The sequence below is a fragment of the Trifolium pratense genome, linkage group LG3, assembly GCF_020283565.1.
Source record: "Trifolium pratense cultivar HEN17-A07 linkage group LG3, ARS_RC_1.1, whole genome shotgun sequence".
In the NCBI taxonomy this organism is placed as follows: domain Eukaryota; kingdom Viridiplantae; phylum Streptophyta; class Magnoliopsida; order Fabales; family Fabaceae; genus Trifolium; species Trifolium pratense.
In genome coordinates, this window is record NC_060061.1 from 38252366 (window position 1) to 38324454 (window position 72089).

Here is a 72089-nt window from a genome sequence, read left to right on the forward strand (position 1 = left end):
AAATTAATGTTCTTCGAACTGTTGCATGGATCTTTTCACCCTAGAATACACAAAAAAAAAACAACAAAAAGTTAGATATGATTGCTTAAAAAATTTAAAAAATAAATTGAAAATCAAGATGTGAATAAACCTTCTTATCCATCAAAACCATTTCTAAAGAATACGGCAGCGCATCTCTATTCATATCTTTAACAAACCACATGCGAACAATTCTAACCAATACATTCCATGTTTCTTTGGATGGAGAAATTTCAGAAATAGAATTATATTTTGGAGGCATTTTCTTAAAAATTCAAGTAAATAAAAAACAATGAAAATAAACAAAGAGATATAACTTTAACTAAAGAGAAGAGAATTGAGAAATGGTGAGTTTTAGGGTTGAGATTAAGGTCCTATATATAGTGAAAAAAAAGGACATATGAGTAATTTGGTCAAATTAAATGTTTCCTTTTAAATTACCCTAATAAAAATTTAGGAATGTTTTATGCACATGATTTGAATCAAGACACAAACAATGACTTTATCCATACCATCCCCACATATTTGCGATCCAAAAAAAAAAGCATAAAAACTATAAGCAACAATCTTCCCCACATATTTCCTTTTTAATACTATTGTGCCACAATTTGACAGTTTTGATTGCTATGAAATAGGATCACCACATTAGTATTACTTTTTATAAACATAATTACATATTAAATTAATGGACAAATATATGAATGTAAATATATAGAATAATAGTAAACCAAAAAAATAAAATAATAAAATATAGAATAATCAATAATCAATTGCCGGAAAAAAAAATTATGCCTATCAATATCAATTTGTATTGAATGTAAATAATCAATTCCCTTTTTATATATTATTATTATTATATATTTGATTATTTGAATTTTTTGTGTAAAAAAAAATTATATAAATAATTAATAACAATTTCCGAAAAAAAAAAAAACTACATATTATGTCTATCAATATAATACAGATGTTGTGACAAATTTCCGGAAAAAAAAATTAAATTAAATTAAATGGACAAATATATGAATGTCAATATATAGAATAATCAATTGCCGGAAAAAAAAAAGTATGCCTATCAATATCAATTTGTATTGAATGTAAATAATCAATTCCCCTTTATATATTATTATATTATTATATATTTGATTATTTGAATTTTTTGTGTAAAAAAAAATTATATAAATAATTAATAACAATTTCCGGAAAAAAAAAACTACATATTATTAGTGAGCAATCTCATATATTCCTGTTTTATAGTATATCCTACAATTAGTGACAAATCTCGGTCATAATACAGATGCTGTGACAAATCTCGGAAAAAAAATTAGTTAACATATTTCCTTTTTAAATATCTATATTCAATACAAATATTGTAGGATGATTGTGAGCAAAACATTTGAAATTGAGCAATAAATACAAATATGTGAGGATGAATGTGAGCAAAGCATTTGAAAATTTGCATTAAATGAGGCTTAGAAAATAAGCCTCAAATGTATAGTATTAAGATTAAGATTAAGATTAACTACTACTTAATAATTATTTAATTAACTATTACTAATCTTCTATCATACATACATATACACACGAAAAGAACAAGAAAAAATTCAGAATACAAATAGGAACTAGAAGCGCACACAACCTCAAATTCAACACCTAAACAAGTTAGAAACAAAAACAATTTTGAAAAACACACCAAAAGTTATACCAACAAGAATACAAAAACACATACACACACTAATGAATAAGAAGAACAAACTCAACAACCACAAGAAGAACTATCTCTCCTCAAAGAGAAGAAATTATCAATGACCGAGGCAAGAGACAAACACCAAGGGGCTTTCATTTAACCAGGACCATCGAGATTCTGTTAGAGTGGAAGAGAGTGAGAGAGAGGGAATAGTTTCATCAATGAGCATTGATTATTATTGATTATATGAATACAATTTATAGAGATACAAATTGTAGTGTATTGCTTGGTTAACAAGCTAACTAGAGTAACTAACTCAAGTTAGTTACTAACCAACCAACAAACCTAAAGTAGTTACAACAACCTGTTATAACTAACAAACTAACAACTAACTTGCAAAGCAAGTGACTAGCAAAACAGAGGGACAGATGCCACAGCATATGGTACAACATCTTGTGCAACTGATTGAATTGTTCTTCAACAGATCCAACTTTACACCCCCGACAAACGCTATTGGTTTCAAGACAAAATAGGAAGCATCCTCCACTCATAGAAAGAATTGGGGTGCCATGATTTTTACCCAAAAATCGTGATTTTTAACACGCCTAACATTATTGGGCTTCATGTGTGGATGTATAAATAGTAGGTGGTCCGATAGCGAGCAAATCATGGAAGAGACTCTAATATCATCTTAAAATTGAGAGTTGTGTCTAACTCAATCCTACAAAACCGGCTTGTAAAGTGAAGATTGTAACACCCTAACCCATACTACCCTTAAAAACGTAATTTTAAAAACTTTTCAACAAGTGTAAAGGCAGAGTGCCACGCGGTAATTAAAACACAAGCATACACACAGAGCGTCATGAAATTTAACATGAAAAGCAACAGCGGATTCAATCAAACCAAGCATGCATATATATACATATATATATATACATAAGCCATATTCATCCCTAAGGATGTCACTTATACAAGAACTAGCATATCAAAAGGTAACACCGATATACGATGAAAGCCAAGCGAAATCCCCGACTCGATGTTACATTACCAGAGCATTTACTATTTACAACCTCTAGTCAAAAGCTAGTACTAAAAGGAGTAATCTATGTTAAGTCTCCTCACCAAAAGGTACTTCAACACCAAGCTAAAACAGCAGTCTAAACGTCGGCACAGTCCTCAGCCTGAATATCTGAACCCCCAAAGGTCCAGCAAATAACACAAAGCAGAGAGTTAGAAAACATAATCGCATATCATACGAGTATAAGAAAGGTCTCACACTTTCGAACTACATCATACATATTCTAACTCACACCGAAACATCTCACTAAACAATTGTCAATTAATAAAGTTCAACACAATTCAACCAGATAATGTCACATACCATTTATCAAATATATGCGCATTTACCCTAAGGTATCTAATGCCAATTAATTCACTGTCATGCCATCCCTAGACATAACTAAATGCATGTGGTACCAAGGTGTCTCACCAACGGTGGACCAAGAACAGTTTTATATCTTGCTGGATATGTCGGAACTTACCGAACCATCTTATCTCCCTTGGATAAGCCAACACAGTTTTATATCCTGTTGGATAGCAACTCCGGACTCATGGATTCATCTAATCCGATCCTCGGCTTCATTATGGACACATAATCCATTTTCGTAATTGGAACCCAAGTTTCCAATGTTCACATACAATCATGAATGCATGTATGCATACACATATCAACCATATGATATTCTCTAGCTCGAAGCTACTCTTTTATGAATGCGGGAACACAATCCTAACACATTCACTTAACATTGCAAATTAATGCCAAAACATAACATTGCTCACTTTAAGCTACAACTTATTGCATACACGTTTATCAATCATATAACGATTAACAATAAGCATTAACAGTATCAACATGTATCAACAATCATGTAAGGATACTCTTAAACCATGTTACAAGTGCCTAATCACACTTACAAACATCAACAAAAATTGCTGTCACAGAGGCCTTCGCTAAGCGAAGCCTCAGCGAGACATGGCGAACCACGATCCAGGAAGTCACCTGCTCATGGCGAGCATTGGCGAGCTTCAACGAACTATTCGCTGAGCGAAGGCTTAGCGAGCCTACGCGAACATCACCAGGGAATCACCTGCTCATGGCGAGCATTGGCGAGCTTCAGCGAACATGTTCGCTACAGCGAACTCCTGGTCGCTTAGCGAACTATACCAGAAAAATATCTGTTCTTGAGTTTCAATAAGGCGGTTTAACATCAAATCGACTCAAAAATTCATTCAAACATGTTTTAAATTCTTATAAACAGCTATTTCAAGCATATATGGTATCAAGGAACATTAATCATCCCTTCCAAACATCCAAATACCTCAAACAATCAAAATCATGCCAATTTCTTGGGTTTTAAGAAACTTTCATAAACTTTTTCAACATGATCCAAACACATGCATATTTTTCATGAAATCAAGCTAGTGATTAACACATACAAAGTGATGATGAAGAACATCACACTCACATACAAAAGCTTAATCAAAAGTCTAAAAGAAATTGAGTGGGAGAGTTCGGGAATGGAGACATAGACAATCTCCCCTCTTCTTGCCACTCAAGAATCATGAATTCTAATCTCTTACCTTAAGCAAAGATGATGATCCAAGCCTTCTCTTGCTCAAGCTTTCTCTCTTGATCAAACCCTAGCCCTTGCTCTATCTTGCTTCTAAGACAAAAGGTCATGAAATGAGCTAAGTCTCATGACAAGGTTCTTTATATACCTCTCCCTAAAAGTCATGAACCAAGCCCAAGTGGCTTAGGCCCATTGCCTCTCACGCCCATTAAGCCCAAAACAAAGGTTCTCGCATCTAATAACTTACGTTCGGCTAAATAATTATTCGTCGCTCACTAAAATAATAAAAGCCAATTAATAAATAAAATAACATTTAATAAAATATACGAATACGAAAAATGGGTCGTTACAAAGATTGACTCTATTTTATAAACACATATTCAGGTCATCTCGCAACTGATGTAGTACTTCTTAACACTTACAATAGCATATGACAGATTAACAAACACTCCCAATCTACTTTCCCAATCCACCCCCGTGCCCAAAAAACTCTACAAAGTCCAAGAATACCACGAAAGAGACACCAAGTGAAAACTTAACCTCTTAAAAATATCATATCAGACTAGTGAAATTTAAGAAATGAACAAATGTTCATTCAATTATGATTTCTAATACATTTTTTTTTTGGGTACATGTTATACACATTAACACTAAGAAACTATAACAAAAAAGTTTCGTTTTTGGGTTCATGAATTTGTCCATCTTGGACCAATGAAAATAACTGACTATCACAAGTTTAGATCCGGTTAAAAGATTCCTACACACCATAAATGATAACATAATATAATATCCAACAATTATTAAAATTTAAAAAAGAAACACAGATGTATCCCCATTTACTTCATTTTTGTTGTTTTTTTATTTTGTCAAAAGAAAAAGAGATCCGTTGTTGAGGTGATTCCCATTTTTAAAAACTCAATCGATAATAAAAAGCCATAGCCATGGATTAATTGCTTCTTTCTTTGCATTTACATCCATTTAATCTTACATCTTTCTTGGTTGCATGTTTTCGTCTTCCTAATGTCGTGTTAACATCAATTTATCAGAGGTGGTGGTGCAGAGAAGACGAGAATACACGGCTTATGTAGTGTGGCGGAGAAGAGACGGCGTAGGTGAAGTATTTTTCGAAATTGATTTTGGGTTTAGAATAAGAATTGAAGCTAATTTGAGAGTTTTAATTGAAAAAATTGAAAATTGAGGAGTGAAGTGAAATCAGTTGGAAACAAATGAGGAATTTTTTTTTATCAAAAACGAAAATTGGATTATAATTTTTTTTTTTTATGTAATTTGTACAAAAGAAATTAGTTAAAAAAATATTCTGGTAGCTAATTTTTGGTCTCTAATCGAGGGTGGAAAATATTGAGGAAATATTTATACCAACAAAAATAAAAATAATGAATCATAATTCATAAACTTTTTTAAGAGATTTGTACAAAAATAAAAATTAGTCCAAAAAATTTTCTATTTGCTAATTTTCGGTCTCCAAGTAAGAGTCTTTGCCACCTTAACTCGATTAAACTCACGCCGCTTGAGACCTAATAGCCTTTATTCAAGTATTGTTAGTCTAACTCAGTTTTTGTCACCCTGACTCGACTAAACTCAAGCCGCTTGGAACCAAATAATCACAATTCAACTAATATTATTATTGAAAGATTTTTTTTCATAGAGTTCGAAAGATATTTTTATAAGAATTAAAAATAAAAATTGATATATTTAAACAGACCAAAAACATATTTAACCCTACTATTAGACAAATTATCATTAACCATAATAATATTTCGGCTTAATTACTTAATTGGTCCCTTAAAGACATTTATAGTTTCAAATTGGTCCCTTAAAGAAAAAAAGGGCCAAATTGGTCCCTTAAAGACCTGCCGTTAAATATTTTGGTCCTTTCCGTCCAGAAACTGTTAGTTTTGTGCAAGTCCACTGTTACTAATAGTGCAACACAAACACCCAATTTTGTTTTCCTTCCTTCATCTTCTACCTTCACTTGTTCTTCATCTTTAACAATATTTTCATGAACTCAACAACAAAATTCCAGATTTTCAAACAAAAAACAATTATGCTAAATTAAAGGGAGAATAGAAACAACAAAATCCATAAAATTGTGTGAATGCATAAAGGGAGAACAGAAAATCCAGAAACTGTGAAAAAAATTCCAGATCTTCATCTCCTTCACCAAACAACTACAAACAACAAATCCAAACAAAAAAAAATGAAATTGAAGGGAGAACAGAAACAACTACAGATTTTCTTCATCCTTCTTATTCACACCGTACCACTACACAAAACAGCAAGGAATTGAGAATATGAGATGATTTGCAACTGAAAGTATTGAATTTCAACAACACCAAACTGATTTTGGATCTCTCAAACCTTTACACTCTTTCTTTCCAAAAGATTTGTAGAGGGTGGATTTTAGATCTGGGTTAAATTTGGGTTTTAGATCTTCAATTTTAAACCCAAAAAATGAGAAAACTGGTGGTGGTGGATTTAAAGAGGAACATGTTGTTGGAAGAATAAAGTGAAAGAGGGGGCGTGATGAAAGAAGATCATGGGATTGTTTTACTTTTTTTTTTCTTCCTGGGTTTGCTGATAGATGAAGATCATGAAGAAGAAGAGTAAAAAAAGATGAAGAAAAGGTAAATAGTATCAAGTGTTGGTAGTTCACAATAGATACAATGCACATGAAAGATTCAATGGTGTTTTTTTTATTGAAAAAATCAAATGGTTAAAATTAAAACAATTAATAAGGTCTATGATGGATCATCAGTAATATTGATCCACCTTAGACATTTACAGTTAAAAATTAACAGAAAGGACTATTATGACTAACGGCAAAGTCTTTAAGGGACCAGTTTGAGCCTTTTTTTCTTTAAGGGACCAATTTGAAACCAAAAATGTCTTTAAGGGACCAATTTAATAATTAAGCCTAATATTTCAGATATTAAACATTGATACAATAAGTTGTTTTAACGAGGTCCATAACAAGTACATGAGAATTTTTTTTTTCACCCCAACAATTGTACCTTTACCCCTACAAACCACTTGATATTCCAATTTTACCCATTTAATTTTCACCCCAACATTCATACCGGAAAACTTGTATTCCGGTTTGTTCCTTCAAAACAAAAAATAAGTCTTCTGGTTTTTTATTATTCTTTTTAATCACCAAATTGAAAAAGGAATGTCTTGCATCTTCTTCATTCACAAACAGGAAAACAAAATCAAAGGCAGAAGAAATAGAAACAAGGAAAAACAAAGAAATAGAAACAGAACAAACAAACAAAATCAGATTGAAGAAAAAGCGTGTGTTGTTTAGTGTGTTTTCAATTCAAGATCCAATTCTTCTCTGGTAAAAGCTAAAACATTCTTGTCATGTCTTGTAAAATCCAAATCAAGGGCTTCATCTTCTCTAATATGATTAAAAACATAATCCAAGTAAAAACAATTCTGCAAACCAAATTAAAAAATTAAAGTATGAAGAAACACCACCAATAAGATCCATAAATCATGAAACCCATTTTTCCCTTGATATGTGTTGAGAAAGAGATGATGGGATTGGCCGATTGGGGTTATGGAGGATACAAAGATGGTGGTTGCAAAGCTAAGGAAGAAATGGGGTGATGGTGGCTGTAGTGGGTAGCCAAGACGATGAGAAGAAGCTAATTTACCGGAAAACTTCCCACAAGTTTGTCGGTATAGAACAAATCCAAATTTAATACAAACCGGAAGACTTTACAAAGTGTTTCGGTAAATATGAAGTGTTACGGTAAAATTAACATACCGGAAGAGAAAAAATTTGCTGGAACAGTGTTTGAAAAGGGTACAGTAAAAAAAAAAATATATACTAGAGTAAGATAAGGGTATAATGAAAATATTTTAAAATATGTTGGGGTAAAGGAATAAATGTAGGGGTAGGAAAAAAAAAATCCAAGTACATATGCTCTAAGGTCCATAACAGTAACACTAGTCCAAACATTTGATCCAATCCACCAAATATTGTAACAACAAAAAAAAAAAGCCAATCATCACATGTGAACAACCTTACATAGACGTCTGTACTTGCAAGTTTTCCTTAACCAGATCCAAACTTTCAATCCAAGCCGTTGACATATATATATATATATATATAATAAATCAATGAACCATAAGTCCATTGGTCCAAGATGGACAAATGAATTGACGGGTCCAGATTATACGAAACCTAACAAAAATCCAAAGTTTGAGAATTAAGAGCAAACAAAGAGAAAATCAACGGAGAAACAATTCTTTGTAAAACGACATTTTCATGAAAGGAAATGTGTTAAACTCGTTCTATATATGCTATTGCGAATAATTTTCTTGGGTTATGGAAGCATTTGTGTTAAAGGGATTTTATAGTTGAAGTGAAGAGACAAATTAATTAGTAGTGGGTGGACTTTTTATGCTTTAATCTTCAAATTTGTGTGTCATTGTCACATTGCCTTATTAAGATAAACCTCAAGTAGTCATTTATTCATTATGCCGATGAAAAGTATAGCAAAGAAAATTAATTAAGATGTGATTCATCAAGCAATTATGAGCTTATCGTGAAAATGGCTAATTGACCCGAATTGACCTGCATGGAGTATGCATTAGTATTAGGCGAAGCTATTTATTTTTATAAGAGTATATAAATGTAAATATTATAATATAAGATTTTATTTGATTCGTTTTTAAGAATATTTTTAAAATATTAAATTTTTATAATTTTTACTAATAGACAATTAAAGATATTCGTAATCAAAATTACGTATTAGCATACGTGTAATGATCAATAAGTTCTTATATTTTGGAACGGGTAGAGTATTAAAAGTTAGATGAAACGGTTATTAACTCCCTCTATTCTTTTTTGAAAAATGCTTGAGTGTACGACACCTTTTTGTCGTCTCAATCGACGACCATATAGTAATACGTTTTTTATGTATTAATTAACCAACTAAATTTTACTTTGCCACTTTATATGGTTAATATTATATATATTTTTGTTAAATTAGTACTCTCTCAGGTCAATATTATAAACAAAAAACTACTTTTTGAGTTCATTGAAAAAATAATGTATCTTATCTACATTATTGACCAAATATAATATTTTATTAATGAATTTAAAAAAAAAAGGTTTTTTTGCTTATAATTATGACCAGAGGGAGTAAGTAACTAAAAGCTTGATGATACTTATATTTAAAGTAAAATTTATTTAATTTTTTGTGATAAATTAAATGTATACTCAGCGTGCAACTGCATGGACTAATTCATTATCCTTCAAAGTAACTGAGATCTATTTAAAGGATTGACATCTCTCAACAAATGTTTTTCGATAAACTTGGTTAAATTTATTTAAAAATTAAAATTAAAAATAAATTAATATTAGAAATATGAGATCACATTGAAGTTAATCAGGATCGTACTTAAAATATCATGTATATTACTTAAACTTCTCATGATTAGACCAAATCTAATAGTTTAATAGTAAAATGATTTATTTAATTTCCTTTTATTTTATTTTTTTGACAAAAAAATAATAATAATAAAATTAAGTAACAAAGGCTTGAGGCAAATTAAGTATAGGTCGTGCATATAGACGAAAAAATACGTTGCTGTATAGCACTGCTCTTCTTTTTTAAGTATCATTTTAACATCAAACTATCCTATTAAAATACTCCTATCATTTTAACAGGTGCCTTAAGGGCACAAGTTAACATTCTTCTTATATGAATGATACTTACTCCAACTCTTTCATGGAAAGGTTAAAGGACAAAATTTCAAGGTTAAATATTAAAGGTTAAAAGAAATATTTGGAATTTACATGACTCGTACTTACTCTAGTAAGTGTAGAAGAAAAAAATTTGAGACTTATGCATTTTAATTTTTTAAACATTAATTTTTTTTTATATTATTAAAGGTAGAATTTCTATATTAGAATATTAACATGTGCTACATGACACCAATATATTTTTCATCAAAATGTACTGAAATAACTTGTTTATTTTTTGATAGAAAATAAACAAACAAATCAATCAGTATTATAAAAATACAAACTTTGTCCTATAAATATAACTCAATTAGTCCGAATATTATATTTTATATGCAGGATCAGAATTTGAACCTAAAATATCTCACTTATTCGATTTAAGAGATGAATTACTAACTATTAAACTACTTAAATAAAATCACAAACTTTTCAACCATATAGCAAAAATATATATGATGTAGCACAAAAATTCATTTATCTATAATCTCTCATTTATCTTTAATAATTAATACTCTCTCTATTCCAAAATATAAGTCACTTTGGGGAAAAAATTTGTACTAAAATGTAAATCGTATTACAATATCAATGTATAATTATTGTTGATCTTCCTAAACTACCTTTTTTATTCTCTTTTTCCAATTTTTGTTTTAGTTTTCCCGTTTCATGTTTTTACGCATATTAAAGAGAAAGAAATGAGAAGTTATTATTAAGTTTTTTTTTCTTTTACAAAACTTTAAATGTTATGTGAAGAGTAAAAAAAAATATTATAAGTTTTTTTACGACATTAACAATTCTTTAATACAAGTAAAGATGACAAATTAACTTAAATTTTGGAACTGGTGGAGTATAAGTTTAACAAAACGGTGGAAGTTATCAGTTAACCGAGTTCACTCTTCAACTTCACTCCATCGGTTCGAATCGCTTCCCCAAATTTCACCGAAGATTCTCTCACATCTAAGTTCGTTTGAAATCATACACAATCTCTTGAATCCAAGATTTCAATCGTTTTCTTTGCGTATATTTTGAATTCATTTTTACTTCATATCTGAAAGGTATTCTCTATTGCTTTCATTTTCTGATAGGATTTTTATTTGTATTTTCAGATTCAATTTGAGGTTATGCTCCAAATCTGAAAGGTATTCTCAATTTCTTCAACTATTAGGTTTCAATTTCTTGTTGTTACTTCCTTCCAAGATTATTCACATTTTGTTGCATTAAATTAAATGAGCTATGATGTACATAGAAATTTTTATTTTTGAGTACTATTAATTTACCAGTTGGGGAGAACCTATTTTATAAGTTTATGATAATCTGGAATTTAACTATAAGTAAAACCTATTAATTATTGGTTGTTATTGTTAACAATTGTAAGAAATGCATAGTACTGATATAATGAATTGAAAGTTGTGTACACAATATCAATTGGGGATAGATTTGGAAAAAATTAACTAATGTTGGTTTAAAAATATAAAACGACATTTATTTTGAAATAAGTTTTTGTTGCTCAAGTGACAATTATTTTAGAACATAGTCCCGTGAACTTAGCTCAGTTGGCAGAGACTTTGCATTATATATGCAGGAGGCCGGGGTTCGAACCTCATTCATCCCGTGAATTTCTAGCCATTAGACTACTTGACAAAAAAAAAAATTAGAATGGAAAGAGAAACATGCTAGAGCTTATAACTTATCATTCATTTGAAGGTTTCTTTGTCACAGTAGTTCACTTTTATTAAATTACTTTCATTTTGTTTTTTATTCGGCAACAAAGAGCTAGATGGAACATAACAAACACATCAACACAAAAAAAAGCTACAAAAGATGGCACAACCCAAAACAAAAGACATAAACCTGTCAATAACAAAGAAAAGTCTAAAAGATTCATCAACAAGGGGGCATGTCCGGCGGCGGAGGCAATAATGTTTCATTGATCGCTTTGCCATTCTTCACAATAAACACTGTCTCCATGCCCCAAGAGAGGTGGCGTTCTAGATGACAGTGCAGGAACCATACTCCTGAAATTGAGTGCACAGTTCACACAACAATGAGTTTTGAACTATAAATGAGAAGGAAAATAGTTGAATATATTGCAACGTCAATAAATTCATGTTGACTTAGGATCATGTTACCCTAAAATAAAAAGATGTTTACTATGTATAACAGTATAAGTTCAGTAAGACACATACCAGGGTTGGTGGCGACGAACCTAATAGCCGCCCATCCATTTTTAGGCACTGTCACTGTATTCACAAGCGGAGGATCAACCAGATTGTAATTCATGGGGTCCTTACTTTTGTTGAAATTACCAAATCCATATCCAACAACATGGAAACTATATCCATGTAGATGCATTGGATGGTCTAACCCTGCAATCAAATTTGTGTCTTGGAAAACAAGTTCAACATTTGAGCCATATTTTAGAACTTTAACTTTAGTTCCTCGCTTTGGTGTTAGCAAGGTCAAAGGCAAAGAATCTGCAGTGAAGTTAAATATATAAGGTGGAAAATTTGGAAATCCCTTTTTGAATACCCCATTTATATGATAGTAATAAGCTTCTAGTATGTCAAAGTTAGGGGCTTGAAAACTTATGTTGTTCATGCTAGCAGCTAAAATGGTTCCATTTGGGCCTTCACAGGATTGGTTATTGGGACATGGAAAGGTGTTGATAGAAACTGTTGTTAGCATATGAGTGTTGATTTTTTTTGGGACACCATGAGAGTAGTTATCAGGTTTGCCTCTAATGCTTGTGATGAAGTCAAAAGCTGCTGTTGTGTCATTATAGTCTGGAAGATTAGGTAATGAAGGAGTTGAAAGTGGAGTAGAACTCCCTTTGTATTGTACTATAGCAGTGGTTGTGGTGTTATCAAATTCTACTCCAACTCCAGTTGAATATGCTCTTGCAGCCATATAGTAGTGATTAGGTTCTTGGTTGGCATGAAACAATACATCCATTGTGTTTCCTGGTGATATGCAAATGTAATCTCTTGTCATTGGTTTTGTGTACATAGCATCAACACTGACAACAGTGAGTTTGTGTTTAGAAATTGACATAAAGAGAATGAGATTCATTGCTGCATTAACCACGCGTAGAAGATATGTCCTTCCCGGGTCTACTTTTAGCTTGAATGATTCTGAAAAAATAAAAGAGATCAAACATTTAGAGCCAAACATCAAATATACATAAATGTTTGAAATATGAGATATATTTCTTCTTTTATTTTTAGTTGAGATATAAATTTCTTAAATTAATGGTTATTTAGAGTTTTTAGTTACATGAACGCCCAATCATATTTAATGTTATGCGCCATAATAATATTTTTTATAACATTTTCATAACATCTATATAGTGATATTTTATGTGGCTTCTAGGGTGAGGGAGCAATTAAGTCCCTCACCGATGTACCACACTATTTTACTGTTGGATTAAATGGTCCATTTTTTTATTACCACACCAGATCTTATATAACATTTTTCCATAAAAATAAAATCTTATATCTCCTCTTTGCAAGACTCCAACCATCCATTCTTTCTTTCTGCCTAGATCTGTCTTTGTCGCTGCGCCAGAATCATACCGTCGCTCCGACTCCGAATTTTCCATCACGGCATAACTATATTTCTCCTCAATTTGCACATTAATAAAAAAATTAGAAGGAAATCTAGAAAAGTATTGTATTTCTGATTGAGTAAAAAATGAACACAACTGGGAAAATAATTGGACTTTTCGGCAATGGAGATTGGACATTGATGATGAATTATTAAACTTTAAACTTGGTGTTGATGGTTGTATGTTAAAAAGGGAACGAGAGAAGGTTCAAATAATCCTTCTTTTTTCTTAAGAGTTGTTTTTTCTTGTTTTGATTATTACCTTGGTTAGAGTGGCAGTTAGATGTTTTAGAGGGTGGGAGATGGTGGTGGAGAACCGTACCACCATGACAAGGAAACAATTGGGTTTATATTTTGGGGAGAAGTCGATGACCAAGGAGGTTGGAGTTAGAAGGACTAATGACCAATAATTATGTGTTACAGTGAAAAGTGTTATCATGTGACCTAATTTAATATCGGCCGAATTTCATATTATTAGTGTAGAATTTTCATATTATTAGTGTCGAATTTTCTTTGACCTAGAGTAACAATAAAAGAAAGGGAAAATGTTTATGCATTTACCTGATTTTGAGCAAGGATACAAATCTCCTGGTTGACCATTTATAGTAATAGCATCAGATATGTTTGGAGCTCCCCCACTTTGAAGAAATTCTGTAAAGACTTCGTTGACATCACTCTTCCACCATTCACCTAGTATGCAAAAATTAAATAAAACGTGAAAAAAAAATTCTATTAAACAATACTCCTCACTAATATATACATCATATGATAAAAAGAATCTCGCAACTGCGATCAGGAGGGGGTTAAAATCACCTGATGTCAGAATTGACCTCCGAACCAGATTAGACGGATCAGTAAACTGAATACTAGTTGGTGGTGAAAACAAAAAAAAAATATAATAAAAAAAATCATACCAAATATGATGGGTATCTCTTTGTAAGGTTTAATAAAAGGGTAGGTACTATTTATTTTAGGATATATAATGATAGCCCCATGGACGGTTGCTCTAGTCCAATCACTATGAGCATGCCACCATAAAGTCCCTTCTTCTTCTGAAAAAATCACTTTTTGTCTGAATTTCTTTCCAGGTTGAATTGGACACTGAGTTATATACTCAGGACCATCTGGCCATGGATTCCTAGGCTGCTTCACTCCATGCCTGCCCATTTAATAAGTTATAGTAATTAAAAACTTTAATTAATTTACCATCCATTATATATGTTGTGTTATGTGTCATAAAAAATTTAGAAATTAATACCAATGTATAGTTATGTTGTGTTTTCCCTTGTTATAAACATTAACATAAATTGTATCACCATTGTGGACTCTTATAGTTGGCCCTGGAAATTTTCCATTCACAGTCAATATGCTTTTTGTGCTACACAGTCTTGTGTAACGAGCTTCTTTCACCTGCAATACTAATCAATTATTACATGCATGCATGTATGTCTTGATTAACTTATGATCTAAGATACTCTTATTGTATACTCTTATTATATATGTGACAAATATTATACAAACGTGTTTCAACTACATACCAAACAGTTTCATGCAACAATCTTAGTTTAGTAAAAAATTAAAAATATGCAAATTATGGTTATGATTGCTAACAAAAATCCATAAAAATTGTCACGAAATGAGAGGACTCACAACAAAATTATAATGCCTTCGAGTTTGGAATTGGGAACTAAGAGCAATCAAAGAAGAAATCAAAAGAATTTGGAGGAACAATTCATTGTAAAATGACATTTTCATGAATGAAAATGTGTAAACACTCGTTCTATAATATGCTATTCAGAATAATTTGTTTGGGTTATGAAAGCATTTGTGTTGAAGGGGTTTTTATACTTGAAGTGTGAGATATGTTTTTGGCCAACTTTTTTGGGTCATAAATGCTACTTTGACGTTAATGCTAGAGATAAAAAATTTAAGAGTAAATTTAATGTTTTTTTTTACTAAAAAAACAAATTTAAAGTTGTATGGTGATTTTAATTTTTTTATATTAGAAATTGTTTTTGAGCTAAAAGTTGTTTGATATAATATTAATTAATTCAAAAGGTCTTATTTTAATATAAGATACCATAGATAAATTATATATTTACAGAAGAAATCAAATTTCTACAAAAGTAAATAAATTAATGAATAAGGAATATGAATTTTTTACAAGTGACAAATAAATATTAAAATATTATATTCTATTAAAATATTTCATTTTTTTATCATATTTTTACTGAATAATAATTCTGGTATAATATTTTATTCCATAAAAAAAATTATGACTTTCTTGAATAAGATTAAAATATTATATTCTATTAAAATATTTTACTTTTTGATAAATATGTTATAAGTTATACTAATATATTTTTAATATGATAAAACTATGACATCATTATTGTAATTTTAATAAATAAACAACATATTATACTGTAATATTCTTTTGATGAAATATTATATTGTAACATTTAGATAACATGCTTTTTTTTATAATAATATTTACCATAACACTGATTCATATTTGTCAATATATATTACCATGAATATGCTTTTTCTTTCACACAAATAACATGCTTGATAAGGTTTCCATAACTTTCCGAATTATGTAAAAAGAATAAAATTAAAATACTTATAAAAAAATATAATATATAAAATCATAGCTATATATAAATAATAGATAGACTATTGACATGTAGGGCGCGTTTGATCTGTTAAAAAAAATAAAGACTAAACAGGACAACTCTAGTGTACTTTGTTTGATCGTAAAATTGTTTTAGAGACTGGACAAATTGGGAGGTAAGGGACAAGACAAAAACAGAGAAATTTATGTACCTCAATAAACCACAACACAACTTTTTGTCCCAAGTACAAGTTGCCTAAAATACCAAAATACTATTTTGTTCACCAAATATCATATAAGACAAAAAAAAATTGTTCAATATCATAAAAGTTTGTTTTATGTTGTTCTGTCATGTGTTTGTTATGTCTTGTACTATTTTGTCTTATACTGTTCTGTCTAGTACTTACCCTTTAACAAATCAAACACACCCGTAGGGATGGATTCAAAAATCAATCATGACGGACCTAATTTTTTTTAATAATAAATGGTAGATTAAAATATGTTTTTGATCCTTACAAAATCACAAGTTTTTTCCATTTAGTCCTTTTAAATTTTAATTGTAAATTTAATTCTCTAAAATATTGCTATTTTAAATTCTATTTCTACTCAAACACTCATAAATATATGATATCTACGTAGAAAACATGCATGCATGTGGGAGAGGCCCCTGCAAAGAAAACGAATGATTCCTATACTTCATTCCCCCACAAAACATGGTTTGTATAATAGTGGTCCAAAAACACACACAATTCAGACGTAGCTAAGCATCTCTATTATTTGGTTTGGAAAGAAAAGGAAAGTAGAGAACATATCCAGTTACAAACTGCATTATTTCTCTCCCCCACTACTATTATAGTAAAAATATAAAAAACGTTAAATTTTAGACCCTTATTAGAAAATGTTATGATAACAACAGATACTCACTTCCAATATAGCGAGGGCATGTTTGGTGCGCAAAATAGAATAGAGATAAGATATGATAAGAAGCTGGATAAAGATATGATAAAATAGCGACAGGATAAACACATATCATGTCATGTATTTGATGCAAATAGGATAAGAATGATGATATCATTATTTTATCATATCATGTGTTTGGTGCACACTTGATATCGACATGATAAGATTAAATGAAAAACTTATTATTATAAAACAAATACATTTTTTTATATAAGAATTTTTTTTAATTAACATAAAATAATAAATAAAATTTTAAAAAAACATGAAGAAATATATTGCTAAAATTTAAATTGTATCAAATTAAAATTGTCATACACATAAGTAGCAAGAAATCAACGAAGCAACAAAACAACGATAAAGCATCAGGCCCATTCTCAATATTTTTATCAAACCATACTTAAATCAAAATTTTGTAAAATTTATATTCGTTAAAGCATTATTGAACGGTGTAACATTATTCAAATGTTATACCGATATAATTTGATGTCTCTCCGTAAAATAAAAAGTTAATAAAGATTATTATGGGCTAGAAAGCTAGGCGTAAGATAAATATGGTGAATAAAGAATAATAAAAATTCATCTAAGTGCCTTCAGCAGGAATCGAAGGCGTGTAAGTTTAACAAATCCTATCATGTTGTTATCCTAACTTAAAATAAGGATTAGAATTATAAAAAGTCGTCCTATTGATGCACCAAACAAAAAATTTAAACAGGATAGATTAATTTTATACTATCATGTCTTCTTATCCAACGCATCAAACGGATCCTGAAGGAATAGCTAATTGGTTTTTTTTTATACTCATAGTCCAGTATTAGTTATAAATGTAGATTATCCACCACCATCACGTGAAGGAATAGTTTTGGAAAAGGAAAAAAAAAAACACATTTTTTAAATCATTATTTAACAATTGATTTATTTGGTCTGTGTGAATTTCTAGATCTGTGTATTATCACGTGAAGCATGTTTTTTTTTATGTAATAAAAAAAAAAGATTTTTTTTTATAAGCAACATATATTATAAAGGAGTATAAGGGATACTCAAACCCTTACAACACAAAGTAAGAAATCACATTCTTTGAATACAAGTCATATGATCATGACACCAATTCGAAAAAGACATAGAAGTACAAGAATGATGACCATACCGACCGTTAAACCACAACCAAGAGTTAGCTATAATATCTTCCACAAGAGATGAAACATTTGGAATGACGCCATTGAATACCACGTTGTTTCTAAGCTTCCATATGTTCCATGTAGTGGCCAACCAAAACAAATGTCTAACGCGCTCACCTTTCTTCGCTGTTATCATATCGTCAAACAACAAGAAATGGTTCCAACCTTCTGCACCTGCTGATATACTCTTCATTCCTAACCATCTATAAACTGATTCCCACACGCCTTTACTAAACGCGCAGTGAAAAAAGAGATGGGAGCAATCCTCCTGATAAAGAAAACAAAAGATACAAGACAAATCATGCGGGTTAACCAATATACCTCTTCGATTAAGCGCTATCCTCGTAAGTAGTCTATCTAATAATAACCTCCAGCCAAAAACATTAACTTGGATGGTGCATTATTCCTCCACAACTTTTTAATAGCAGACAACACATTAAAATTCAAAACATCAACCTGACGATGTTCTAATAACGAAAAAAATACTAGCTATTCCAGGCAGCCATCGCCATCTATCATGAGAGTTCGGATGAAGTGAAAAGGCTAACAACAATTCCTTAAGATCTTTCAATTGTTGTTCCTTAATTTCTAATGACTGAACAGTCCATTGCCATGACCACAAAGAATGCTCATCATTCCCAACAACCCTCCCTGCTATCATAACATCCGTGATACCTCTTTTTCAAAATGAATAGGAAATAAATCTTTAAATGATTCGCTCCCAAACCATTTAAACTTCCAAAAACCAATATTATTACCATCACCAACACAACATGCTACATTTAGTTTAAACCAATCATCCTCTACCCCCCTACCCAAGCCTATAATGTCCTTCCACCAAATCGATGTCTTTGCTCCCGTTAGAGTCGTATCTCTACCCAACAATTGAGTAGGCAAGTGATCGTACCTAAACTGTAATTGTATTATCAAAGGGATTGGAGGCATGAGTGAATTTAGACATTACATATTTGTTACACATCTCAATAACATTTTAACCGATATAAATTTTATAAAATCAACGTTGGATTGAAAGTTTATATCATATAGATCATTTATGTAAAATTTCAAATAAATACAAAATCATTTGATATGATATTGAGACACATAAAGATTAACGACATTTAAAAAAAAAAAACGTTAGTTTTGATGTATCTTAATAACATATCAAATGATTTTGGATTTATTTGAAATTTTAAATAAATGATCTATATGATATAAATTTTCAATCCAACGGTGATTTTATAAAATTTATATCGGTTAAAACGTTATTGAGATGGTAACATTTGATGTCAAACAAGCTGGTGTCAATAGATCCTGACTCATGTAGTAATTATAATATGAAGTATAATATATTAAACGTGATCATAGTATAATATATACTCCCTCTGTCCCAAATTATAAGGGAAAAAATCCTATTTTTTTTGTCCCAAATTATAAGCGAAAAACCATTTTCAAGAATGTTTTTTTCCTTAGGGTGCGTTTGATTCGTAAAACAGCAAGGACTGGACAGAACAGTACAGGACAAAACAAGATAATACAGGACTGGACAAACCTGTACCGGAAAGATATAGGACGATAATATTTTTATATTCGAAAATAAAATGAGTATTTTCGTATTTTTTATAGTTGTGCTGTGGACAAAAAGTTGTCCCGTGGTTTGGTGAGGGACAAAAAATCTTGTTTTTGTTCTGTCCCTTGTTACCTAATTTGTACAGTCCCATAACCAATTTCAAATCAAACAGAGTACAACAAAAGTTGTCCTGTCCAGTCCTCTGTTTTTTAGCAAATCAAACGCACCCTTAATATCATAAAATTAAATGCAAATTGCTTTTAATTTTTTTTTTCTCTCTCTCTCTCTCTCTCTCTCCCTTTTTTTCAATAAACAACCACCAATAAAATTGTTTTTACATCATCTCATGCAACTTATTTCAAGGAAATCTCACATAAACATATTTCAAATTATCGTGTTTTACTTTTTTAATAAGTGTGATTTTTGTTTTTTCCCTTATAATTTGGGACGGAGGGAGTAGCAATTATAATAATGTAGTAAAAAAAAGATTGAATATGTATTAATTGTATAAAATAAGTGGGTTGATTTCTATTTAAACAAAAGTAGGCTTTGATTTCATATTTAGGGTCCGTTTGGTGCACAGGATAAGAGACAGGATAGGATAACTGTATCATATCTTGCCGCAATCCAGTGTTTGGTGATACAGCAAGATATGATAAGTTAATCCTGAAGCTTATCCTATCCTGTCTCTCTAGTTATAATTCTTATTCTGAATTTGAGCTGGGTTACCAGCAGGATAGGATAAGAAAATAAATTACTGATTTATTTTATAAAATATATTTTAAAATACATAAAATAAAATTAATAAAATAAAAATAATAAAATAATTAATTTAAATATATATGTGATTTTCTCACAGGGGTAATTTTGTAATTTATATATTCTAAAAAATCAAAATTTTACTAAAATTAAAATATTTTAAAGTAAAATGATTATTAAAAAATTGACAAATAGGGATATTAATTTAAATTTTATAAAAAATTAAATATAATTCTCTTGCAATAGTAGTTTTATTATTTACGTATGAGATATATCATATATTTATTTGGTTTATCTAACATGTATATATTATTGAGTTATTTATTTGATCATGATTCATATAAAAAATTAAACTTGATTATTTTCTCATGATTTTTATTTGAAATTATATAAAGTTATCTGAATACTTATTTATATTTTTTATTTATAAAATTCAAAGTATTACAAAATAATTTTAAAAAAATAACAATTGTTTTACAAGAGTAATTTTGTCATTTAAATATGTTATATATATCTTATCATATTATTATGAGCTATTAAAAACAAAATTATAATAGTTATCATGTTTGTTATCCTGTGTGCACCAAACACAGGATATGATTACTGAGTATAATTGTTATCCTGCTGTTATCATATCTTATCCTTATCATGTTTTATATCTTATCCTGTCACTATGCTACCCTGCGCACCAAACGAGCCCTTATTATATTAGATGTTGGTTACAAAATTATATCAAATTGATTGACATAACTTAGTGGCAAATGCACTAAATAATTCTTAGATGATATGAGTTCGATTCTTGCTGAGTTATTTTTTTAACATTTTATTTGAATTAAATTAGGGTAAAAATGAGAGGGAGAAAAATTAGGTTTTGGGTTAGCAAAATATTACAAACTTGGAATATAAGAGATAAGAGATAAAAATGCTATTTAGTAAGAATTTTTGTATGCAAGAAAAAGAAGAATCTTATGTGGCAATATTTAACACTTACAAATTATAATTACTCTATCTCCCATGTATGGTTATCGAATCTTTGATTGGTCAGATTTCCTATTTTTGTGGATTCTTATCTTTCTTGTGTAAATATTTCTTACTAAATAGCAATGCTCAAAATTTATTTTCTTGATTAGACTTTCTAAATTTGTCTCTTATAAAAATGATCGAAGGGAGTATTATTTATGGTGAATTCTTCGGTACACATATTATGTGGATGTGTACCAGTACACCGCTGATGTGGTTAACAAGTAATATAGTAATTAATGCAGATTTGTCAAAAAAAAAATTAATGCAGATTTTGTTTCTTTATTAAGTTTTTTATAATAAACACTACTTTTTAATATTGGTAAATGTATCCTTCCACAATAAATCAAATCATGCATCATATCTTTCAAGTTATATATGATTTTCAACAAATTCAAATATTTTAATATTATTTTAATATCTTATAAATAATATTATTTTAGTATTTTCTTAAAAATTAAAATATGATTTTAATAACTTTTTTAATTATTCAAACAAAAAAAACTATTAAAATTATTAATATGATTGATAACTACGATTTTAATATTTCAATATTATTACCTTTCAATTTTTTTTTAAATATTATTAGTTTATAAAGATTAATATTCATTTACCACCTAATCATTAGTGCATATAATTATTAAAAAATATTTATTTTTTAGTATAAAAAACTTAAATTTTTTAATATGTTTATATATTTTATTGTAATATTGTTAATTTTTAGTGATTCGTTATATTTTACAGGGTTAAATAAGTTTGTTATCGATACAAAATTACTAAATTTAATTTTTCATCTTCATAAGAAAATGTCATGTTTTGATCCCCACAAAATGTGTATGCATGCAATTCTGGTATGTTGTAAAGTTGATGTATATTTCGGATGATTTGCAAATATGTATAGCGCATTATAAAAAGTTTGTCCAAAAGTAAGGAGCACAAAATTTGATTTATAGGTCAAAATATTCGTTACTTTTATCTTGATATTTTGATTTAGAAAATTCATATTTAATTCGTCTCATATTAAAAAATACTAAAGTTTTGTAAATGAACTTTTGATATTGTTCTAGACATGCTTGATTTTCGAAATTTAAATTCATAAGTTATTGTTAGTCCAATTAAGTGATATTGAACGACTTGATTGAGAAAAATTGAATTCCTTAATAAAGTATGTATAATTAGTTAAGTTTGCATATGAAACTATGTTTCAAGTTGAAGGGTTTGATCTAAATTTTTTTATTTTTGTTGACACAATTGACATTATTAGTCGAGACTTAATAGTCATTTCATTTGAATTATGTTTTTTTAAGTCATAGTTAATCTAACTAGTCAAGGTTGAATTGTTTGATTTTAGAATTTGAATTCTTAGGTGTTTCTCATTCCCACTTGGTCAAGTTGAATAGTGAGATTGAGAATGTTTGATCTCCTTAGTTCCTTTCCGTCTAATTGGTTGTGACTTAACAATCATTTCATAATAACTAGGTTTCTGGTGTAATAATTCGTCCAACAATATGAGATTGAATTGTTAGCTAGAATGTTGAAATTCTACTTTTTAAGTGTTTATCATTTCAATTAGGTCAAGTTGAATAGATTAACTGAGATGAATTGATTCCCTATGTCACAGTTGAGAAAATTAGTTGTGACTTAACACTCGTTTCATATGAATTACGTTTCTTTAGTCATAGTTAATCTAACTAGTTGATGTTGAACTGTTACATTGTCGACATGCAAATTCTTAAGAGTTTTACATTTCAATTTGGTCAATTTATTTTTTTAGTTCTTATCGGTAGAATTGGTAGCAACTTAATAATCTTTTTCTGATAACTAGGTTTTTGTTTCACATGTAATCCAATTAGTTGACATCGAAATGTTATATTGCTAAAAATTTAAATGTCATGTGTCTCGTTCCAATTAGGTGGTATTGAATTGTTTGAGAAAAAAAATTAAAATCAAACACGTAGAATACAACTGAAGTTGTCCTTTAAAGTCTCTTAAGTTTTAGCAGATCAAACGCACACTTAATAAACCTAAATTTTCTAATAAAACTTGTTGAGGGCTTAAGTAAGAAAAGTCCTCAAACTTATTAGAGGGCTTCTATGGTACATATGAAAAAATTTAATCTACCGGTACATTAGATCAATTAATTAATAAATTAATAATTATATATTAAATCAAAAAATTATTTTCCGATTATTGTATTTCAGAGATAATAATTTCATAAGAAAAGACACAATTTCAATGTTTTATAAGCAATACACAAACGTTTTTACATTTTTTCACAAAAAAAATCAATATTGACTTTTTATGAGTGATACTTTTTTTATAATTTTGATAAATAGTATTTAGTTATTATAATATTTCAAATTATAAAAAATGATTTCTTTTGGAAAAATATTCATTTTCCTAATAATTTAATGATCTAATATATCGGAAAAATATTCACTTACCTAATAGAGGTCTGGATAGGGTTCAATTTGAAAGCGACTCGCAGGTGTTGACTGAAACTATTCAAACGAGGCGTAGTGGTAATTCGGAATTTAGTTTAATTGTTGCTGATATTATCCAAATTATGTTATCGTGTATAAACTTTGAAGTTAAGTTTGTTAGTAGACAAGCAAATATGGTTGCTCATTTACTTGCTCGGGCGGCCAATTCTTGAGCTAGTTTCCGTAGATTTGAGATTATTCACTTATGTATTGAACATTTACTAGTTAATGAAAGACGTTAAGTTTGATTAAAAAATAAAAAAAATTGAAGGAATATTTTTAGTAAAGGGTAATTTTGATAGAAACTCTCAAATATCTCAAATATTGTACAAAAAAAATATTTGAGAGTTTCTACAAAAAAAAAATATATATATTCGAGAGAGTTTTCAAAAAAAAAAAAGTACCGTATATATAATATTTGAGAGAGCTTTTTAAAAAATATATAACATTTGAGATATTTGAGAGTTTCTACCAAAATTACCCTTTATTACAAATATTCCCTCACCTCCACTTCCCTCCATCTACTTCGAACCAAACATACTCTAAAGGAAAATGTTACGTCACCCGATCCTATATATAAGAAAAAATTTATTTTTTAGATTTATTGTAAAATTAAGTATCTAGATAACATTATAGTCTAGATACATCAACTTTACATTGAATTTAAAAATAAATTTTTTCTTATATAAAGGATCGGAGGGGGTATCTAGTAAGAATTTTTTGATGCAAGAAAGAGAAGAATGATCCTCACAACCTAAAACAACAAAAAATCCAACCGCAGGAAATTGAAAAACCTTGAAATTGCATATATGAAATAAAAATATGAACTTTACGAAAAATTGAAAGAAATGCTTCAAAACGAGTGATGCTATAAGTATAAAAAATAATAGAAGTTGACGAAAAGCAAAAAAAAAAACACATATTAAAACCCTTTTGTCAATTTCACAAAAAAAAAAACCATTTTGAAATTTTTGTAAATTAAAAATCTCATCTCATCTCTCTTTTTTTTTTTTTTTTTTTTTTTTACAAAACATCTCTTCTCTTTATCTTGACAAAAGATAATTTAGGAAATTTCTTTAATTTCCATTTTAATTTTTTTGTAAATTAAAAGAGTAATTTAGGAAATTTCTATTTAAAGAAGTCTTGAAATGACATGTTAAATTATTATTACATGTGGACCAATTAAAATTATACACCTTAACAGTGTACCGGTACACGTCCACATAAGATGTGTACCGGAGTGCTCACCATTATTTATAGGGAAAAATTAACATATGTCATTAAGACATAATGATTCAAATAAATAAATGTTTTATTGTAATTCGTGCATATAATTTACTTTTTAAACTTTTCACAAATTAATTGCACAACTTTTAAGGAAATGTTTTTATTTTTGAATTTTTAACATGTGCATTAGAACATACAATATATGTGGGTACATGTTAGCGAGATCGTTAATTATAATGTATTGGATCTTGTTTAATCACCATTACGATAAATACATACTGGAATATACTCCATCAGACCCTTTTTTTTATAAAGAACACTTTGAAAAATCACACAGACCAAATAAACTAATTTTTCTCATTAATAATTCTAAAATTTTATGTTTCATTCTAAAACCAACCCTCGTCTAGCATGAAAAATAAGTCTCTCTAATTAATGCACTAGCATTAGAATGAATTATTTGATTTTAATTAGTAAGAACACAAATGGAATTGTGTATTTAATAAAGAATAAATTTAAAGAGTGTTTCCTATAAAAGGACAAATAAAATTTAAAAATTGCTTATGTCTTAGATGAAGTGATAATCCACTTAAATTAAACTCATGTATAATTGTGAGATCCCGGGTTCGAACCCGAGTCATGATGTCCGACCTAACAAATTCATAAGAGATAAATTATGACATTTTTTTGGATGTTTATAAAATAAACAATCATCAAATTTTAACTCTATTGAATTTCGGGGGACATAAACCCTAACTAGTAAGTCCACACAAAAACATAACACTACTAATGAACAGGTAGATTAATGACCGAATTTAGGGAGGGTATACAATCCCTCACAACCTGTGACGGGATTAGTTACGAAAAGTGATGATTTTACTTAGAATAATTTTTTTTAATTTTAGTGATGTAATTTATTACAATTAGTTTCTCTCACGAATATTTCGTCGTAAAATCGGTCACAAATTTAATTAGTTTTTTGCTTTATTAGAGAATCTGTCACAAAATACGGTCTCAAATATTTTTTTAGTGAGGGAAATATTCCGTTATAAACATGGTAAATGTTATAAAATTTGTGAGGGAATTATTTCATCACAAACAATTATTTTAAAATATAAAGACAATTTATATTTTATTTTGTTTTCGATTAGAAAACACACAAACTATGCATTCTGAAAATCACACACAAAAGCGCTTTCTGGAAATCGCTTTCCCGCTCACAAACTCGCATTCCCTTTTCGTTTCTTCTTCGGAGCTTACACACTGAAGATTCCACACTGTAAGTGAAATCTCTCTCTCTCTCTCTCTCTCTCTCTCTCTCTCTCTCTTTCTCTCTTTCTCTCTCCATTTTGTTCTTCTCTGAGCTTATATCGAAGTGCGATTAAGTGATTTTTGCAAATGTGATTTTTTATATTAGTAAAAAATCTGTTAAGAGCGAAGATTAATTAAGAAATTAGGGTTAAGACTGCAAGTTGAACTATATTGAATTGAAACATAACCTAAATAATTTTTGTTGACATTTTTTAATTTTTGAATTGAAATAAGGATTGTAAGACATTTTTGAATTTTTGATAATATTTGTTGAATTATGATGTGTTTTTTGGTTGTGAACTTTGTTTCAATTATGATATATCTGTCCATAGTTTAGACACAATAATCTCAACGAACTAGTTGAACTAAGTAGCTGAATTATGATGTGTTTGTGTATTTTTTCGGTAAATAGATCAAAAATTGCTTTAGTCTTTTCATTGTGTTTATTTTTCTTATTATAACACGTAGTCATTTGTTATTAGTTGAATGCATTCTTTTGCGGTTTCGGTAAACCTGTTTTGTGCTTGGCATGATCATTAACAGTTAGGGTGCTTCCTGTCCAAGTCTCTTGATGGTGGCTAGTGTAGTTATAGGTTTTTTTGAAGTTGGATTATCCACAAGTTAAGAGATTTTGCTGAACTTATTCACACAGACCAATAAAATTGACTATCTTATTACCTTATTTTATAAAACCTGCTAACATATACACTACTTTTGTTGTTGGTACATATTCAGGTGTAAATGACTTTGACAGGACTCTCTTTATTTCATGTACAAACTAGTTATTTGTTTCTTACTCATATTTCACAAGTTTGGATATTTTGGGGTTCTCTTCTCATTCATTCGTACCACTTCTATAGTTGTTATGTGCATATAACTTTCGCTTCATGCAAGTGTGGTGGAGACTAGAGACCTTTAAGTTCTTTGATGTTGTTCTTTGTTTATTCTTTTCAGTTCACTTCTAATAGGTAATACCACCCTGTAGTTCTTACTCAGTTGAAAATGATTTGGTTGAGTTAGACAATTGGGATGGTGATAGAAACTCAAAAACATCTCTTCTACAATGTCATGAAGCATGATAAAACCATTGACTGCATCCTTCATTATGAAAATATTTATATGAAAAACAGACAGTGCTGGTGCTATTTCCTTTTTATGTTCTTACTGTCCAAAGTAAGAGTTATACTTTTTTAAAATAATATTGGATTATTCTCAGGTATGAATAAATAATATTGGATTATTTACTACTTTGATACACAGTTTTGGTGTGTAGTTCTATGTGGTTTTGCTGCTTCATATAGGTAATTTAGCAAGGAATAACTTGTGTTTAAAATTGATATAATTAATTTTCTTGTGTGTTCAAAGGATAGCTTGAACAATTTTGTTTATAAATATTCTCCGAGTTTATGTTTTACTCTCTTTTGAGCTCAGAGTAGTTTTGATTTCTTAGGTTGGTTTATAGGAGTTAGATTTTATTTAGAGAATTTTGTGTAGTCTCTCAATTGGGAAATGAGAGGTTTGTTTTCTAAACTAATGATCTATGGTTTATATATATTTTTTTTTTGAACAGCCTATGGTTTATATATCTGTTTCTTTGTCACAGGCTATTGTAGCAGATCTGCAGGAGACAATTCACAAGTGAAGTAAGTGACCAATTTTTTTTATGTATAAGTTACACTTTTATAAGTAATATCTGAGAAGAAAAATGACCAAAATCAAATTAGTCTTATGCTTATGCCTTGATGGGTCTAAGATGTTTCTATATATTGTTCTAGTTATTTCTATAATATATTTTGAGCACATGTTATACCTACTACAACCTGCTATCAATTATTGTTTATAGTGTTGGTTAAACTGATTTTAAACTTGATTTTTTAAATATGCATACATAGATCGCAGATAATGATAACACGAAAGGTGGAGGAAGAGGTTCCGGTAGAGGTATCAATAGAGGTAGGAAAGGCAGGGGTACCGCCACTTTGTCACAATCTAATATTGGGCAACCTACAAATCCTACCACAACTCAACTAGCTACAAATACCCAACTTCTCCACCCTACTCCTCATCTCTCATCTAAGAGAGGTAGCGGTACCACTACATCACAATCTAATATTGGGCAACACAAATCCTTCCACATCTCGCACAACCACAAATACCCAACTTTTTCACCCTACTCCTCGTCTTTCATCTAAGAGAGGTAGCGGTACCACTACTTCACCACAATCTAATATTGGGCAAACTACAAATCCTTCCATATCTTGCATAACTATACATACCGAACTTCCCTTCTCTACTCCTCATCTTTCATCTAAAAGAGGTAGGGGTACCACTACTTCATGACAAGCTAATATTGAGCAAACTACAAATCCTTCCATATCTCGCATAACTACACATACCGAACATCCCTACTCTACTCCTCCTCTTTCATCTAAAAGAGGTAGGGGTACCACTACTTCATCACAAGCTAATATTGAGCAAACTACAAATCCTTCCACATCTCGCACAACTACACATACCGAACTTCCCCACTCTACTCCTAGCCCACCTATTTCTCCTACACCTAGCATGTCACATGTCCCATCTGCTGCTGCATCTGGTGATGATCCACATGTTGATTCACCACCTCAAATTGGGAGTAAGGACCCTAGTGATGGGCATATTTGGATTCGTCCAGGACCAACAAAAACGTAAGTTTTTATAACTTTTTTTCCCTTTAATTCTAACATAACTTATGTTGTGTATCTTACAGTTTATTTAATATTGTTTTTATAGATTTGACCCTTGTGTTAAGCCCACACGTGAGATTATAAAAATTATTAAACGTAAGTTTGAAGGGTCTTGGGCAACATATGGAGATATAAAGGGGAAAAAAAGGATAAAGACGAAAATGATAGACAAAAATGATAAAGATGTGGCTGATTTGTGGTTTGGAGAGTTTAAGGTATGAAAGTATGCATGGATATTCGAGTAACTTGATATTCATTTTTTTCCCCCATTAAATTGCACTTGAATGGATAATTGAGTAACTTGGAAGTATGCATAGATATTTGAGTTCTGTGCGGGCTGTTTTAGCATGAATATTTGAGTAATTTGATAGTTATTTTCACTCTAGAAAGACTGCACGTGCATATTTGATTTCATTAATATTAGGGGACTACTCATCAGTTGTTATTTTAAAGATTTGATTTCATTAATATTAGTGGACTACCCTGTTAGTATTGCTCCAAGTTCTTCCGTAGGTGATGGAGTCTTCAATCTATAGACAAAAATGGATTTGGTGGAACCAAAATTAGCACTGTTAATCCTTACACTGTAATGGAGACTTCAATCTATAATACTATATGTGAAATCTATGTGTGTAAAGTATTATGTGAAATAAGTGTTGTTCTGTTGATGTATGATAAGTATTCTTTACTAACTTATAAGGTTTATAACTTTATATTGTAGAGGAAGTATAAGTGGCTACCGGAACATGAGGATGACATTAGGAAGTATAAGTATAGCACAATTCAAACAATTTATATCCAACTTCTAAATAATTCTACCAGACTAAGTCTACATTTTGGTGAATAGACCAATCATCAACAGAAACTGATCCAAAAACCAACAACTCCCTGCGGCGAACCACAACAAGCAAAGAGACTCTTTCGAGCCATATAGTTTAACGTCAAAGAAAGTGATGACGAGATATCATGAACAGTCCAAAATCAATCTCAAGTAAGAAAAGTCCAAAAGGTTCATCAACAAGGGGGCATGTCCGGCGGCGGTGGCAGTAATGTTTCATTCGAAGCTTTGCCATTCTTCACAATAAACACCGTCTCCATGCCCCAAGAGAGGTGGCGTTCAAGATGACAGTGCAGGAACCATACTCCTGAAATTGAGTGCGCAGTTCACACAACAATGAGTTTTGAACTATAAGATAAATGAGGAGGAAAATAGTTAAATAGTATATAGAATATATTGCAACGCCACATACCCAGGTTGGTGATAGAATGATTAGTTTTAAATGAATGTTGTTTATTTTGCATGGATTTAAGTTTATATGTTCTTCATATTTTTTTTCTCTCTATTTTTTCATTTTTTCAATAAATTCATGATGACTTAGGATCACGTTACCCTAAAAAAAAAGATGTTTACTATGTATAACGGTATAAGTTCAGTAAGGCACATACCGGGGTTGGTGGCGACGAACCTAATAGCCGCCCATCCATTTTTAGGCACCGTCACTGTATTCACAATCGGAGGATCAACAAGATTGTAATTCATGGGGTCCTTACTTTTGTTGAAATTACCAAATCCATATCCAACAACATAGAAACTATATCCATGTAGATGCATAGGATGGTCTAACCCTGTAATCAGATTTGTCCCTTGGTAAACAAGTTCAACATTTGAGCCATATTTTATAACTTTAACTTTGGTTCCTCGCTTTGGTGTTTGCAAGGTCAAAGGCAAAGAATCTCCTGTGAAGTTAAATATATAAGGTGGAAAATTTGGAAATCCCTTTTTGTATACCCCATGGATATGATAGTAATAAGCTTCTAGTATGTCAATGTTAGTGTTAACAAAGCTTATGTTGTTCATGCTAGCAGCTAAAATGGTTCCATTTGGACCTTCACATGATTGGTTATTGGGACATGGAAAGGTGTTGATAGAAATTGTGCTTATTATATGAGTGTTGATTTTTTTTGGGACACCATTAGAGTACTTATCAGGTATACCTCTAATGCTTGTGATGAAGTCAAAAGCTGCTGATGTGTCATTATAGTCTGGAAGATAAGGTAATGAAGGAACTGAAAGTGGATTATAACTCTCTTTGTATTGTAATATAGCAGTGGTTGTGGTGTTATCAAAATCTACTCCTACTCCAGTTGAATATGCTCTTGCAGCCATATAGTAGTGATCAGGTTCTTGGTTGGCATGAAGCAATATATCCATTGTGTTTCCTGGTGATATGCAAATGTAATCTCTTGTCATTGGTTTGGTGTACATAGCATCAACACCGACAACAGTGAGTTTGTGTTTAGCAATTGACATAAAGAGAATGAGATTCATTGCAGCATTAACCACACGTAGAAGATATGTCTTTCCTTGCTCTACTCTTAGCTTGAATGTTTCTGAAAAATAAAAGAAATCCAACGTTTAAATATACAAAAATGTTTGTATGTGATATATTTCTTTTTTTTAGGTAAGACATATAATTCTTCAATAGTAGTATATTAATGGTTATTTTTAGAGTTTAAGGACTATTTACTGATAAATGTACAAACACTACAAGAAAACACGAATTTACTGGCGGCCTTTGGCCCTCATAAAGTAGGAAAAGCCGTCAGTAAGTAAATAAATTGGACTATTTACTTGCGGTTTACATCTGTCGTAAGGCACTTGGTAAATTTTACCGGCCAGGATCACCACAAAATAATGGCTATTGGTACTTTTATTTACCATGGCTTGAGCCGCGACTAACTTATATTATTTTTTAAAAAAAAAATTGAAATTACATAAACAATACATGGTCTTCTTTTAATAACTTATCTCATTTTAATAACTCAGTAGAATTAGAAAAACAAAGTACAATTGTTGGGTCTTCTTTAAAGGTACCCTTAAATCCCATAAACAAAATCTCAAAAATAGTGGTAGTTTGAGTCTTGTTTCCTCTCTGCTAAGTGCTAACTGAGTATACATGGGATTTGCCACTCTCGTTCTTCAAAACTCAATCCCAAAATCAAAATCCCTAATCGAGAAGCCATTCTTGTGTTTTGCGGTTTCAGAAAATTGAAGGTGGGAGAAATGAGAGTGTTGTGTTTTGTTTAGTCAGATAAATGAAGGTGAGCTTTTTCTTGTAAAGTTCTGGGTGATTTTGCGGCGGCCTAGGCTATCATTAAGTTAGCAAGTTGGCACCATTTATTGGCAGTTTTGGCTGTCAGGAAGTTACATGGTCGTTCTTTTGAGGGATTTTACTCACTTTGTGACGGTTTTGGCCGCCAAAAACTTATCGGGGGTCCAAAATGCCAGGAAGTATATAATAAATCCGTCAAAAAAACCATGTATTCTTGTAGTCAAAATAGGCTGCTCCCATCTGTTAGGGGCATCTGTTTCTTCTTATTTGGGCAGGTTCCTCTGTTATATCGGTTGGCAGTGGCTACTTGGTGGTTCCATTTGTGTTTTTGTTTTTTCGTGTCTGCAGTGTTTATCTCGTTGTACTCTTTGGTTTAGTTGATTTTTATCTTTATAGATTATTTTGTCATTAAAAAAGAAATTACACAGATATTCAATGAGATATCTTATAATGTTATACCTTATAATATTATTTTCAATATAAGAAAGTTGATGTATTTGATTCAAACCGTAATGTTATACATCATAATGTTATACATCATAATAAATATAAGAAAGTTGATGTATTTGATTCAAACCGTAAATCAAATACATTAGTTTTCTTTGATCAAATTTATTTATATTTGAGACAGAAGAAAGTCTATAGTAATATTCGCACAAAAATGTATAGTGATATTGTATCCATCTCAAACATGTCTTTTACTAATGAAGTATTCATTTGATCATCACTTTTACTCTACATGTTCTGTGTTTTTGACTCTTTCATATTCACAAAATAGACAAAAAAAAAAACTTCACAAACAACTCTTCACAATTCAGTATTCTTCAATAGACTATGACGTAAAGAGTTGAAGACTCGTGAATGAATTTCAATTCCTAAGTAGTAAAAGTTTAGTAAATATAAATTAATAAATTTAGTCTTTATTTTAAATTTAATATATCTTCGTTTGTTGTCAAGAGTCTCACATTAGATGTGAGGTGAAGTTAAAAATCTCGCATCAGAGGTTAGATGGTAATGGTATGAACACGAGTTATATGTAGAGATAATTTTCACCTTACAAATTAGTTTTGTAGGGTTGAGTTAGACTTTTAATTCTAATATGATATTAGAACTTCGTCAAAATCTATTGGGCCGCTTACTGTCAATTTTCACTTTCGGTTCACCCACCATCTATATTGACGAACCAAGTCTAATAGTGTTGGGCATGAGGTGTGTTAAGAGTCTCATATCGGATGAGAGAAGACCTAAAAATGAGTTTATAATCAGAGACGATCTTCACTTTACAAGTAGAGACAATCTTCACATAGCAAATCGGTTTTGTAGGATTGAGTTAGGTCTAACTCTAATTCTAAAATTGTTGATCGACTTTTCTTTTTTATATTGAATTATATACTATCAAGTTGATCATTGATCATGATATAATTATAGAACTATAGGAAATTCTTGATGCATTTACCCGATTTGGAGCAAGGATATAGATCTCCTGGTTGACCATTTATAGTGATAGCATCAGATATGTTTGGGGCTCCCCCACTTTCAATAAATTCTGTAAGAACCTCGTTAACATCACTCACCCACCATTCACCTAGTATGAAAAATTAAAATGTTAAAAAATAATAATATCCATTTCTATTAAACTAAACACTAATACATATATTCCCTTTGTATTTGGTCAACAAAAGTGAATGTATTTGGTCCAAATCTTTAACCAAATACATTGAGTTTTTTTGACTCGTTTTTCTTATATTTTGGGACGGAGAGAGTATATGATACGATCAATAACAAAATAAATTCATACCAAATATGATGGGTATCTCTCCATAAGGTTTAGGAAAAGGGTAGCTACTATTAATTTTAGGATAGATAATGATAGCCCCATGGACAGTTGCTCTAGTCCAATCACTATGTGCATGCCACCATATAGTCCCTTCTTCTACTGAAAAAGCCACTTTTTGTGTAAATTTTTCTCCAGGTTGAATTGGACATTGAGTTATGTACTCAGGACCATCTGACCAAGGATTCCTAGGCTGCTTCACTCCATGCCTGTCCATTTAATCAATTATACTATAATTAAGAACTTAATTAATTTACCATCCATGATGTTGTGTTTTATTACATGTGTCATAAAAAAATGGAGAAAAAAAATGAATACCAATGTATAGTTATGTTGTAGTTTCCCTTGTTATAGACATTAACATAGATTGTATCACCGTTGTAGACTCTTATAGTTGGCCCTGGGAATTTTCCATTCACAGTCAAAATGTTTTTTGTGCTACAAAGTCTTGTGTAACGAGCTTCTTTCACCTGAAAGATTAACCAATTACCTATTTCTATATGTATGTATTGGATACCAAACAGTTCATGCAACAAGTTTCATACCAAACAGTTTCATGCAACAAGTTTAGTTTAGTGAAAAATTAAATATATGTAAATTATGGCTATGATTACTAATATATATGCCATGCTACATATTGTTATATCTTATACAAAATTTTTTGGGTACATGTTATACACATTAATTAAGTAAATCTAACAAAAATTCGCAAAAAAAAAAAAAAAAAAAAAAGATAACTCACAATAAAATTATAATGACTCCGAATACGAGTTTGAGAACTAAGAGCAATCAAAGAGAAAATCAACATAATTTGGAGGAACAATTCTTTGTAAAAAGACATTTTCATAAAAGAAAATGTGTTGAACCTGTGAATAATTTTCTTGAGTTATGGAAGCAAATGTGTAGAACAGTAGAAGGGGTTTTATATTTGAAATGAATTAGAGACAAATTAATTACTTGTGGTCGACTTTTTGTCTTTAATCTTCAAATTTGGGTGTAGCTTCATTGTCACATTGCACTTATTAAGATAAACCATAGGTAGTCATTTACAACTATTCATTATACCGATGATAGTATATAGCAAGGAAAATTAATTAAGTTTTGATTCATCAAGAAATTATGAGCTTATCGTGAAAATGGCGTATTGATCCGAAATGGCCTTATTTAGTAAAGTTTTTTCCTATTGAATCTCTCTGAAAACACTGCATGAAGTAATTACTTACTTTTATGCATTAGAATTAAGGTGAAGCCATTTACTTAAAAGTTAAGATTAAGTAAGTAATTAAGCAATCCAAATAAGATTCCATAACCACTACTATAGTGTAGTGATTTTCATTCATTATGCCAAATTAGTAACTCAAAGACAACTTTTTTTATCCGATTAATTTTCTCTCCTAAAGATCATCATATTTGAGGCGTGTTAAACATTAAAATGTGAGTATCTTTCTTAATTGAGATTCGAATTTTAATTCGATATGTTGTTGGAGTTTAGCCTATTTCATTATACCTAATCTCGTTGGTCAATCCAAACACATTTTTTATTACAAGGTATAAGTACGAAGTTTTCATTGCCGATAACTAATCTCTATCGGGAAATATTGGGTACACAATGGATTTTTCCCTCATAAACGAATTCTTTTCATATGGATGAGTCGGAAGTCGAACTCCAATCCTTAGCACTTACTTAAGCGGCTCAAAATCCTTATCACTTAGACAAATTCATTTGGTGGTACATTTTACTTTAGTTATTGTATTGTCAAGGTATAAAAAATTGGGTCTCACTAACGATCTTTAAGTATTTCATTTAAAAAAATCTTTTATTCAAAAAATTAAACACTACAATTTCAATACGTTGACTTTACGCATTCCTATAAAAATTCTATAAAAAAATTTACTATTTAAGGTCTTAAAGAATGCCCTGGAGGCACTCGTTAGCATTTGCCTAAAAAGTTTTATCTTTACATTTAATTATATTATTTATTTTCACTTAATTTTATTCAAAATTAACTATTGATTAGATCTTTTTTGTAAAACTGAAGGAAAAAAAATGGTTAAATAGTTGAAAATTATATTTTAATTACTACGATCAAATAAATAAATTTTTTAATTATATTATCATAAACAAATAAAATAATAATGATTTTTATTTACTAGTTATTACATAAAAAGACATACAGTTTCATCATTATGTTTAGACACGAACATATAAGAGTCATAAATTCAACTTCTAACTAGTATCTAAATTTTATGGTAAATTATAATATGGATCACTTCATCAAGTGGTTTATGGTGGACCAGTCATAAATAACATTATAACGAATACAAATTTTATAAAATCTATCGTTGAATTAAAAATTTATATCATATAAATCATCCATAGAAAAATTGAAAATCATTTGATATGTTATTGAGACACATCAAGATTAACGGTTTATTAAATAACGTAAATCTTGATGGGTCTCAATAACATTTCAAATGATTTTCAAAAAAATTTATGGATGATCTATACGATATAAACTTTCAATCCAACGGTGAATTTCGTAAAATTCATATTCGGTAGATCACTTGTCCATGGTGGACCACTTGTGAAGGTGGTCCACCGTAGCATTAGCCAAATTTTATACTCCCTCCGTCCTAAAATATAAGCAAAAGTTAATCAACAAAAGTTAATGTATTTGGTCCAAATCTTTAACCAAATATATCAAATTTATTTGACTCATTTTTGCTTATATTTTACGACGGAGGGAGTACATGTAATGAGTCATAAATTCAACTTCATCAAAATTGTACTGTTGTTTTTTATGATGGAACTGGAAGCGTGTCCCCTTGGAAAATCAATGTGGTGCATAATTTGGGGTCATTACTTGTATTCAGTTTGGTTCGTGATTGGTGTTCCTCATCTTTCTGTCTCTAGGGCCCGTTTGGTGCGCATGATAGCAAGAGAACAAAGGCCATGCCTTTGTGGTTACATGAAAAATCCAAGCCTCAAACAATATGTTAACTCTCCTGGTGCTAGAAGGGTCTCTAGCGCTTGTGGGGTTCCCTTCCCGACTAATTGTAACTAGGGATCCATCATCTTATCTTTATGTTCTCTTATTTGAATTTGGATAGTCTGCAACAGGTGTAGCAACTGCAGAGCCGTTGAATCAAAATTTAGTTAAGTATAACTTGAATCTAAATTTTGATTAACGACTTTGATTTTGCTCCATCATCGCAACATGGATCCAAACTCTTATTTATTAGTTTTTTAGTGTGTAAAATAAAATTCTTAGCATCCTACAAATAATTTTTAGTACATGTTTTTTTCTTTTATTACTTGAGAATGTATTATTAGTATTCAATAAGAAACTGAGGGTGTATTCACTGTGGTATTATTAGTTGAAGAAAGATCAAGTTCAATAAAGAATAGGTGTTTCAATTCTTGATTAAGTGAGTTCCATTATTTAACTAGTAGCTTCGTGATTAATAGAATCAAGTCAACAAGTCAATGGCCATATTACAAGGTATATTTTGAAGCATTAATTGTGACTAGTATACATGAAAGAAATGAGACAAACAATTTTAATACTTTATGACCTAATCCTTTATAACTTGACCAATCCAAATCTAGCCGTAGGTTGAATATTTGGTGCAGAGGCTTGATTTTTTGCGGAATATGATTGGTTGTAAGGTTGGTTGACAGTTTTTCGAGGTTGTATGCAAATGTTAAAAGTGACCTTTTAATTAAAAAAATATATGCAAATTTATAAAATTATTCTCGACTTAAATTACAAATAACATAAAAAAAAAAATAAGCATCCATGTAATTAACGTAAAAAGATTCACATTTTAATCAATAAAATATATTCTTTTACTATTTAAGATGAGTTTTATTCGAACATTTTTTAAAGCAAATTCATCAATCAAATAGTAATATATTAATTTTGCACCCCTAATTTATAGATACTATTACTATTCTATAAACAAAGATGATGTGTCTGACAACTTGGCTTTTGCAGTTTGCTGTAATATATTAAAATTTGCACCCCGTAATTTACTAATATTGTTACTCTATAAAAGTTTTCTTAAGACCCTTATTTTTAAGAGGCTACCACAACGATGTTGCACATGTGTTTAGGCCGGCCTAATTGGTTATTATATTTGTGTAAAAGATACATTTGCAAAGATTAAAAAAGGGTGTTTAGTATATAAAAATTAAGGCTTAATTGTAGTTTTGGCCCCTTATTTTCATTATTTTGCAGAAATTGGTTCCCCTATTTTTAAATTTGACAATTTTGGTCTCCAAAATATATTTTGTCTAAAATATAATGATACATGTTTTAAAATAAAAAAAAAAAAAGAATTCTTACAATTTCATGTCATGGATGTTAGTATACTCTATCATATGATTTCATATAACAGGGGATTAAAAGTATTTAAAATAGAGGATCACTACTGAAGCAAAATGATAAAAATGAGAAGACGTACCATTTAATTTTGAACTCTATGTGACGTGCACACAATGATATACAGGTGGCATGGTGTGAAGTGAAGTGGATCACATTGTTCTTCATTCAATTCAATTCAATTGAAAGATGAAACCTTCCCTAAATAATTCCATCATCCTAACCCAAATAATCCCTATGATTCAACATGTGAACCCAATTCTAATAACTTTTTAATTCATATTATTATTCAATAAATCTGTATACAATTGTTTTTGTCTTTAACCCTAGTAGGTTATATAGCTACTACTATGCATTTTAGATCTTTCGGACCCGTAAGATTAATCATTAAGTTGGCGGCAAGACATGCTGTTTTTTTGTCAAATAATTTAGCAGTCAGATTCACACATTATAAGTGTAGAAAAGTAACAAATTTGAGATTCAAACTCTAACCTCTCCAATAATATTCTTAGTATCTACCAACTAAACTACGCTTACGAGAAGCAATACATGATGTTATTGAGTCATACTCCACATAAACTTTATATCCATTAGGAAGTGAGTTAATTTAATTAAATTAAAATGTATTTGTTTAAAAACTTGCCGAATATCATCATAGCATACGTCACTTAAAATTACTATTGATTGTATCACGAGTCTAAAGATCAGATTGCATTCCTAATTTGGAAATGAATGTCCCACATCTTAGTTCATATTTTAGAATAAAAATTATAGTAATATTTATCGTTTCGTCAAGTTGCTTCATTTCACCCCCTATATATACAAGAGTTCAAGTTTTAATTAGCTACTCTGCCTCACCAAATTTCTTCACAAAACATAAACAATGTCTTCCAATCTCTCTATCATTCTTCCTCGTGTTCTAATCGTTTCAAGACGAACCCTTCGTAAGAACAAGTTCGTTGATTTTGTCGGTAAGTAATTAAGTTAGTTCATTTATCCACGAGTTTTTGGACCTAACTCACCTAAACTTTTTATTAATAAAAAAAATTATTTTTCAGGTGAATATCATCTTGATCTTATAGTAGCATATGGTGCTGTACCCGTAATTGGTCCTCGTGTTTCGGGGGTACGCACGTTGTTAAACAATTTTGAACCCTTTATATGATGATTACGATGGTCATAGACATGCTATTAAGGTTGTTAAGAACACACCTTTGTATGATTGGTTTAAGGATTCTTTGAAAAATGAGGGAATGGATGAGATTTTGGTTAATAGCTATCATCACCAAGGTGTTAAGAGATTGGCACAACGTTTTGTACCAATGGCTTTTGCAAATGATGGTTTAATTGAAGGGTTTTATGACCCTTGTGCTTATAATCCAGATGAGGGTAAGTTTATTATGGGGTTGCAATTTCACCCGGAGCGTATGAGAAAACCTAATTCAGATGATTTTGATTACCCTGGATGCCCATTTGTTTACAAGGTACTATGTAATATTTACTAATTGTTACTTTCGAGTTTTAATTAACTTTGTGGTCGACATTCCCTACATTCACATAGTCTGTATTTTTTTTTTTTTTTTTTTTTTTTGATAAGCAATATTTGGATTAGAATGAGTACAAGGGGTACTCAACCCTTACAATCCAAAAACAATCACCTTAAATACAACGAAAACAAGCTAAGGGGTTGTTACACCAGTCAAGGAAAGCTACATTATCAATGTTCCTTGATCTACCGATGAACCAAAACCAAGCAATATAAATAATTTGATCTACTAAAGATGAAACATTAACAAAATCTCCTCTAAATATAATATTATTTCGCATACGCCAAATACTCCAAGTTGTGGCCAACCAAATAATGTGACGGAATCGTTCGTTGTTGCTTCCTGTTATTAAGACTCCAAATTGAATCAAATGATTGGGAACATCAGTCGCGGAACAAAAACGTGTGCCCATCCATTTGAATATTTTGCACCAAATTTGCTTTGTAACATTGCAATTGAAAAACATATGTGGAATGTCTTCAACTACATTGAAACAAAAAACACAGCTTCTCTCGTGATTGTTTGTAATGACACCTTTATTGTACAAAGCTTCCCTAGTTGGTAATTTTCCGAGCAACAACCTCCAACCAAAAATACTAACTTTCGAGGGTACATTATTTAACCATAGAAGTTTCAATGCATTCGCCGTGATTGGCTCAATGTTGCACTCTCCAGTCCTGGGCAGCAGCGCTGTATAGGCTGTATTGACAGTGAAAAAACCATCTTTATGAGGTTTCCACCTACGCCGATCCCGTGTCTCCCTTGATGGCCTAACCTGATCCAGAATTAACAACAAATCGTGAACTGTTTCTGATTCAATATCGGATAGTTCGGTTGTCCATTCAAACTTCCACTTCCAAGTATCTCGCTCCCACATGCCCATGGTTGAAAAATGACCATCTGGTAGTGTGGATTTCACATAAAGAGAAGGAAACATTACTCTCAGCGATGCCGTACCTATCCACTGGTCTTTCCAAAAACTGATATCGTTGCCGTCACCCAAAATACTACTAACATTATTACCAAACCAGTTAGCATTATCCATACCTCCCAGACACCATAAATCCCGCCACCAAATTGAAGCATGTTTAAGATTGTCCCTTCCTTCACCATACAAGAAATTAGCTACAAGGGAGCCGTACCGAAACCTCAATAAATCATACCATGGCGACTCGGTATCATTCAAGCATCTCCACTTCCACTTACATAAAAGTGATGAATTGAACAACTCTAAGTTTTTTATTCCCAAACCTCCATTCTCTTTTGGCTGGCATATTTGGTCCCAACTAACCCAACACATTTTGTTACTATCCAAACCACCACTCCACAAAAATTGTCGTTGAATACAAACCAATTCTTTTATCACACAAGCCGGTGCCTTAAAAAAGGAAAAGAAATAAAGTGGCAAACTGGATAGAACGGATTTAATAAGGGTGACTCTACCTCCGATGGATAAATGACGACCATTCCAAATACTAAGTCTTTTTTTCATGACATCCAAAATAGGTGACCAAGTAGCCTTTCTTCTTGGGTTAGCTCCTACCGGAATACCAAGAAATCTGAAGGGTAAATGATCCACCCCGCAATGCAAAAAGGATGAAGAGGCGCGCAAAAATCTGTCGTCAAGGTTAATACCATAAAGTTTGCTCTTGAAAAAATTAACTTTCAAGCCAGACACAAGCTCAAAGCTTCTTAACACAGTTTTAATACTCCACAAGTTATCCCAATTTCCTTCTCCCACTATAATAGTGTCGTCAGCAAATTGAAGTGTATGGAACAAAATAGTATTACTGACCTTATAACCGTGAAAGAGACCTGTAGCCACCGCTTTGTTCATAAGACCAGTAAGGCCCTCTGCAACAATCAGGAACAGAAAAGGTGATAATGGATCTCCTTGCCTCAAACCTTTACCGACATTAAAATCTCCCGTAGGACTACCATTCACCAAAACAGACATTGAACTTTGAAAAACACAAGCTCGTATCCATTGCCTCCATCCTTCCGCAAAACCCATTCTAACCATCATATTGTGTGAATGTAGAGATTGCTGACTCATGGCAATTTGAATTCTTAATATTAATGTCATTGTGATCATAATATCAATGATGACAGTGTAGTTGCAATTGAAAAATGCAATTGCAATTTAAAAACTTGCTTATTTTTTTGACATAGTATATTACATACATTGGTACTCATTGAGATAACATTTTGAAAGCTTGATTTTATGGAAATTAAATGTGCAGGAATTTGTGAAGGCAGTGATTGTTTATTAAAAAAGGCTGAATATTTTAACATCAGTGCCAAAACCTATGAAACTAAATAAGGAAATGAAGAACAAAAGGAATAAGATTATAATGTGTAGCTTTTCACTTGCAAAAAATCTATACGCCACCGGCCGTGGAAAATGTTCTTCCAAACATTCGGAATTTGAAATTATAGCTGAATTTCTCGAGGTAACAAATTACATAAACATAATTAATATATTAAAAAAATATTACGATAGATATGAAGCTTTCACCGACAACTATCTAATTATAGAAATTAATATGACGTATACATATATTTGATTTATTTGAATTTGTTTACACAATGTAGTCAAATACAAGTTTAAGTGTGCAACAAGAGAATCGGTTAAAGCAAATGGGAGCAACAGTTAGGAATGGAGGGTTATATGTTGAGAGATTGAAGAAGTTGAATGAGGAAAGAGAAAAAAGGGCAAATAATGTAATGGAGAAAATGGTTGTGGAGCAATTATCTGACCTACTTTCTTTCTACCACAATATGGGGAAAATTTGTTCTCAAATATTGGAAACAAAGCTAAATGCATGATGTATGTTGTCAATTACTTCAAATATTGGACTCAAATCACATCACATGAATCTTGGGTGGTATGGTTTGGTAGCTAGGTGTCTTTGGATATCCTTTGTACATGTTTCACCTTTTTTTTTTCCCTTCTCTTAGTGAAAGTTATTGTATCTTAATTAATCTCGATCCTTTTGAGGTTGAAAGTTTTTTTTTTTTTTTTTTAAATATAAAGCTTCTGATTTGGTAGCTAAACCACGTTTCTGATTTGAGGTAAAACTGACCCAATAAAAGAAGCATGAAAACCTTCTACAAATGCACCATATGATTTGATTGACAAAGGATATATATGTGTTGCTACAAAAAACTGCCGTGACAATTTTTTTCTTTTTTTTAAACTCGGTGTCCGGCCCTAGAATCCACTAATTCGAGAAGACAACCTCACCGTCCACTTGCGAGAGTTTCATTTAAATTTAGAGTATTTGGGGATTGAAAATGTCAACTAGTCTCTAAAATCGCTAACACTAACAACAAGTGATTTTGTGATATTTCAATAACCGGCTGTTGCTAATTCATTTAGCGATACTGATTTCAAAATTCGGTTGTTAAATCGATTGTAATGGTAACTTAAATAATACGACTATCTATACTTATATATAAAGTGAATACAAAAGTTTGTGTCAAGTTTTCATAATATCAACAATACCCTTGATTTTTTTAGTAACAATAAAAATCTTTTATTAACAAACTCACCATAACATAAGCCACATTTTTTTAAGCAACAAAAATATTTTATTAACAAACTCACCATAACTTAAGACATGTCTTTTTTTTACGTAAGTTAGACACAGGCAGGCGCGTTCCACGCCTGTCTAGCCCGCTAGTTTTTTATAAACTCCCTTACTTAATAAACTTCATGGTGCACCCATCATAATCGGTCATAATTAGGTCCAATTCGTGTAGTGCAGCTATTGGATTCCTAAAACAACATTATCATCATTAAGATTAAGAGTTTTTGTTTTCGTGCCTCCTACCATTTTTCATTAACCTCTTAAAATGACAAAAATATCCCCCTCGTTATATAGAGAGTGAACTGCGTTCGCACCTTAAGTAGCAAGTGACATTATTTTTTTACCTGAATCCACTCGTCTTGCCTCCCAGATGAAACAACAATCTGATTTGAAAAAAAACATCGTTTGCTAACTAGGTAGCGAACGTCCTTCATCCAATTTATTGTGTACAATGCGAACGTACTTTGTATATAATAAATGAAGTGGAAGAAATTGTCATAATAAATGGGAGGTTGAATCGTAACCCTTTCAAAATTTAATGAGCGTATAAAAAAGACTTTTCATTATAATATAACTAAAATGAAATTTAGAGAAAGAAAGATAACATCAAACTCACAATTTGCAATGGTCAAGAGTAAATATTAATAAAACTTATATTAATATATTATTTCATCATTTTTATTCTTCAATCAACATAATTTTAATGGGAAATATATATATATATATATATATATATATATATATTATTCAAGTTACACATTAAAAATATTATTATCTTCACCAAGATGCCTCCCATCTTGTATAACAACTTTAGGATTCCAAGGATAGCATTCATAAGACTCAGACTTTATCATACATGGTCCAGATTTATCTATTTTCCAATGACATTCTTTACCACATTGATGCTTATCTCGTGTTTCAATATAAATGTCAAAGTACTGAAATTCGTTAATCCATGAAAATCTACAAAAATATAACTTATTTTCTAATAAAGGCTTAGTCTTAAAACTAAAGAAGTAAGTTTGTCCAAAATTTAATTTTTGATACCCAATATCACTATTTTTGTCTTTACAATGAACACCGAGCTGAACATTGGTTATGTTGTTGACAATGTATACATTTACTCTCTTTCTAAACAGTGAATCAGCAGAAGTGTCTTCACCATTGCTAAATTGTAAAGCAAAAAAAAACAGTTAGTAACATAAAAATTGAGGGCACAATTTTGGAGACTGATATCATCGTACTTGCACAATAATTTAATTGATATATCTTGGTATTGAAACATATGATCTAGTTGCTTCTCTTGCTAGTATATATATATATATATATATATATATATATATATATATATATATATATATATATATATACATACTGTTGAACTTTAAAAAAATAAAAAGACTTTTTAAAAATATATATATTGTTGACCCTAATTAAATTAAAGAGACTTCTTTAAGGATATCAATTAATTATTAATAAGGTAATATAATTTATTTTATTTAATGTAGTATTATTTTTTGACTTAATAGGTAATATTATATTTTTTTTTACTCAATATGTAATATTATATATATATTTTTTGACTCAGTATGCATTTTTTTTTTGTTTTAAAAGTTATAAATATTAATTAATAGTTTGACCAAAAAAGAAATTAATTAATACTGTAGTTATTAATTACTTTGACTCAATTATTTTTAGTACATACTTTGACTCAATTGTTTTTGTACCATACTCTGACTTAATATTAATGGATTAATTTTGTACCAGGGACGTAAATGGGGCGGAGATTGAACGGATGATACTTTACCAATTATTATCTTACTATCTAAAATATTCCTCAACTCTGTTCTCATTCCTTATTTCGGGAGTATTCTTCCTTCATTCTCATCCACGCGGATCCCACAATTTCCGCGGAGGTCATCAACCTTAAAAAAGTATCAAATTTCTATTATTTTCGATCAAAGTAGTTGTAAAAAAATAGTGAAGTTTAATTATAAAACATATAAAAAAAATTATTGTAAGTCTCATAACAATAATAAACATTAATTATATATAAAAAATCTATACACGTAAAGTTATAATTAAAAATAATTTATAAAATACTTATGTATACATTGATAAATATTATTTTATAAAAAAATTTGGGGACGGAGGATAAAATTATGAAGTACAATGGTACTCCGACCTATATAACACAAAGGAAAATAAAAACAAGTAAGAAATAGGAACCAATACTTCCAACCCACTACTAAAAAATGAGTAAATTTGCATTTGAATAGTAGAACAGTAAGGAATGGACAGAACAATACATGACAGAATAAGATAATATAGGACAGGACAAAACTGTACCGGAGAAAGAGAATGCGATAATATTTTTATATTCGAAAATAAAAAGGGTATTTTCGTATTTTTTTATAGTTGTACTGTGGACAAAAAGTTGTCATGTAGTTCAGTGAGGGACAAAATTCTTGTTTTTGTCCCGTCTCTTGCTACCTAATTTGTCCAGTCCCATAAACAATTTTAAATCAAATAGGGTACAACAAAAGTTGGATGAGATGACATTAATATATTGGAGTGTGTTTAAAGGAGTGTATTAGAGGGTGTAACCCTAGCATGATGATGTAGAATCAAACATGGGTTTGTTGGGTATTTTATTTTTGAAATACATAGAAAATCTATTGATCTTCTTGTTGCTGGTGTGCTTTTCACAGTATTGTTATCAAGAAAGTAAATGTAGAAGAAAATGTACATAATCTGCAATTTCGAAAGAGACTGTGAATGTGAAAGTCTGAAAGATGAAAAATTACAGTTTAAGTGATAAAGTACCAAAAATAAAATAAAATAAAAAATGAAAATAATTGTCCAACTTGCGGAACAGGTTAAAAGGTAAGAATTTAAAAAATGAATGATGCGGCATTAATATATTGGAGCGTGTTTAAAGAGTGTGTTAGAGGGTGTGACCCTAGCACTCCTCTTATGCAAAATCATACATACAGCAAAAGTCGAAACTAATTAATGTGAGATGAATAAATGTATAACTAGGTCAAAAAAAGAACAAAAAATTAATAAGCAAGAGGAAAAAATATGCACTTTTACACCAAAAGAAATCAGAAGAAAATTTTGAGAAAGAAAAGAAGATTAAACTCACAATTTGTAATGGTAAATCCAGCAAAATGTATGATATATTATTTCATGATTTTTATTCTTCAATCTATAGATTATATATATATATATATATATATATATATATATATATATATATATATATATATATATATATATATATATATATATATATATATATATATATATATATATATTTCAAGGAAAATATATAGATTAAAATACACATTACTTATTCCATTCAAAGCATTCTACAGATTTTGGCCCAATATCATTAATCTTAATCCTACATGGCCCTGATTGATGTATTTCATAGCGACAGTCGTGTTGGCAACTTGCCGAATCTCGATCTTGAATATAAACGTCAAAGTAGCGTAAGTTATTAGGGTTCCATGTAAATCCACAAAAGTATAAGGTGTTTTGCATAAAGGCATTGGGCCTAAAATCGAAGCTGTAAGTTTCTCCGGTATGTAATGATCGAAATCCTTTATCATGATTTTTATCTTTACAGTGAACACCAAGTTGAAGACCCCATGTTAAGTTGTTAGTAACGTAAACGTGTACTTTGGGCGGTAGGAAGATACTACATTTTCCACCCTTCAACTGAAAACCAATAATAATAGTTACTAACATAGAACATGATAACGCAAATTTTGAAACTGAAACCATTATAATTTGTCAATTGATTGATTATAAACTGATGTTACAATATATGACATGTTTTCTAGTTAATTATATATATTGTTCAGTCTAATAAAGACTTTTTTTTTTTTTGGTACGTTTCTTGAAACAAAGAAACTCCACCAAATATTTAATTACCTTTCATACTATGATTCTCCATAATTGCTCTTAAATTAAAATTTCAACGTAACAAGACGACTGCAATACTATGATTCTCCATTTGAATACAATAGCTTAAATGTCATGATTCTCTACTATTGTAAGGCTTTGACTTTTTTTTTTTTTTTGATAAATAAACGAAGGCTTTGACTTTTTAATACTACACTAATACATGTTTTGGAATTGATCGACAATCTAAAATTATTTATGAATGCATAGAAAATATTTCTGGATGCATATACAATGTAACATTTAGAAAACTTTAATATGCATTCAGAAACATTTGTACTATAAATATTTTTAAATGCATATTTTCTATTATGTTTTGTGGATTTGGTAATACTTGTACGGTTTTGAATTAGGATCCTCAGCTGCCAATTTGTCTGCAGCGGTTTTTCTACTGTATTATTTTGGGCCTCTTGATTCATCCAATTGTTGAGATATATCATAAAAATTAACATTAAAAATATGGGTAAAGTACCGTAGCCATCCTCTTTCTGTATTACCACCACTGCCTCAAACACAATTTTTGCAGCATAATAATAGATAATCATCTTTTTTCCATTTAAATTTTGTTAAACACTCACAATTAATTTTCCATACAACGATTGTTAAGAATCAATGGCCTCTTCAACCTCAACTTTGTATCTTCTAATGTTAGTGTTATCGGTATCAGTCCTTGGCGACCAAACAGACTTACATAGTTCATATGAAACTTACATAGTTCATATGAAACACATGCAATAACCACAATGCTTCATCTATGTACTCTTCCATTCTTCAATCTTATTCTGATTCTAATTTTGATTTTGATTCTTATAACGGCTTTGCTGTTTGATGTAGGAAGGCTGGTCGCGCTGGATTGAAGACGAAGTGGCGCGCAAAAAAGGTTCACTTGAAAAATAGTAAAGATTTGATTTTATTCTAGTTTAATTAGATTTGTTATTTTTCTTTTACTAGCCAAATTTATTATTTTTATATTTTAGCTAGATTTAGTATTTTTATTTTTGTTAGATGTGTTGATTTATGAAAAATTGCATTTTTGGCCACCTAAGTTTTAGAAAGTTGCGATTTTGACCTCCTATGTTTCAAAATAGCACTTCTACCCCCTAACTTTATCCTCTCTTGCAAGAGCTTAATTTTGAACAAGTCAACGCTGATGTGGCAAGTCACTCAGCAAGTGACTTGCCACATCAGCGTTGACTTGGTCAAAAATCAAAATTGGCCTTTTGCAAAAGGGGTAAAGTTAGAGGGCTATAAGTGCTATTTTAAAATATAGGGGCTCAAATCGTAACTTTCTGAAACTTAGAGGGCAAAAAATGCAATTTAGCATTAAAATTTTTATGTTTTATAAAATCAAAACAGCATTAAAATCTAAGCCACGTGTTTCTGATCAAACGGTCACGATCTGCCGACTGCAGCTTAACTGCACCGAAAATGACTTCACTGAATCCATTTCCGTATAGATACCATGTTTTATTGTAGAACTCATACCTACTAAGTACATACCATTTTGTTCTTTCTCCAATGGAGATTCCTATTAGATACTAGTAATACTTAAAAAAATAAGCACCGTCATTGAAGATGGTCTAAGTTGCACAATTAATCGATTGATAAACTGTTATCAAACTACATATGTTTATACTATTGTATACCGTATATTGTTGAGCCTGATGAATAGGATTTTTTTTTAGTTTCTGAAATTACAAATATAATATTATTTTTCTTGGTAACTACGAATTGGATTTTTTGTTCACATGCAAATAAAGAAACTCGACCAAATATTTAACTACTATTTAAATTTAAACTACAAAACACAAATTCATAATTGCTAGTATCAAATAGATTCTTCATTTGAATTCCAAGGCTTAAATGAGGCTTTGATTGTTTTAATACAAGCACATTTACATAGATATTTTCATTTAATACATTTAATTATTTTTAATTCAACTAACTTATTTTTAATATTTTTTCATAATAAATAAGAGCGTAAGTGAAATTAAACATTTAAAATATTTGAAAATTGGTCAAAAATTTCTTATAAAAAAGACCAATTTTTTTTTTCAAAATGTTACTTATAAAAACGAGAGGAGGGAGTACTTCTGAAGTACTCCCCCGTCCTAAAATATATGAGAAAATTGGTCAACCAAAGTTGACGTATTTAGTCCAAATTTTTAACCAAATACATCAAGTTTTTTTAACCAATTTTCCCTTATATTTTGGGACGGAGGCAGTACTACAATAGAAGCATATTTTTATGAATTTAATTGTTTGTAAAGTTATAAGCATGGGAAACATAACCAATATATTCTCCACCAGTTGATGCACGTTTTCATTAGTGTTGTCAACGAAGCAGTTTTGTATATGTGTCATGCAATGGTATTTACTTATTTCAATTATTTATAAAAATTTAAAATGAAATAAAAATAATTATTGGAGTTAAAACACTAACTAAACACTTTTTTTTTACAAATACATGCGAATAAAATGTCTGCCATTATAATCCTAGGAATAGATTTTCTCGGAAAGAATTTGGAATCCTGGAAACAAAGGCACCCTTAATATAAATAAATAATGCATGAGTAAATATTACAGACCCTTTACCTCAATTTTACATACCAAGTTAGAACTTAGAAATGAATTCTGAAAAGTAAAACATCCCAAAAAGTGCGATAATATGCTTAAAAATTGGTTCATAAACATGTTTACCAAAAATAAAATGACATTTCATAGGTGCTTTTCGCGTTGTTGTTGACCTAAAATACACTTTTTGTGTGGTTACAATGAAGATGAACTATGAGAAAATTACAGATTTAAGGAAATCAATCATAGTAGTTATTAATATTTTTAGTTAAGAATAACACAAAAAGCACTTACGTTTTGTTCAAAAGAAAATTGCATGTTGAGGGAGGGAGAAGCAGAGAAGTTAAAGATAAGTTTTGGTGATAGCCTCTTCCAGTTCTTGAAAGTCCCATGCATCATCTGCTAAATATTGTCCTGAAGAAGATTTCATTACAGTTACTACCTATCTACACTATACACAGCTACATATATCAAAGCAAATAAATTGTCAACAATTGAATTGAAGGTCAATGGGAAAGGCCACGTACCAATTGAATCTCTTCGGAGAGCAGTTAAATGGGCACAGCTACGTATATCAAAGCAAATAAATTGTCAACAATATATGAGTACAACACAGCTTTGATGTTGCAAGAAATAATAAACTAGTAATAGTCTAATACCTGCCAAGAGCCTTTCCGAAATCTGCACAGAGTGACCGAATATATGTTCCTTTAGAACAAGTCACTCTAAAAATCAAATTTTGCCTGGAAAATATATAACAAGTATATCAGGAGGGCCAGAATGACCAAATCAACTACAAAATCTAGACAAATAATTTCCAACATACATTTTTATAACGAGAAATTAAGCTCCCTCTTATGAGAACAGTGATGCATAGTATACTTATTAAAACACATCATCCATTATAGGTGCAAGGCTGTCAAACTGGTGTCTTTTTTTTTTTTTTTTTGAATCAGTGTCAACTGTCAAACTGGTATCTAACAGAAATCAAACTTGGTTTCTTCTTCATTGCAAGAACAGAATTCTAGGTCAAACCTAATGTAAGTATAGACCAGAAAATACAATTGATATCTCCAGGGAAATTCGACAACCTCTGGACTTCACAGGTCCCCTCCTATCATAAAATATTTATCTCCTAATCTTGTGTTTGTATTTTTGGAGTTCAAAAACTAGTAATCATTCCATTGGCCCAGATATTAAAACAAATTCCTACCTTTCCACATTGAGAAGTTTCTACCACTTAGAGCTTTTCTTTTTGGCTTGCAGTTTTATTTTTGGCAATGCCCTTCTGACCAATTAAGTTATTTAGCACATGAGAAGGGAAGAAGGGTTGAAGATTTGGATTTAACTCAAGTTAGAAATTCAGTTTAGAGAGTAAAGTAATTCCATCTGTTGATGTCATGTATGTACATAACAAATCATGAATGTTAAAATATCAACCGTTGATTTTCTCATCAACAGTTGAGATTACTTACTTTACTCTTTAAAATGAATTGCTCATCTTTGAGAAGTCAAATCCTGAAGATTTGTACTCAAATTGAATTTCATGGATGCTCATGATAAGTTCTGTTCTGTTTTATTGATTAAATTATTACTACCAAAGACTTGGTGGTCAATTAAGTGCATTGATGTCGCTCTTTACCAGTGTTGATTTTACTTACATCAAAGGTCAGCCTAAATATTGATTCAAAGGCAAAAAGGGGAGACAAAATGGAGGCTCCCAGACATTTACCTGTCATCCAAGCTACGCTCTATGTCAAATTGGAAAATTGAAATTCGTCTAGGCGAAAGTTCAATGCTTTCTCCTCTCCTTGCTTTGTCGTACATCTTTTCACCTCCAACCTATCACAAAGCAGTGATAATCGTAAGGGATTGGACAAGGTACAACAAGAAACATTTTTCGCACTGGATGAGGTTAACTATGTCTATATGGATCAACCACAAAATTGATTCCATCATAAACCAAGTCTTTATAAATAACAAACAAAAGTCACGTTACAAAATTTCATGATGCTGAAAATATGAAGCAAAATGTTGATTATTGATGCATAAAAGCTTGTCTAAGTTGAAAAACCATTACTGAAACCAACTTCTAAACTTTAAAGAAATTATGAAAATCAAATGGTTGAAGAATGGTAATTGTTCTTACTTTAATAGCAGAAAACATGGGAGGAACTTGCCAAATCTCCCCACAAAAGGACAAGGCACTTTTCTTTATGTCCTCATCTTTGATGTGCTCCCATGGCTCACGCTGAATGACCTACATATTGAGCTGGCCTATGAGTGAAAAAAATTGCATGAAGTTAAAATTTAAAACGGAAATTGCCATATGAATTGTAATTCATAGTTCCGCTTATCACGACTCGCATTACAATGATTTGTATGCATTAATCCAAGCTTGAATTGATATTCTTCATTGTCAATAATACTTGTGTATAAATGATTTAAAATGCACTTATTACACCATTTTCACTCTATTGAAATTGTACAAGGTTCAAGCACCACCAAATATGATTACAGAATACAGTTATATGTCTGTTCAAAGTTGTGGTTTAAGACATTATTTTGATCAAACATTTATTTTAATGTGTGACAGTCTCCTTGATGAAAAGATTTTAGAGTGAATCCTTTTTAAATACTATCTCCATTCTTATTAGAACCGGATCAGGTTAAAAACTCTAGAAGATCTACAAGTCATCATTTATCCCTCACCTAATAGGCATAGCTAAACCTTTTAAACTGAGTGGTTCTTGAGATTTTACAGTTGAGTGATTCTTCGAGGTTTCATCATTGAAGGGTCCTTTAATGGATTAATAACTTATCTTTGACAAAATGGTTCAACTATCCATGGTATGCAATTAAACCAAACTTTGGACAAGGAAATGGCAGGTTGGCTTCCAAAAATCAGAAAGAAAACTGAATGATTAGTGGTCTGATCATATGAATATGACAGGAAAGACTCTGAACACCACTACATAGGGAAAATTCTGTCCCACGTATATAGTATTGCATTCTCCCATGAACAATGAGGAATCAATTATTTCGGCTCTCTATTTGGAAGTCTTGCTAGGACAAAGTGTTATTTCAGGTAGAAATTTTAAAACGAATTGATTAGCAATTCAGTCACTGTAACTATTCTTAGTATTGTCTCACTTTTAAAATATATATCCAGTGTTCTTCTAACTTTTTTATTATTCAAAGAAAAATCAATTTAATTAGGACCATGGTGTAATTTCCCTATTAACAAGCTCGTTTGTCTATTGTGTTGTGTTACGTATGTATGACATCCGATAGAAATCCACTAATGATCTATAATGCAGCCTTAAAATTTGAAGCTGTAGGTAAATCAATAGCTAATTCTATAATGTGTTATAAGCTTGCACATTAGAAAAACAGATTAACTCACTGGTGAATCAGCATCCCATGTTGAAGTAGCCTCCCCTAAGCGGAAAACCCCACTATAACCCTTAATCATCCCTTGATATCTGAAGCATAAAAAACTCAATTATTCAGAAAAATTATCCAGATCAAAATATTTTAACTAAAACAAAAATTGTACTATAGTGAAACATGATCCAATACTTAGTACTCAAATGGGAACAAAACTCTATTTAACCTCAATTACCTATCCACCAGTTTTGTTGATTTGCCAACACAAACAATCAATAAACCAGTAGCCATTGGGTCAAGAGTTCCGGCATGACCTACCTGTAAATAGTTAATACTTTAAGTCTACATAAAAAGGGAATTTAAAATACACGTGTACTGTGGAAAATAACCTTTTTCACTTTGACAAGGCGGCGAAGCTTTCCACAAACTGTGAATGAAGTCCAACCTGCCACAAATTCACATTTCAATTTTACTTTTGTGGACACAACCCCAAAAAAAAAAAAAAAACGTTTTCAAGTATTACACGACAGCCATATTTAAGAGCATATGGTTGCATATTGAAAAATTGAGTAAAACACTGTAGCAATATCCACTAAATAAACAAAGATTTCAATCAAACTCCTACACTATGAGACCAATGAAAATGATGAAGCTATAAAACATGAACCATCACTTAGTACTAATGATAGTTATTTTCTACAACTTCCATATATTAAATGTAACTACTTCAAATCCACAACATAACCATTAGCTCTTATAATTCCCCATAAGTAATACAACTAGCAAACAAAATGAAGCAGAGTAAGGAATCCTGCCGTCGGGATAACCATGCAGTCATGCAATCGGAATGGCTTGTATTCCAATTTCACAAATAAGTCTAAAACACAAAATCGGAACATAGACAGTCCAAACAGACCACGTCTACAACAATGTTTCCAAATAGCAGCTATTGTTCTATGATACGCTATTTAGTACAAGGTTGTCAAATAGCTGACTATTGCGGTGCTACAACCCTATAGCATGACAGAATTTGAACAAACAACTATTTTAGTGTAAAAATCAATTCTAGAATCAGAAGCTACAATTTCTAGCTTCAAGTCGAATCAATTCATGAGACAAAATCAATTATATTCTAAAGAAAAACAAACATGTCAAAATTATACATGTCTAGAATCAATTCGACCTGCTCTAGAATTGAAACGAAACATACACAACTGACTAACCTTTAGGTTTGTTAATCAAAAGCACTGTCCCATGTTGACTATCCCAAACAGGAGGAAGACCAGTCCTCCTTGAAGAAAAAAATGGCTCTACAATTTCAACATCTTTCTTCAAACCCTTAAAAAACTCTTCAACCTTCTTCTCACCCTTCTTACCCTTTTCTTTTTCTCTATCTTCTTCCCCTTTCACATTCTCCTCAAAAAACACCAATTTGTTATCACCAACCTCATCTTTATCCTCCACAACACCACCAACACCACCAAAAACACCAACTTTTTTGTTCCTAACATTTGCATTTGAATTTTTGGAATTTGAAAAATTGGAAACTGGATTAGATTGACCTGGTTTAAGAAAAGCTTTATCCAAACACTGATGAGGGAAAAACTTTTTCTCCAATTGATAAACCATTTTATAATGTTTATCTTTCTCCCAAGGATAACTAAAAGCATCATAAAAATACAATTCTTCTTCTCTTGTATGCAAAGTTCTCAATTCAACAACTTCAGGTTTCAGTTCAACAAATTGTTCTTCATTTCTCCGATGATCATCGGAATCAGAATCAGAACCATACATTCTCTTCCTCCTTTTGTTATAGTATTTCCTCTTGGCTTTATCAAGTTCAGATGAACCGGGTTCGGTTGTTAGTAGTTTATCATCGGCCCAGCTTTGGAGAGAGTCGGGTTGGGTTGGTTCGGGTGAAGCGTTAGGTTTTTGGGTTCGACAGTGAGGGTTGGGTTTAGGGAGGTCGGGGCGGTTAATGATAAGTTGGTATTGGAGTGGGTATGGGGTTGTGGAGAGGAATCGGAGTGGTGATTTAGAGATGGAGAATGGATGGAAGAATCTAGAAGAAGAAGAAGAAGAAGAAGAGGTTGTTATGAAACGGATATGGTGTGTTAGAAATATTGGTTTCACCATTGTTACAGAATATTGTGTGAGAAGCTTCTTCTCAAAGTACCTGTTTGGTTCTGCGTTTGACACTGCTAAACGCGCGTTTGGAAGGTGAAAACGCGATTCAGAAGTTTGCAAATATGCTTGGGTTTCATTTTTAAAATCGATTCAACCAAGCAAACGCGATTTTACTGGAAGCTGCTATTCCTAGCTTCTGCGTCTGAGTGAAATCGATTCTCCCACAAATCAATTTGAATTTTCTGTTTTACCCTTTCAACAGCATGACAAGACCATATGCCTTCTTTACGGTTGTTTATGGCCTCCTGTGTTAAGTTTCCAACCGTGTAAAACTCCCTTAGGTTAGAGATGAAGGAGAAATATATTGGGTTTGCCTTTCACAACCCGGCCCACTAGCACATTGCTTCTGCTACATCGCATAAATTGGAAATATCATGAATGATTCCTTCCTGAGCTTCTACCTGCAAGTTTTGGAGCACTAAATTAAGAGTGACACAAACTCATCAACAATAGTCACTACATTTGCAATTCAGTTCAATTAGATTAACAAGTGTATAATTCTGCAAAGGATTTTCCAATGCCAGAAATAATGGCTACAAAATACTGCAAGTATTTACTGTATATATATTGATTGAGTTTAATCATTATACACACCAATGCAACAGTGTGACACAGACAATCAAACATATGCTATCCGTCATTTCTTAAAGTATCAGCACAAGTATTTACATGGTAAGATATGGATCTTGATCTGCTGCAATAACCGCAGCACACAGTTTTACGCTGTAAGCGATCTCGGCCATTGATTTGCAATCCAGTTAACCAATCTCGGCCATCGATTCAAATCTGATGGCCATGGTTCAGTACTGTGTGACGCAGCCACTGCGTCTAATCCATATCCGCAAGATATGACAGAAGTTTTCATAACTTGTTTTTACAGTTCACACATAATAACTAAGTTCATATTGATATTTTTCATAAACTAAACTAACAGAAATAACTTAAATCATAACTTCTAAGTTCTTCCAATTTCAAACACTCCTATGTCCTAATGTACCACTAATTTGAAATTTAGAAGACTGACAATGTTTTCCTAAGCAGTAATTTACAAAACCTAGGTTTACATCTGAAACTAAAAGCAACAAAATTGAAGAAATTTATTGTAAATTAAGTTTCAGCATACATGTTACTATCCACATAAATTACTTAAAATTCCAACATCCAATTGACACACAAAAAAATGGAATTTTTTTGGTACTAATTTAGCACCTCTAAGCATGCAAATTTCAGACCCAATTCGTAATTATACTAAATTTTTAAAATTTCTTGAATATTATGCAAAATAGAGATCCGAATTGATAAAGGGTGGCTAGAAAACGCAAATCTCAGACCCAGTAAGTAATTGCCCCAATTTAATTTTTTATGGAAATTGGGAAGAAAGAGATTGGTGAAGTTACCTGGGAGAGAAGGTCGTCGAGGAGATTGGATTGAGTAGATGAAGAAGTAGAAGGAAGAGATAGGGTTTGCTGTTGCTGTTGCTGTTGCTGTTGCTGTTGCTGTTGCTGTTGCTGTTGAAGCTGAGGTGAAGAAGAAATTTGCAATGAACGCAAGGTGTTCGACAAATTTTCCCACTGAAGAATTTCCTTTTCGTACTTGGATTTGAGCTTCAATAGGGTACGTTTCTTCCGTTCTTTCCTTAAAAAATAAATAAAAAATTGGTTTGTTATTGTTAGTGGGCCGGGTTGTGAAAGGCAAACCCAATATATTTCTCCTTCATCTCTAACCTAAGGGAGTTTTACACGGTTGGAAACTTAACACAGGAGGCCATAAACAACCGTAAAGAAGGCATATGGTCTTGTCATGCTGTTGAAAGGGTAAAACAGAAAATTCAAATTGATTTGTGGGAGAATCGATTTCACTCAGACGCAGAAGCTAGGAATAGCAGCTTCCAGTAAAATCGCGTTTGCTTGGTTGAATCGATTTTAAAAATGAAACCCAAACATATTTGCAAACTTCTGAATCGCGTTTTCACCTTCCAAACGCGCGTTTAGCAGTGTCAAACGCAGAACCAAACAGGTACTTTGAGAAGAAGCTTCTCACACAATATTCTGTAACAATGGTGAAACCAATATTTCTAACACACCATATCCGTTTCATAACAACCTCTTCTTCTTCTAGATTCTTCCATCCATTCTCCATCTCTAAATCACCACTCCGATTCCTCTCTGATTCCTCTCCACAACCCCATACCCACTCCAATACCAACTTATCATTAACCGCCCCGACCTCCCTAAACCCAACCCTCACCGTCGAACCCAAAAACCCAACGCTTCACCCGAACCAACCCAACCCGACTCTCTCCAAAGCTGGGCCGATGATAAACTACTAACAACCGAACCCGGTTCATCTGAACTTGTAAAGCCAAGAGGAAATACTATAACAAAAGGAGGAAGAGAATGTATGGTTCTGATTCTGATTCCGATGATCATCGGAGAAATGAAGAACAATTTGTTGAACTGAAACCTGAAGTTGTTGAATTGAGAACTTTGCATACAAGAGAAGAAGAATTGTATTTTTATGATGCTTTTAGTTATCCTTGGGAGAAAGATAAACATTATAAAATGGTTTATCAATTGGAGAAAAAGTATTTCCCTCATCAGTGTTTGGATAAATCTTTTCTTAAACCAGGTCAATCTAATCCAGTTTCCAATTTTTTAAATTCCAAAAATTCCAATGCAAATGTTAGGAACAAAAAAGTTGGTGTTTTTGGTGGTGTTGGTGGTGTTGTGGAGGATAAAGATGAGGTTGGTGATAACAAGTTGGTGTTTTTTGAGGAGAATGTGAAAGGGGAAGATGATAGAGAAAAAGAAAAGGGTAAGAAGGGTGAGAAGAAGGTTGAAGAGTTTTTTAAGGGTTTGAAGAAAGATGTTGAAATTGTAGAGCCAGTTTTTTCTTCAAGGAGGACTGGTCTTCCTCCTGTTTGGGATAGTCAACATGGGACAGTGCTTTTGATTAACAAACCTAAAGGTTAGTCAGTTGTGTATGTTTCGTTTCAATTCTAGAGCAGGTCGAATTGATTATAGACATGTATAATTTTGACATGTTTGTTTTTCTTTAGAATATAATTGATTTTGTCTCATGAATTGATTCGACTTGAAGCTAGAAATTGTAGCTTCTGATTCTAGAATTGATTTTTACACTAAAATAGTTGTTTGTTCAAATTCTGTCATGCTATAGGGTTGTAGCACCGCAATAGTCAGCTATTTGACAACCTTGTACTAAATAGCATATCATAGAACAATAGCTGCTATTTGGAAACATTGTTGTAGACGTGGTCTGTTTGGACTGTCTATGTTCCGATTTTGTGTTTTAGACTTATTTGTGAAATTGGAATACAAGTCATTCCGATTGCATGACTGCATGGTTATCCCGACGGCAGGATTCCTTACTCTGCTTCATTTTGCTTGCTAGTTGTATTACTTATGGGGAATTATAAGAGCTAATGGTTATGTTGTGGATTTGAAGTAGTTACCTTTAATATATGGAAGTTGTAGAAAATAACTATCATTAGTACTAAGTGATGGTTCATGTTTTATAGCTTCATCATTTTCATTGGTCTCATAGTGTAGGAGTTTGATTGAAATCTTTGTTTATTTAGTGGATATTGCTACAGTGTTTTACTCAATTTTTCAATATGCAACCATATGCTCTTAAATATGGTTGTCATGAAATACTTGAAAACGTTTTTTTTTTTTTTTTGGGGTTGTGTCCACAAAAGTAAAATTGAAATGTGAATTTGTGGCAGGTTGGACTTCATTCACAGTTTGTGGAAAGCTTCGCCGCCTTGTCAAAGTGAAAAAGGTTATTTTCCACAGTACACGTGTATTTTAAATTCCCTTTTTATGTAGACTTAAAGTATTAACTATTTACAGGTAGGTCATGCCGGAACTCTTGACCCAATGGCTACTGGTTTATTGATTGTTTGTGTTGGCAAATCAACAAAACTGGTGGATAGGTAATTGAGGTTAAATAGAGTTTTGTTCCCATTTGAGTACTAAATAATATATACATGTTAGATAAGCCAAATAAATATATGATATATCTCATACGTAAATAATAAAACTACTATTGCAAAAGAATTATATTTAATTTTTTATAAAATTTAAATTAATATCCCTATTTGTCAATTTTTTAATAATCATTTTACTTTAAAATATTGTAATTTTAGTAAAATTTTGATTTTTTAGAATATATAAATTATAAAATTACCCCTGTGAGAAAATCACATATATATTTAAAAAATAATTATTTTATTATTTATATTTTATTAATTTTTTTTATGTATTTTAAAATATATTTTATAAAATAAATTAGTAATTTTTTTTTCTTCTTATCTTATCTTGCTGGTAACCCAACTCAAATTCAGGATAAGAATTATAACTAGAGAGACAGAATAGGATAAACTTCAGGATTAACTTATCATATCATGTTGTATCACCAAACACTGGATTGCGGCAGGATATGATACAGTTATCATATCATGTCTCTTATCTTGTGCACCAAACATGCCCTTAATATATTTAAATCTGTTGAGATATTAAAATTTTAAGGTTTGTCTCGGGTGCCGTTATTATCCGTACTAATCTATGACTGATTTTAAAATCTTTAGCTCGAAAGAGAGGGAGTCAATGGTACGTGCACATTTATGTGCTGATGGTTGGTTCTTTCACCAGATTTTCATTGAGCTGATTTTTTATGGATCGTCTTAGATTATTTAAAGATTAGGTTTGGGCCCCTCAGTTGTATATATAAAAGTATTTAGCAAAGGATTAGAGCTTTTAAGATATATGTTTTTTATTCTCTTTGATGTCATTAATTATGCTCATTAGTATTAACAACGGATTAGAGTTTACAAGATATATCAACCTAGTTAATATGTTTCTTATTTTCTTTGATGTCATTAGACTCTTAATTTATAATTTTTTTTAAAAAAAGTATACAATACAACCATTATTAAAGAAAAAACATGACACAGATATCCCCATCCTCGACCCAACGGCAATGCAAAGCCAAAGTTTACGCATATATTAAAGCTAACATTATATGTCAAAAAAAAAAAATTAAAGCTAACATTAATAATGCATGTACACAAGGACGATTTGGTTGGTAATCATACAACAAAAGCAAAAGATTAATTTGACCAAAAAAAAAAAGAAGCAAAAGACTAAAAAAGTGTGATATCCACTCTCTCCTTAATAATTTAGGGTATTTATTTAATAATTAATAGAAATAAAACACATAAATATAGATTTATATGTGGTATCCACAACATAATTTATTATCAACTTTTATTTAATAATTAACTAGCAACCAAATGGGCATGCGTGCCCATTTGTATGATCCGTGTTTTCTAATTTGTCTTATGTTATGATGAGTTTGTTAATAAAAGAATGTTTTAAGTTATAGTGAGTTTGTTAATAAAAGATTTTTGCTGCTAAAAAAAGATCAAGGATATTATTGGTATTATGAAAAGTCCACACCAATTTTTTTTGTATCATCTATATATATAGATATAAATAACATTCTTATTGGTTGTTGGATAAATACCTTAAAATTATCAAAGGGGTAGTTTAGAAAATACCTTAAAGAAAACTTAAATACTCCTTTCGTTCCAAAATTTATTAATTTTATAGAACTAAAATATACTTAACCTTTTTTAAAAAGTAGGCTAAAATGTTCTTTTGGTCCCTAACTTATTTGTTGGTTTCATTTTCATCCTCTAACTAGTTTTTATTCTATTTTGGTCCCTTAACTATACTTCAATTAGTCATTTTGATCTTTTTCATTAGTTTTGAGCTAAACATGTTAACTTTCATCTTCTTCATCTAAATTATTTATCTTCTTTATCCATTTCTGAAAAAATAGGAAGAACACTTACTAAATCTTTCATCTTCTTCAACAATTTCTATCTCTAATTACACATCTCACAATTGTCAAATCTACTAAGTCAAACCACTTTCATTTAGTGTCGGTTTGTTATAGATTTTTTTAAAATAGATTCTTATAGTGTTATATAATTTTGTGTAAAAAAATTTACAAAGAAACTTTTTATAAAAGCTTCAAATGGAAATTTAATTTGAATAGTTATTCTTAAAGTGTTAACTTGGGTATATGATCATTTTATTAAAACTTTTTTTGGATATCAAAATTTCGAAAAAATCACTTAATTTTGAAGTTATTACAGATAGATTTTCATAAAAATCATTTTTTGAAATACAACTTTTTGAAAAAAATTGTGATTTTGACTATGTTTTGATCTTCAATAATGTGTGTTTATGTTATATGATGTCAAAATTAGTGTTTTTGATTTAGAAAAAACGAATATAAAAAAAGTTGTAATATTTTAAAAAACAATTTTTAAAAATCTATTTTTAAAAATACAAAGAAAAAATCAATTTTTTTAAAGCTAAAATAAATAGGTCTTAATTTCACATATCTTAATCTTAATATAATAAAGGATTAGTGGGTTTTGTAAGCCACATCTTCAAACCCTAAATTTTTATCCAATCAATCTCCTACATTTTTCAATTTCGTCCAACCATATATAGCCACGTATAGGTTTACATTTTAGGGTTTTGTTTTCTTTTAGGGTTCAGCCTTGAGACATGCATACTTCTTACACATGGCATGGTGGTATGGTATTGGAAGGTTTTGTGTCCATCCCACATCTGCATATCCATGGCCATCTCAATGTATCATGCTATGTATTGGTTTTAGTGTGCTTATGTATTATCTGAGTATCATGTAGCGTGTATGCATCATCCATCAAGAACCAATCCATCTTCATTCATACATTCTACATCCAATGTGTCTGTCTTGGGAATGATATATCATTTATTGCTACTTCACACTTTCAACTATGACATGTTATGTAATCATTCCTTTACAAGCAATGTCATTGGCTACACATCTTTCTTGGAAACTAACAAACTTCTTCTATCCTCCTTCATCCACAAATTACGAACAAATGCTTCCATTCTTCTCCAACCAGCCGCCTGGTCCTCTCTCTTCATTTATTGTATCTCATTTGCATTCATTTAACCATATTATACCCAGTTCCCTATTTCACTTTCATCCAACAAGCCTCATTCTTTCAAAACATGGCTGCAACCAGTCACTCTTTCTTCAACTGTGCAACTTATTCTGGACCTTGAATCTGCGCAGGAAATTGATGGAGTTCAAGGTTCATGTGTGCATAAAATACTCAGCAATATCCACACTTTTCATATGGAGTATGATCCTCATAGTGTATGTTCTTTTCTAATCTTCTCATCCTCTCTATGTTTATGTTGTAAATTGGATTTGCTTTGTGTTGAGCTATTTAGAAACACATGATAGATTGATATAAACATGCTGATATGGTTGAGGTTGCTTGCTAGCCATGGTGGGATAGATTCATTATTGAAGTAAAAAAATTTATAATTCCTATTGTTTTTTAGAGTTTTGTGTGTTGTTTTGTTGTTTTGGTGCTTTTTGGGTTGATGAAAATAGTGTATCTGGAATTATATTTTAATGTATTTTCCTATTTTATTATTCCAATGGTTAAACATGAAATACAAGCAACTTGAATAACAATACCGTGGCTTGGCTTATGTGAGCATTCAATCAACATGTTCCTGTACATATGTTCTGGTGTTTTCCATTATTTCTTTCATAAAATTAAGTGCCTTTGTGTTTAAGATTATGTTTGGTGGAGATGTGCAAATTATATGGTAGGACTCTTTTGGATATTCTATATTTAACTTTATGTGAAACTGATATAATGTATATTTTTGATCTGTTCACAGAGATTATGAAGACTACCTAAGTGCTTTGTCCGTGAGTTTGGTGACTTGATTGGTGACAAGGTCATTCTGCAGGACCCTAATCATAATGAAATCCAAGTTAGTGTTTTGAAAACAACTTCTAATGACATGTTTTTCGAGCAAGGATGGTTGGTCCTTAGGGATTTCTATGACATATGGTTTGGAGGTTGGCTTAGTTTTACCTACATTAATTCCAATCTTTTGTCTATAAGCCTTACAACAAGATGGGGTATTGATGTAAGGTATCCTTTACATTATCCTCGAAAAAGGATTATGCTGGCTAACACCATTGTAGGTGCTAGTGCTAGGACATCTGCACCTCACTCATCTCCCCCAAGTGGCCCTGTACTGTCAAGTCCATTCCTCCGTTCTTACCTTAAGAAATTAACATTATATGATGTTAAGTCTGGTATTTTGGTATGTAAATATATACATAGATTCTCTGATTTTTTTAAGATGTGACATTGGAAGACAATTTTGGTTCTAATTATTATTTTTATTGTGTTTTTATCACAGGTGCTGCCTTGGTATGGCTTTGGTGAATTTGCCTTCGCATTTACTTTCAGTGAAGTGGTGTTGGTCGATCACACCAGACGTTGCTATCCATGTCGCGTGCAGTTTAGTGTGGATTCTAATGGTGAACTAGCTTGCAAAGTCACTGGTTGTTGGATGAATTTCTGCAAGAAACATCATCTGAAAGAGGGTGACAAAATTCGTTTTGCTATTAACGAACCTACTCGGAATCATGTCGTGTATGTGTGTGTCTATCCTCAGATTGGAATTGAAACCACTCTCAGTTATCCTCTCAGTGATGGCTCATATTTGCCCCTTTATGTTTCTCAGCAGTATTTTGTGGTCTTCCCTTGAGTTATGGATGTCTGTTTTTGTTTTTTTTTATTCTCATGAATGGGTCAGACTATGTAGTCCTTGAATGTTGTATGAATCTTTCAATGGTATTTAGTGTTTTTACTCTATTACTTTTCAGTGTATCTTTGTTGATTTTTTTGTTATCTATGGATGTCCATCAGTTGTTGATCCTGCTAACAGGATAAATTATGGTTTATATATGTTGCTTATTTGCGAATTCCTTCTAATATATCATTGTATAAACTCTAAATGTCTTTTGTGAATCATATAAATGATATAAATATGCTGATATGGTTGAGGTTGCTTGCTAGCCATGGTGGGAGAAACATAGAGGTGGGATAAATTTTGTTTCAAGATGATCCTAACTAAACAAAATTTCAACAACAGAGCTCATAACCTGTTGTTTCTTGGCCAACAAGTTACGAACTGAAACTGTTTCCTATATGCAGTGTTGATTTTAAGGATTGGTGATTTTGCAAACCCTAATTTGAAACCCTAATTTGAAACCCTACTTCCACATCTGATTGCAGTATACCTGGGTATACATATTGGGTCTTTTAAGAATTGATTAATTAATTTGTTAATTAACTATCTAAATGCTTGGCCTACAAGTTATAATCCTGATCTCTTAGCCATGGTGGGAGGGACATAGATGTGGGATAAAATTTGTTTCATAATGGTCCTAATTAAACAAAATTTCAGAAAAAAAATCATAACCAGTAGTTGGACACTTCAATATTTGTGTTTCATGTAGATTCTAATGTTGATCTCAAGGATTAGTGACTTTGCAGACCCTATTTTGAGACCCTGCTACCACACCTGAATACACTATACACAGATATAAGTGTTGGGATGGGCTTAGAGGTGGGAAAAAATTTCTTCTACCAGTAATACTAACTAAGCAAGCTTGAGTAAGCAGGTCTTTCCATTGCACATAATCAGTAGTTCCTTAGCATGTAAGTTACAATCTGGAAATTTAGATGGGCAAATTTTAACATTGCACATAATCAACGATTTCTTGGTATGCAAGTTATTATCTGTCACTCACTCTTATGTCCACACCTAAATAGGATTATGCTGCACACTTCAAAAATTATATTTACTATATATCCTAATGTTAATCTTAAGAATTGGTGACTTTGCACACCCTATTTTGAAACCCAATAATTGTATTTCCTATATATCCTAGTGTTAATCTTAAGGATTTGTGACTTTGCATACCCTATTTTGAAATCCTAATGGCCAGGCCACCCTTATACTAATCTGGTTGAATAGCATCATAGTTTCAATTTTTTGTATCGATAGTTGGTTACAATTGTAGGAATTCTGTCATTTAGATTAGATACCAATTAGGGGTTCCATTTCTACAATAGTTACATTCATCCAAACATCAGTGTGTTTGGTTACACACTTGGGATGTAGGTGGCTTTTACAAATTAACAATTTGCAGTGTATTTGATTACTTTCCTCTGTTTTATATCTATCTGATTGATGATTTCCTTTGTAATTTATTGATGGTTACTAAGTTTGCAAACACATATCACATTAGATTATTGTACATATGCCAACCTTCCATCCCAGCTGTATTGTTTCAAAATTAATTCATTCTACATTTGCCATAAACATTCTACATTGTTTGTTCCTGTGAGTTTATGATGGACTTTTCATATGTTTTAAGATTGAATCCATATGCTTCGTACCTTTACTCATTGGCTTGCCACTTGCATCTATTGATACTTTGGGAAGCCAACATTTGCTGTTATTTGTGTGGTTGTCTATCCAACTTCTATTTTATGCGGAATCGAACGTTCCTAATGATTTCACACACCTACATTCTGCCCAATGAGTAAGTGTAGAGTGACTTTGGATGTAAAGCCTAACTAGGTATTAATGTAATTATTAGACCCTATGTTTCACTTAGCCAATACAGATATAACTACTTTACTTCTATACTTATTGCAAGTGCTTTGGGAATATGAATATCTATTTGATTACCTAGACAAACACGCATGATATATGTGAGTAGCTATCTAATTCAAGCTTACATATTATTGCTATGCTATGATCCAAATTTTTTGCCTAACAAGACACACTACCATTATTACCTCGTGATGCATTGTGCTTGCAACTCTCACTCAACATTTCAATACTCATCTTATACACACTTATTAAGTTACATCCCATATACTATATTGGATTTGGTACATCTAATTTAGATTAAAATTAACTAATGGTCTCTCATGCTTAATTCTATATTTAAAAACACATGCATTGTGCTTGCAACTCTCACTCAAAATTTCAATACTCATCTTATACACACTTGGCTCTAACTCTAGCTATCTAATATTGATGTATTTTACATATAAACTTATTTCAAAATGAAGTCAAATTACTAATACCAATTGTTGTTTGGATAAAAATTATGTCATTTCTATCGAACTTGCATGTGAAAGGATCATAAATACCTCTTTGCAAAAGCTACACATGCTGCCTTAGCCACCAAGAATGGGGTTATTTGAAAACATACCAAACAAAAAAATTACTACCTATTATAGACATAATCATGTAATGTAGGCATAATTTTTTTGATTGAGTGTAATTGTGGGTTTACTTATTATGACACAAGAAATGGAAAACATGTGGACTACATGCATAAGATTTTCATGTCTTATATTCCCAACAAAAGAAACTCAGCCCAACACTTGATGGCCAATTAGGAACAAAGTTACAATGTGGACTATAATGATTACATTGAATAGTAACTTAATGTAATCACTCTTTGTCTATTCAACTGCTCCCACCTATTTCGAAGTTTTCATCCGTCTCCCAATCGGTCATTCACCATCTCATTTCGCAAGATTCATCCACACCATGTCAAACAAGCCTGACATAGCCGAAGCTCTTGCTGCTTTCTTGACTGCCAAAGCTCGCGATGCTGCTGCAAATGGTGGCGATGCTGATAATCACATTGAGCCTTCCAAAGGTTTTTCATCTCTCTGTTTCTTTTCTGTTTGTTTTTACCATAAACCTATGATATTGCTGGACAATGTAATTGATTATTGTTATTAGCAACCTATAACTAGCGAATCTTACTTTAGGGTTTAAGGTAGGTGTAATTCATGTAATACTTTTACCAACGATTGAAATAGTTACGGAGGGTTTAGAATAGAATCCATGTAGTGTACTTGCTAATAAGCTATGCATAGCTGGAGATCATGTTCACAATTTCGTTGAGTTTCCCTTTGAGTTGTTACTACATATCTTGCTTTGTTGATTATTAGTGAATGTGACCCTCAAGAACAAGCAAAGTAACTTCACCATCTATCTTCTATAATAAATACATCAGACTTTTGATTTTGTGTATCTTTGAAATATTATCATCGATTAGAATGGTTTCATTGCACATTAAGTCTGGTTTGTTTAGTTATGAGTCATCTTTATCATTTAAACCTGCAACTTATAAAGACACAACATATAATGACATGTTTTTTTATCAAAGATGGTTGGTTCTTAGGAATTCTATGGTGTATGGTCTGGAGCTTGGCTTGGTAATTATTTATGAAAATCTTAACAAGTCATACTGCTACATTCAACTTTTCATTTTGTGAATTCCCTTATTCTTAATGTTTAAAGTAGAATATAATTTCATGTAACATTTGGACAGCTAATAGGTGTCACATAACTGAAAATCATGTTCTTACTCCATGTATGCCCATCTTGATTTGTTGGTTGTTAATGAATATGATCATCAAGAGCAAGCAAAGTAACTTCACCATCTATCTTTTATAATAGATGCATCAAATTTTTGATTTTGTGTATCTTTAAAATATTATTGTCAAGTAGAATGGTGTCATTGCACATTATGACTGGTTGGATTGGTTATAAGACATCTTTATGATTTAAACCTTCAACTTACAAAGCCATAATGTATAATTACATGTTTTTTGATCACCAATGGTTGGTACTCATGGATTTATATGGTGTATGGTTTGGAGTTTGGCTTACCTATCAGAGTCTTTAAAATTTATATTTGCTACATTCAACTTTCCAAATTGGTGGTTTACTTATTCTTACATATTTTTTTTATTGTATAGACATGAACCATCGATACGACAAGATTAGTCCTGATATTCGTCCTCACTCCATGATGACAAGAACATGGTATATGGAGTACAATCCCATGAAGGTAAGTAGTTGTGTTTAATTTGGTATATTGTTTGTGGATTAATTCTGAGTCTGTAAGGTGGTTATAGACTGAGAGCATTGATACATGCATGCTTATTGTAAGGTTTCGTAATCGAATGTTGTGCTTATTATGTAGAATCGAGGGAAGTTACCAGCAATATATGCACGCGTCATTGGTCAGTACATTGGTGATACAGTTTTTCCTGCAGGACATTAAAGAAAATCAAATCCAAGTAGCTGTGCTAAAAAAGAACAATTCAGAGATTTATTTAACCCATGGATGGTCTCGACTGAGAGATTTCTATAACATCAACGCCGGTGCTTGGATGACTCTTTTGTTTATCAGTCCTTTTGTTTTCTTTATTCGGGTACGCAACGTTACTGGTGTCGAAATCACCTATCCTGAAAAATCTCCTCCATACAAGCTCATGTTGGAAGAGCCTTTCCTAGAAGCAACTTCAAATGGACCTATCCCCTACTTTGTACTTCCAAAAGTTTTTATACACAGCCTTGAAAAAACTCTAACTGCTCCTGATGTTCAGATAGGGACTTTGGTATGTTCCACTTCTTATGGTTCAGTATCATTAATCCCTTATATACATTACTAAATATTGTGTTGTTCCACTATTTAACAGACAATCTATTGGAGAGGTTTCTGTCAAAATGCACTGCCTAATGAGGAGACTCAGCTCAGATTCATTGATTGGGTTGGCAATACCTGGAATCATTGTGATTTTAAGTTTGCCAATGGACCCTATATCAGCTGCAAGATTTCAGGGCAATGGAGTGATATCTGTAAGGTGCATAACCTGGTTGAGGGTATAGTTGTTAAATTTGGTGTCACTGAGGCATCTAACAACAGGACCATCTACTTTAAGTTATCCCCTTTCATTGGTGTTAAAACTACCCTCCATGCTCCTTCCACATCCAGCAACCGAAAGAAATTCTACCAAAGCCAGCATTATTATATGCTCTAAAGCTTTCCCTCTTTATCATTGCAACTATAATTTCTTTATCTATTTTGGATATTATGCTGTAATATATGTAAGAAAATTGAATTTTCCTGTTTTTTGATATTAGTGGACCTCTATATCAAAGCTATGCTCTTTTTGATGATGCATATAGTGACATCTTATGCTATAAATGATGTATTTAACTTTCAAGTTCCCATGCCTTTGTTTGTTTTGATACTTATGTTATGGTTTTTAAGATGTTTCATTTGAATGTCACCAAATTCATGAATGTCCATATGCTTCTCTCTAGCTTACTTTGATCCATATCATCCATGGTTGGCAACATCCATGGTTGGCATATAAATGAGGCCACTACAAACCCGTGCATCGCACGGGTCGGTTACTAGTCTACATAATGTCATCCTCGCCATAGATTCCAAGGGTTTCTCCCAAATTCACCACTTCACTTGTAACAACAACAATAACAAACACCACTAACCACAACTTTAATCTTTACCTTTTTTACCTAGTTTATTGTTTCTCCGAATTAAATTAATTTGGGTTTCCTCAACTTGCTCCAATATAGATTTTTCCACTACATAAATTGGACGGGAATTAAGAAAAAGAATGATAGATTGATTTCTCACTTGACCTAAAAAAGTTCTCAATCTAAGCACTAATTTTTAAGTTTGGTGTTTGTTGTTGTTGTTATTGTGTATTTTTGGTTTCTTTGGTATGTTCATGATTTTTGGTTTGTGTTAAATTGAAAAATGAGAATGAATAGGTATGAGGTTGAAGATGTGTAAGGGGTTTGAGATTTTTCATAGTGCTTTGGAAATTGGAGAGTGAGAAGGAATAGAGAAGGAGAAGGAGGTTGAGGAATGTGAAAGTATAATTTTACTTGTGTATATGTTTGTTGAGAAATTGACGAAGAATTGAAGATGAAGGATTTAGTAATGTTCTTCTTATTTTTTCAAAAATGAATGAAGAAAATGAAGGATTCATGTGAAGAAGATGAAAGTTAATAATTTTAGCAGAAAACTAATAGAAATGACCATAATAACTAACGAAAATATATTTATGGGACCAAAATGGAACAAAAACTAGTTTAGAGAACAAAATGTAACTAACAAATAAGTTAAAGGACTAAAAAGCAACTTAGCCTAAAAAGTATCTAAGAATAAAACACTTGAAACATAGCCATCAAAGGATTGATTGACCTGGTCAGGGTTGGATTTCTTACTCTTGTGTATGATTTTTTTTTTATGAGAATGAAATAATTTCCCAAAACAAATCTAATAAACTTGAAATAACCACATGATCTGGAGTGATCAGGGTCAGTGACCAACATTGAGCAACAAACTATCAAGGTTGAAGTTGATTGTGGGTGTACTTGCAAATATCTCAACCCTCAAGTCAATATAAAAATGTGAAATAAGAGGTTTTAAGATTATAACTGCATTATACCTTAGAGTGTTTGTTGTAAACACCTTTTACAAAGTATTGAGGTCGTTGGTGTACTAAAGACGGTTGTTGCATGACGCCCACCGAACAATGTCGTGTTTAAATGTCGTGGGAGTGTTACGATTTGATGAGATTCAATGGAAGTCATTGTGGCCAAGGAGACACGAAGCCTTTTGGATTAGGCCTTTGTGTTTACGACACCAGATTGACATGACGAGTATGAGTTTTGGTCCAATCCATAACACTGCCCATACATGGATATTTTTGTAAAAAAAAAAAAAGAATCATCAATAATACGTAGAATTTTAAATACAAATATCATACTCTCTTCGTTTCTTAATATAGAAACTTAACTTTTAACAAAGATCACATATAATTATTAATAAATTACCCTTGTGAATAAATGCATTCATGGTTGATTTTTTCATAAGACAAATTTGTAAGAGTGGTAATTAACTTATAAGGGGGGTATGTTTGAAAAAAGAGTTATAAGTGCATATAAAATTTTTTAGACAATTTTATTAAGACAACTTTTTTTGTAAAAAAAATCTTATAATTAAAGGCCGAAAAGAAGGAAAAAGTAAAAAATAATCTTAAACAATTAGCAATAGCAACAATCAGATTACTCCAGTACAATAGCAGTAAAGTTGATTGGAGAATCGTGCTG

General features: G+C 31.2%; 8 protein-coding genes, 1 long non-coding RNA gene and 1 pseudogene across 9 annotated transcripts in view; 6 read left to right on the top strand and 4 right to left on the bottom strand.

The window, feature by feature from the left end:
• Positions 1-311, bottom strand: part of LOC123915062 (replication protein A 70 kDa DNA-binding subunit E-like) — a 2573-nt gene extending 2262 nt beyond the window's left edge. Inside the window, exons 1-2 of the mRNA XM_045966212.1 lie at positions 131-311; positions 1-40 (exon numbers count right to left, since the gene is read on the bottom strand). The exon at positions 1-40 is cut by the window's left edge and continues 228 nt beyond it. Coding sequence (XP_045822168.1) covers positions 1-40; positions 131-280 — 190 coding nt within the window. The 5' untranslated portion in view covers positions 281-311. The remainder of the gene's footprint in view (positions 41-130) is intronic.
• A 10614-nt stretch (positions 312-10925) lies between these two features.
• Positions 10926-13360, top strand: LOC123914418. The gene is made up of 3 exons (XR_006811825.1): positions 10926-11123; positions 11212-11244; positions 11877-13360. It is a non-coding gene; the product is annotated as an uncharacterized LOC123914418 (long non-coding RNA).
• LOC123914413 (laccase-15-like) lies at positions 11782-15572 on the bottom strand. The gene is made up of 6 exons (XM_045965558.1): positions 15359-15572; positions 14967-15118; positions 14623-14867; positions 14270-14398; positions 12292-13236; positions 11782-12120 (listed from the first exon to the last, which is right to left on the bottom strand). The coding sequence occupies exons 1-6, from the start codon at positions 15461-15463 to the stop codon at positions 11990-11992; spliced, it is 1707 nt and encodes a 568-aa protein (XP_045821514.1). The 5' UTR covers positions 15464-15572; the 3' UTR covers positions 11782-11989.
• An 11042-nt stretch (positions 15573-26614) lies between these two features.
• On the top strand, positions 26615-31984 carry LOC123914416. The gene is made up of 5 exons (XM_045965563.1): positions 26615-26795; positions 28431-28470; positions 28720-29514; positions 29600-29768; positions 30275-31984. The coding sequence occupies exons 3-5, from the start codon at positions 29393-29395 to the stop codon at positions 30398-30400; spliced, it is 417 nt and encodes a 138-aa protein (XP_045821519.1). The 5' UTR covers positions 26615-26795; positions 28431-28470; positions 28720-29392; the 3' UTR covers positions 30401-31984.
• Positions 30568-35347, bottom strand: LOC123914414 (laccase-15-like). The gene is made up of 6 exons (XM_045965559.1): positions 35243-35347; positions 34819-34970; positions 34465-34709; positions 34123-34251; positions 31000-31944; positions 30568-30698 (listed from the first exon to the last, which is right to left on the bottom strand). The coding sequence occupies exons 1-6, from the start codon at positions 35345-35347 to the stop codon at positions 30568-30570; spliced, it is 1707 nt and encodes a 568-aa protein (XP_045821515.1).
• Positions 35348-39768: 4421 nt separating this feature from the next.
• LOC123915063 lies at positions 39769-43425 on the top strand (annotated as a pseudogene).
• Positions 43426-50526: 7101 nt separating this feature from the next.
• On the bottom strand, positions 50527-58275 carry LOC123914420. Its single transcript, XM_045965565.1, has 10 exons — positions 57546-58275; positions 55185-56549; positions 54351-54406; positions 54197-54279; positions 53978-54056; positions 52721-52831; positions 52304-52413; positions 51231-51314; positions 51099-51136; positions 50527-50985 (listed from the first exon to the last, which is right to left on the bottom strand). Exons 2-10 carry the CDS (start codon positions 56095-56097, stop codon positions 50915-50917), a joined length of 1545 nt encoding a protein of 514 aa, XP_045821521.1. The 5' UTR covers positions 56098-56549; positions 57546-58275; the 3' UTR covers positions 50527-50914.
• Positions 58276-58313: 38 nt separating this feature from the next.
• Positions 58314-60107, top strand: LOC123914421. Its single transcript, XM_045965566.1, has 3 exons — positions 58314-59115; positions 59894-59949; positions 60021-60107. The coding sequence occupies exons 1-3, from the start codon at positions 58545-58547 to the stop codon at positions 60105-60107; spliced, it is 714 nt and encodes a 237-aa protein (XP_045821522.1). The 5' UTR covers positions 58314-58544.
• A 3248-nt stretch (positions 60108-63355) lies between these two features.
• On the top strand, positions 63356-64904 carry LOC123918057. Its single transcript, XM_045969992.1, has 3 exons — positions 63356-63396; positions 63936-64370; positions 64470-64904. Exons 2-3 carry the CDS (start codon positions 64062-64064, stop codon positions 64818-64820), a joined length of 660 nt encoding a protein of 219 aa, XP_045825948.1. The 5' UTR covers positions 63356-63396; positions 63936-64061; the 3' UTR covers positions 64821-64904.
• A 4241-nt stretch (positions 64905-69145) lies between these two features.
• Positions 69146-70125, top strand: LOC123916302. The gene is made up of 2 exons (XM_045967735.1): positions 69146-69559; positions 69641-70125. The coding sequence occupies exons 1-2, from the start codon at positions 69167-69169 to the stop codon at positions 69980-69982; spliced, it is 735 nt and encodes a 244-aa protein (XP_045823691.1). The 5' UTR covers positions 69146-69166; the 3' UTR covers positions 69983-70125.
• Positions 70126-72089: the final 1964 nt, after the last annotated feature.

What these genes read in the sequence shown, in the direction of transcription:
- LOC123914413 (XM_045965558.1), bottom strand. Translation starts at nt 15,463, where the DNA reads ATGAAAATGTCATTTTACAATGAATTGTTCCTCCAAATTCTTTTGATT. An exon ending in GAAGGCATTATAATTTTGTT is followed by an intron (nt 15,119 to 15,358) that starts GTGAGTCCTCTC and finishes TTAGTATTGCAG; the next exon opens with GTGAAAGAAGCTCGTTACAC. An exon ending in CACAACATAACTATACATTG is followed by an intron (nt 14,868 to 14,966) that starts GTATTAATTTCT and finishes TTAAATGGGCAG; the next exon opens with GCATGGAGTGAAGCAGCCTA.
- LOC123914416 (XM_045965563.1), top strand. Translation starts at nt 29,393, where the DNA reads ATGTCACATGTCCCATCTGCTGCTGCATCTGGTGATGATCCACATGTT. An exon ending in CGTCCAGGACCAACAAAAAC is followed by an intron (nt 29,515 to 29,599) that starts GTAAGTTTTTAT and finishes TTGTTTTTATAG; the next exon opens with ATTTGACCCTTGTGTTAAGC. An exon ending in TGTGGTTTGGAGAGTTTAAG is followed by an intron (nt 29,769 to 30,274) that starts GTATGAAAGTAT and finishes TTTATATTGTAG; the next exon opens with AGGAAGTATAAGTGGCTACC.
- LOC123914414 (XM_045965559.1), bottom strand. Translation starts at nt 35,347, where the DNA reads ATGAAAATGTCTTTTTACAAAGAATTGTTCCTCCAAATTATGTTGATT. An exon ending in GGAGTCATTATAATTTTATT is followed by an intron (nt 34,971 to 35,242) that starts GTGAGTTATCTT and finishes TTAATCTTTCAG; the next exon opens with GTGAAAGAAGCTCGTTACAC. An exon ending in AGAGATACCCATCATATTTG is followed by an intron (nt 34,252 to 34,464) that starts GTATGAATTTAT and finishes TTTTCATACTAG; the next exon opens with GTGAATGGTGGGTGAGTGAT.
- LOC123914420 (XM_045965565.1), bottom strand. Translation starts at nt 56,097, where the DNA reads ATGGTGAAACCAATATTTCTAACACACCATATCCGTTTCATAACAACC. An exon ending in GCCTTGTCAAAGTGAAAAAG is followed by an intron (nt 54,280 to 54,350) that starts GTTATTTTCCAC and finishes AACTATTTACAG; the next exon opens with GTAGGTCATGCCGGAACTCT. An exon ending in TCAACAAAACTGGTGGATAG is followed by an intron (nt 54,057 to 54,196) that starts GTAATTGAGGTT and finishes TTTATGCTTCAG; the next exon opens with ATATCAAGGGATGATTAAGG.
- LOC123914421 (XM_045965566.1), top strand. Translation starts at nt 58,545, where the DNA reads ATGTATGGTTCTGATTCTGATTCCGATGATCATCGGAGAAATGAAGAA. An exon ending in TTTGATTAACAAACCTAAAG is followed by an intron (nt 59,116 to 59,893) that starts GTTAGTCAGTTG and finishes AATTTGTGGCAG; the next exon opens with GTTGGACTTCATTCACAGTT. An exon ending in GCCTTGTCAAAGTGAAAAAG is followed by an intron (nt 59,950 to 60,020) that starts GTTATTTTCCAC and finishes AACTATTTACAG; the next exon opens with GTAGGTCATGCCGGAACTCT.
- LOC123918057 (XM_045969992.1), top strand. Translation starts at nt 64,062, where the DNA reads ATGTTTTTCGAGCAAGGATGGTTGGTCCTTAGGGATTTCTATGACATA. An exon ending in ATGTTAAGTCTGGTATTTTG is followed by an intron (nt 64,371 to 64,469) that starts GTATGTAAATAT and finishes TTTTTATCACAG; the next exon opens with GTGCTGCCTTGGTATGGCTT.
- LOC123916302 (XM_045967735.1), top strand. Translation starts at nt 69,167, where the DNA reads ATGCACGCGTCATTGGTCAGTACATTGGTGATACAGTTTTTCCTGCAG. An exon ending in ATGTTCAGATAGGGACTTTG is followed by an intron (nt 69,560 to 69,640) that starts GTATGTTCCACT and finishes ACTATTTAACAG; the next exon opens with ACAATCTATTGGAGAGGTTT.